The sequence below is a fragment of the Zeus faber genome (assembly GCF_960531495.2).
Source record: "Zeus faber genome assembly, chromosome: 11".
In the NCBI taxonomy this organism is placed as follows: Eukaryota; Metazoa; Chordata; class Actinopteri; order Zeiformes; family Zeidae; genus Zeus; species Zeus faber.
The window spans coordinates 28,666,095-28,737,668 of NC_137205.1; the positions used below are offsets into that span (position 1 = coordinate 28,666,095).

The 71,574-nt window shown below is 45.5% G+C and overlaps 4 protein-coding genes across 4 annotated transcripts; 1 reads left to right on the forward strand and 3 right to left on the reverse strand.

Moving 5' to 3' along the window:
• Positions 1 to 22,999: 22,999 nt before the first annotated feature.
• LOC307237401 (uncharacterized protein) lies at positions 23,000 to 32,765 on the forward strand (the record flags this gene model as incomplete). The annotated part of the gene is made up of 2 exons (XM_080010114.1): positions 23,000 to 23,263; positions 31,656 to 32,765. 2 exons carry the CDS (start codon positions 23,000 to 23,002, stop codon positions 32,763 to 32,765), a joined length of 1,374 nt encoding a protein of 457 aa, XP_079866240.1.
• A 3,994-nt stretch (positions 32,766 to 36,759) lies between these two features.
• LOC307237185 (keratin, type I cytoskeletal 13-like) lies at positions 36,760 to 41,017 on the reverse strand. Its single transcript, XM_080009851.1, has 8 exons — positions 40,500 to 41,017; positions 39,599 to 39,681; positions 38,655 to 38,811; positions 38,162 to 38,323; positions 37,862 to 37,987; positions 37,630 to 37,704; positions 37,222 to 37,367; positions 36,760 to 37,129 (listed from the first exon to the last, which is right to left on the reverse strand). The coding sequence occupies exons 1-8, from the start codon at positions 40,974 to 40,976 to the stop codon at positions 37,072 to 37,074; spliced, it is 1,284 nt and encodes a 427-aa protein (XP_079865977.1). The 5' UTR covers positions 40,977 to 41,017; the 3' UTR covers positions 36,760 to 37,071.
• A 6,590-nt stretch (positions 41,018 to 47,607) lies between these two features.
• LOC307237496 (keratin, type I cytoskeletal 13-like) lies at positions 47,608 to 52,944 on the reverse strand. Its single transcript, XM_080010218.1, has 8 exons — positions 52,468 to 52,944; positions 51,521 to 51,603; positions 51,007 to 51,163; positions 50,469 to 50,630; positions 49,996 to 50,121; positions 49,804 to 49,878; positions 48,059 to 48,207; positions 47,608 to 47,786 (listed from the first exon to the last, which is right to left on the reverse strand). The coding sequence occupies exons 1-8, from the start codon at positions 52,891 to 52,893 to the stop codon at positions 47,696 to 47,698; spliced, it is 1,269 nt and encodes a 422-aa protein (XP_079866344.1). The 5' UTR covers positions 52,894 to 52,944; the 3' UTR covers positions 47,608 to 47,695.
• A 13,472-nt stretch (positions 52,945 to 66,416) lies between these two features.
• On the reverse strand, positions 66,417 to 70,442 carry LOC307237402 (keratin, type I cytoskeletal 50 kDa-like; the record flags this gene model as incomplete). The annotated part of the gene is made up of 6 exons (XM_080010115.1): positions 66,417 to 66,641; positions 67,637 to 67,762; positions 68,114 to 68,275; positions 68,892 to 69,048; positions 69,180 to 69,262; positions 70,050 to 70,442. The coding sequence occupies 6 exons, from the start codon at positions 70,440 to 70,442 to the stop codon at positions 66,417 to 66,419; spliced, it is 1,146 nt and encodes a 381-aa protein (XP_079866241.1).
• Between the last annotated feature and the right edge of the window lie 1,132 nt (positions 70,443 to 71,574).

Below are 71,574 nucleotides of genomic sequence, written 5' to 3' on the forward strand. Positions count from 1 at the left end.
GTTCTCTGGAATATGACACTGAAATTAAGTTAAATGGCTCAAAAACCTTGGATTGATTTAAAAGTTGTTTTGCTATTTATTAATTGCACGGAGGCTGTTGTGGCACTTGTCGCGTAGAGGCAGATGGAGGATTTGGACACGGTGATGTCGTGTAGCACGATTGGTCCAGTTTTTGTTGTGGCCCCAGGTTATTACTTATAAACAGTTATATTATAAATACAAATAATTAATAATAATATCGCCATTGATCACCCAGTTAACAGATCATTGATCTCTATAGATGAGCACTCTCTCAAAGCCATCATAGGTTGATGTGTGTAATGGGAAATTCAGTTTTGAATACTGCAGACAATGTCTTAGACAGAATGTATTTAAATACTCTTTTAGAATTTTATATTTTTTTATTTTAAATAACACTTTAAAAAGCACCCGTTCCTCAAACCAATCAAATCGCCTCAACGTTCTTCTACTTCCTGTAAAATTCAGACAGTTTTCACTAATTCCTGCTCCAAATATAGATGGATGTGGATCAAACTTGGAAACAAAATGTCTGAAATGCCCCGAATCCAACGACACTTCATTCATGTCTGTGAGCTTGGCGGCAGAAAAATGCCAAGCAGAAACATAACAATAAAAATCCAAACCAAGTGGGCTGGACCCCTAATAATAATAATAATAATAATAATAATAATAATAATAATAATAATAATAAAACATTAGGTTTCTTGCACTTCATACATGGACCCCTAATAATACCAAGTGAATACTTAAAACAATCAATCTCCGTTGAATCTCTCTTCCTCCCTGTGAAAATAAAACGTACTTAACCTCTCCACCTCCTCCTCCCACTCTCTCCGCCCCAGATGTCCTGCGGCGCCACACCCCGGCCTCCATGCTGCAGCGCCTCCTCACGCTCCCTGCTCAGCTCCTGGAGGAGGACGGCGAGGACAAGGCGGCGGCGGCGGCCGTGCTGGCAGCCACCCTGGCGGAGGCGGCGGTGGCGGCGGCGGCGGCGGCGGCGGCAAGACCGCCGGCCGAGAGCTGCACGCCCACGACGGGGGAGGAGGGCGGGGGAGGCGAGGAGCAGCAGGAGGACGGAGAGGAGGAGCAGGCGGGAGACAAAGGAAGGAAGGTGAGCACCCATCCAGGCTGAAAGCAGAATTTTGATGGAATTGATATTAAAGTGTTAAAGTTTTCATTCATATTTCAAGTTTTATTTCTGTTTGGGGCTCAATCTGAATTTACAATAGTTCCAATTATGATTTTTCTCGTTTTCTTTCAAGGCAGCAGAGTCCTAAATATAAACTGTTTATTATTTTTGAACTGTAGTGAAATATGAGGTGAACGCTGCGAATGAATTACAAGACAGCAGCGTTTTAAACACTTAAACAATAAAAAATATAGTGCAATACTGCCCTGATATTCTTGAAATGAACATTTCCCATTATAAAATATATGATAATAATAATAATTATTATTATTATAATAATAATAATAAAAGATCAATTCTTCAATGCACTCTTTAATATTGATGCAGATCCTTAATGCCTCTAATTTGGCTTTGACTTGAAACAAATACATACAGTAGGCTGTTGGCAGGGAAGTTGATGAAGAGGTGTGTGTGTGTGTGTGTGCGTGCGTGTGCGTGCGTGCGCGCTCCCCAGAAGAAGAGGAGGCGCTCGTGGCTGGAGTGTGACGAGTGCGGCCGCAGGTTCAGTCGCGCTTCGCTCCTGAAAAGCCACCGGCAGACGCACGCTGCCGACCCGGTCGCCATGGAAACGGCGCCCTCCCCGTCTCGCCCTTCCCCGTCCCCCTGGTCGGCGTCGGAGTGCGGGAAGCGCTTCTCCTCGACGACGCGGCCCCGGGGCCACGTGCGGACGCACCACCCCGACCCGGATCCGGGGCCGGGGGCCAGACCGGGACGGACCGCGCCCGGGGATCAGGACTGGAACAAACCGTCTGAATGGAACTGAGGCGGCTGGGGGGGTGGGGTGGGGGGGGCGACGACCAAACGGACTCTACCGATCACAAGGGGAAATGGAAATGATCGATAGACCTGCAGGAAAATAATCCTAAAGCTCAGAGCAGAAAAGACCCGGCGGGTCGGCCATGTCGATTTGGCCTAAAACAGACGTGAAGATACCCACTCCGAAAGAACCAAAACGCACACGAGGGCTGAACGCAACAAACGTGGGCGTGGCCTCCCCCCCATACCCACATGTCAGGAGCTCAACGTAAGGGAGCAGAACCCGAGCCAACACTCGCCCGGACCGGGTGACGGAAGGTCCGACTCCGGTCTTGGGCCTCGGTTCTCGGCGAGTCACTCGGCGGAAAGAGTCGTCGGAACTTTGTTCGTCTGGTTGTGACCACCACTCAGATGATGGGACGGGAAGGTGCAAATCAGTCGCATTGGATATGAACTACGCCCAAATGCCTTTCTTTCCTCGTTCATTTCAACATTTTAAGCCGTTGATTTGGCGACAGATTCGCTCTCCTTTTCTCCCTCGCTCACCCACCCACTGAATCTAAACTTGTAAACGGAAGTCCAGGCTCAGTGAAAACCTGCGTGTCCGCCCGCAGTTAAACGACCGGACGAACAAACAAACGGCTCTTTCACCGGATTGACTCCCGACTCTAACCGGTTTGCTCGCTGCAAACGAATCGCTTGCCACGGACAAACCGCCCGACACGAACAAATAGTTCGATATGAACGAGTCATTTGCCGCGAGCGAACCGGTCGATAAAAAAACGAGCCGTCTGCCACGAACGGATCCCGGCTCTTTCGTCACGGCCCACGGACGCCCCAGCACTGCACTGGAAGCACCACCTCAGTTCCGCTGAAATGTACGAGGAAAAACAAAAAAATGAGGGGGGGTGGGACCAAACACAGGCATGCGTGCAGCCTGCTCTCCAGGCGCCGACCTTCCCCCGCGCGCAGATCCCACCACTCGGACGCCACCGACCCCATCTCACCTTTCGCCTCGGCCACGTTTGGACTCGGTTGGGTGAGAGAGCCGCCTTTGGCCTCGGCGATGCCCTCGGCGCCGCAGGAGCCGGGACCGCGCCCGCCGGAGTCGTGGGGGGCCCTGGAGTGCCGTGAGCCCCGTGGAGGCTGTTTGACACGAGGGCGTGGTCCCCGATCGCTGAAGTGACTTTGGGGTTTTTTCTACCGTTTTTCTGTTGACTTTGTTTCAAGTGCACTTCATGGTTGTCTCAGCAAAGACTGTTTATGTTTTTACATGGTTGGATTATTGTCAAGTGGATTTTTCCTTGGGATTTTTTTTATTATTATTATTATTATTATTATTATTATTATTAATATTTTTTTTTACATAATTTTACTCAGAGTTGATACTTTTTTCACAACCCAGGAGGCGTATTTTACCGTCTTAAAATAACAAAAAAAAAAAAAAAAAAATGTTAAAAAACTGAAAAGTGTGCGTAGTATCTGTAGGACGATGTTTTTACGTCTTTAAATCCTTTTTAATTTCCTTTTTTTATTTTATTTTATTTTTTTCATTCTGCGTTGTCGTTGAAGTTTACGTTTCCAACCGACCGGGTTGGAAGGCGCTCGGCTAGTTCAGGATCCAGGCGGCCATCTTGTCGACCAAGGCGAGGAAATGCTCCCTCCTTCCTTCTACCCCTCGCTCGCCCCCTCGATGTCTAAACCACAGAACCTTCCAGGACTGCCGCTCAGTGCGGCGCGGCGGCGGGTTCTGACGTACGCGCCGAAGCGGCTCCACGGCGGCGTCGCCCACGTCGCCCCCATCCAGCCTTTCCGTGTCCGCGGCTCCTTGAGGCGTGAGCGCTGAAAAGGCGACTTTGTCCCCCTCCCCCCCCATTTTTTTCCCCCCCGGGGGGCGGCTCTCTGGGGAATGTTGATTGCCGGGAAGCCGCCCACGGACGCGCCCGAGCCGAGCCCACCGCAGACCGATGACAAAACCGTGAGATCATGAAGGACGGAGGGGAGATTTGGCAGGAGGAGGAGGAGGAGGAGGAGGAGGGTCAAGGTCGCGCATTTGCCCCGAGCGACAGAAGGTCCATGGGGTCGCAGCCAGTGAAGCGTAGCACCCTAGCGCCGTAGCACCCTAACACCGTAGCACCCTAGCACCCTAGCACCCTCGCACCGTAGCACCGTAGCACCATAGCCCGCCTTCTTGCCTGAATATCCATATCATTTCGGGGGGGGGAGTTGGGCCACATGAAAATCGTCTTGTTTCTGGCTGGAAAACCCCGACAACCCTCCCGTTCAGTCCTGATGGACCAGTCCACCACTTACCTTTGCGAGGGCTCACTGGCGGTGGCACAATGGTGACCAACGATCCCAATTTTTGAATTGGACAAAGCCAACGTGGAGCTCATGTTGTTTGTAGGTTTATTTTTTTTAAAGGTTTTGTTTGGTATTGTTAAAAAGGATCTTTATCTCGATGTTGCCAACTCTGGAGTCGGGACGTGTTGCTTGTCCTAATGCCGTGGCCGGAGCACCAGGCCCCCCCCCTGGTGCTCCCTTTCAGGGGGGGCTGGTGGCGGCGGTGCGGTGGCTTATGTTCGGGACGCGGGACGCTCTCTCTCTCGTGCTTTTCCTTCACTCTCCTTCAAGTGTTTGTTTTTTTTGTTTGTTTGTTTTTTTACTTACGTGCTGATGGAAGTGTGGGGGGTGGGGGGTGTCTCAGTGGGGGTCCACGGATTTATTCCACGCTTCTAAAGGGTCTAATATTTCAAACGGGGTCTTTCTACTCATCGCGGCATCGTCCTTGACAACGTTTTGCTCTCTGCCTCGTTTCCCGTTTGGGGCTTCACCGCGGGGGGGGTCCTTTCACCGGTTTCACTCTTTTGGAGAACAGTCGTTGCATCGGGGGCGAATTTTAGGATTTGAGGCGGTAAAGTTGACGCTACAAATTCTTAGAAGTGCATTGCTGAGCCCAACGTTCACTGTAAGGAGCAGCAGTCCCTGCGCTGGAAGAAAATGCTCTTTGTTTTGTTTTGTTTTGTTTTTGTTTTATTTTTGTTTTTGTTTTTGTTTTGTCCATTGTCTTCACCATAAGCCGTGGTCGTAGAGTGAAATCCACAATCAAGTTTTTGCCAAAAAAGTAGCAAAATGCCCCCAGAAGCATATCCAAGGGATATCAGATATGGAATGAAGAAATTCATTGTTGTATTGATTTATAATTACAGGGGCCTGGTCCCCCCCCCCCCCCCCCCCCCCCCCCCAAAAAAAAAAAGAGCAAATGAAAGGTTTTTCTGGTTGAGGCCCATTTAGTGTTTAACAGATAAAACCACAGAGGCTTGAACGACTGTCAGCCCCCGGGGCAAGTCCCTCCCCCCCAAAAAATGAGAAGCAATCTGTGTTTGCGGATGGAGCCGTGTTGATAACGAGCGTTTTGGGAAGCTCGGCCCCGTGGGAGCGTTCCCGGCGCTCTTCGCACCGCTGTCCTCTGGGGATTCCTCCTTCCCCCCTATTTATTTAATTTTTTATTCTTACTGTTTCCAAATACGTGAGATATCTATTAAGGCAAGCGAGGCTTTCAGACAATGTGGCTTTGTTTTTCTTTTTTGTTTTTCTTTTTTTGTTTTGCCTGCGGCTTGAATTGGAGATGACTGTCGGAGCTGAGGGGAGAACAACTCTGGAAAATTAACAATTATTAATTGTGTTTATTTCTTTCTCCCTAAAAGAGGGCGAATGGACGGGCTGACGTGAAAACCCCCGGGCGCGGTGAAAACGAGCTTTCCGCAGGGTTGGGCGGCGCCAAAGCCGTGTAATTATAAACGCACAAATTTAGGAAGCATAATTACAGCTTTTATTATTTGAAATGATTATTGTCTGGCTGAACGCAGCCAAAGCCGCTTTGCTGTCGTCCACCGCCACCGATTAAAAAAAAAAAACGCAGAGAAGAATAAAACAAACGGTAAAAAAACAAAAAACCACGAGAGGGGAATCGGCTGAAAGAACGTTCGGCCCCGTCGTACACGCCGGGCGTGGCCGGGGCCCCGGCGGCGCTCGCAGCTCCTGGCGGTGGTTTTCGGTGCGACGGCCTTTGAAAGTGGAAATGTGGAATTTCCAAAGACGGGAGAGTCAAGGGTCGGCTCGGGTCCCGTTTGGTTGCCGTGACGACGAATGCTCTGAAACGCCAAATTGCTTTTACTGGGTGATCGCTGATTTGAATAAACCCCACGGGCCTGAAATATTCGGCAGCGTTTTCCTTTTCCCATCTCCTGCAACAATAAAAAGGAGTAGAAGGACACGTTTAAATGAACGTTATTTTATAACCTCGCCCTTTAACGTGAACTCTTATTAAATTTTTAACATGATGTCGTTGGATACATTTATTATTATTATTATTATTATTATTATTGGTTCCTCCACCTTCTCCCTGTTGGAGATGGAGGGACGCCCCTTCATGTGCATCTCTCTCGTAAATCAGCTGCTCTGGGGCCTAAAGTCTCAGATTTCAAATTAAAATTGAGGATCCTGTGCCCCAAACACTCCACACGTATATGCATTTCTGATTGTTTTTTTTAAAGGGGACCTATTATGTGTATGCTCCTTTCAAACAAGTTATTATCGGTCTCTGAGGTTCCCAAAACATGTTTTTGAAGTTTTTTTTGCTGAATAAACCACTCGGATTATGCATTCTAGCCACTGTGACATGCCTCTAGTTCAGTGTTTCAGTGTCTGCCGCTTTAAATGTAACTGCCATGCCAGGCCCTTAATTCCGTGAGCCAATGGGGTTTGAGCACGACCTCCCTCGTGAGGCCCCAGTTCCGTGAGCCAATGGGGTTTGGGCATGAGTAGAAGGGCTCCGTTGTATTTAGTCCGTAAACTTTCGCTGATTTCACCTCATCAGTTCACAAAAATGTGTTTCTGAGCAAATTTGAGGCCAGAAATAATCGATCCAGTTGCTGGATCTTCACTCATCTATATACAAGGTGTCATTTAAGAGTTTGTTCCAACTTTTGTAAGGCACGGCCTCTGCTGCACTACCGGTCTTACCGCACGCGACACCGTAGGCAGGGATTTCTTTTTTCATGTAAATCTTGGAAAAATAAATACATCTACAATAAAAACACACTGTTTTTATTGATTTTGTTTGGAGAAACGCACAGCGGATCAATAGTCCATCTACTGCATACTTAAAACAATTTTATTTATTTTTTTTTTAGAAAGAAACACGGCAGAATTGTTTTTTAAATACTTACATTTCCCTCGATTGCCGTTTCTTCACGGACGGTATCAATTTCTCTTTCTTTTAAAAGATTTGTGCTGGTCTGTGAAGCCAACGGAACAGTTCCCGTGTTATTTCTCCAGCCGTGGGTGGGGTTACTCAGACGGGGACGGTTCTAATTCTACCGAGGCACCGTGGGACGTAGGAAGGGATCAAACATCTGGACGGGTTGTTCCAGGACATGTTTTCTGACTGAGGTTGCCCACAATAAAACCAGACTGGGTCGTCTTATTTCACAGTTTTTGCGTTGGTCGGCCCAAGAGAGACCCAAACGTATGTGCACAAGCACTGAAAAAGTGAGTTTTGCATAATAGATCCTTTTTAAACATATAGTATTGGTATCAGATTTTTAATTTAATTCAATAGGTTTGACATACGTATCCCAATTTTATTTTTACTTTTGTATCCCAAATTTCTATATAATCCATTTAATTTCATAATCTGATATATGACAATATAATACAATTTACATAAAACAGTTCCCTAATATCTAACGTGGAATATCTGCACTCAGTGATGCACTCTCATATTCTTATTTATTTTCAATCCATTTGTCGGCCTAAATGTGAATTATATTGCATAAAATAAGAAATTGCCGGCTCCAAAATAATAATAATAATAATAATGAAGGGTGGCGTTGTCATGATCGCTTTGGGGCCTCCACACAGGCTCGTGATCGACACAGAAAACATCATGTCATGTCTTAAAATGCTGCTCGCCTGATTTTATTCTTAATTCGCATTCTGCTGTTTAACTCCTCGTGTTCAGGTCCAGCGCTGCGTGTTTACACAAACCTCTCGGGTACATGTTGAAAACCTTCTGAACTTCTTAAAAAAATGCATTTGATGTATTTTTTTTTTGTTTGTTTTTTGCGGGGGTTTTTTTTCGTTCAATTCTGTGAATGTTTGTGAGGAATAAATTAACATTCTCTCCTCCTGAGCCGATCCTAAGAAAGTTTCTAAGGTTAAACAAAAACAATAAATAAAGAATAATATCAATATTAACACAATGCAATGAAGTGTCCTGAAAGGGAAACAATGAAATAAATAAAATAAAATGTGAACGACAACCCAGGGATTCAAAACCACATTCATTTCGAGCGGAGATTTCAAATTGAAATTCAACTTCAAATTTAAGTCAAACTTTTACGCTGAGAAACAAGTTGATGGAAGTTTCTCTCATTGAAGCTGATGATTTTACATTTTTGTTTTCAATGTCCTGAACATCCTCTAGTAAATTCGCAATTTTCTCTTGTACATTTCACATTTTTATTTTATTATTATAATTTTTCTAATGATGCTTTACATTAAATACGAGATCGGATATTTTATTTATTTAAATTGTTCAACATTTACTTCAGAGCTGCAATTATATTACTGTTAGTGCTCTTACTAGCGTGTTATTAATTAACATTATTAGTTGGCGAATGGTCGGGATAGAAGCGGCGTCAGAAAAGTGTTTTGTGATATGATCAGAATAATAATTTGGGAAGGGCGCCTCTGCTCTGCGCAAGTCGTTCGTTGTCCCGGATATCTGACTTTACACTGACATCATCAGTAAGCAGATGGTTTTGTCCACCGCGACTTGCAAGCCGGCTTTGTTGTTAATTTCTTCAAGTTATTATTGATTGGGAGGAGTGTATGCTCCGGTCATTGCATTAGGAGTGTTTTCTTTGGCGTCATGTGTGGAACATTAGTTGTGTTTTAAAGTGTGGTTGAAATTCAGTTTGACGAAAGGACCTGGGTTGTCAGAGACTTGGACCTTCACGAGTTCTGGGGCTGTTCAGGGTGTTTCGACGCCTTCCAACTCAACTTCTAGGTCCTGAAACTTAAAGTTGTTTTTCCGATTTGGGCTGGAGTCGCAGCATCTGATGGGGATATTTGAGGAAACGACGAAGGAACAAGAGGCTTGTGGAGCCTCTTGTTCCTTCATTGGTCCTAGACTTGGACGTGGGTGGTCCTGCTGGTGGACGGACCGTTGAAGGGCAATTCAGAAGGGCAGACTTTGGTTTTTTAAATGTTGATGAATTGGTCATATATACGCGGAGAAATGAGGTTCAGAATCTTAAAACTCAGCCCTGGACGCCCACCAAAAACCAGGGTTTCTTGGGTTGAGATGCTCCTGTGTCAGGCACCCACTCAACTGCTGCTGGGCCAGATATGAAGACCACCAAGGGCCAGGGAACGCACCAGAAGAGCCTTTCAAGAGGAAAATGTAAGATCACAGCATCCTATTTCTATAACGTATACCTTTCTGACAACATTTGGACCTCTCAATGCGCCGCCCCTCTCTGCACCTTCTATGAAAGGCTTGGACCAGGGCCAAACAAAACAAATAAAAACAGTGTTTTTATTGTAGATGTATTTATTTTCCTCCTCTTCTATTTGAAACAAACGAGAAAAGCACCGTGTGTAACGGGGAGACTTTCTCAGCAACCTAAGCCAATCTATCACTGGACCTCTTCAGGGGGCCCAGCCATTCCTGCGGGCCGGCCAATTAGACCCAATTCTGCGAGTTCACTTAAAAAAGCCAACTCACTACGCAAGCCAACTTTTCCCTTTTGGGGTTTACTCTGCATTGACTTTGTCTTTGATTGAGTGCACTTTGCCAGCTCTCCTCTAACTCCACCCATCTACACATACCTCATTCAGTTGTTTTTATCATTATTGTTTTCCGCTCTGACCTGATTACCTTGGTGTGTTTTGGGGGCATTGATGTGTTTGCAGTACACGTACGGTTATTGAGTTCATTTCTGGTTTTTGTTTTATGTCATGTTCCATTGTTTGAATTGATTTAAAAAAAAAAAATGTTAACTGTTTTATGTAACTGAAGTGTTGACGCCCAAAGGTAGCCTATAGTATCACTGCTATCAGGGGTAAAAAAGATTAAATAAAAAATACAAAAACAAACTCTCTGTTGTACATCATTCAGGAGCAGAGACATGAAAGCTAATTTAGCGCGTGTGTGTGTGTGTGTTAGGTGTATATATGTATGTATGTACTGTATGTGTGTATATATGTATGTATATGTATATATGTGTGTATATATATATATACACTCTCTCTCAATGTTTTACATCCCCCGATGTGGCAGAACCTGGGGTGACCTCCCTCGACGGCCACTGGTCGAGGAGTTGTTGCGAGGTTTCCCATCGGTCTGTCGTGGAGGGAAGGCGCGCCCTTTCCTGCGCAGGGGCGTTCAAATTCCTATTTTTAATCTGAATCTTGAAATCTGTCTTGTTTAGTCATTTAGTACTAGTATTACATTTGTGTTTGTCAAATAAATCTCTAAATAAAACAAGATAAAATCACACATGTAAATAAATCTTGAAATAAAAGAAGAGAACGACTTACACACAATATACAGTAGATGCGGGTTTGGAGCAGTACCGTCGGTAGCCGGTAGGGGACATCCCTGCTCAGCAAACGGAACACGGTTTAATCACATTTTATCATCAAGTCAAGTCAAGTCAAGTCAAGTCAAGTCACACTTTATTTATAAAGCGCATTTCATACCAGGGCAACACGCACTTCTGATTTTGTCATTTCTCATCCCACAAAGTCAAGACTCGTATCTTTCTTCACCTGAGGGAAAACATTAGAGTGATTACACATTAATTTAGACCTGTAGTTCAGTCCGATCTTGTTCTTAGGGAAACACAAGAGTTTCAGAAAATGGCCCAGTCAACAAGCCGGCCACTTGCAGGTCAGGGGAACACAGAAATGAGTTGAATGCGTCTGTTCCTATCATCTTTTCCGTGCCATCTAGTAATTGCCTTGATGCGTGACATCTGTTGTCTTACTGTTCTGGTGGTGTCACAGGGTTCAGGTGAATGTACCCTCTTTAAAGTCGACGGTCTCTCGTCACAGTCCCCCACTCGGTCCGATGGTCGCTGTCCAGGGATCTTCGGACCGTGAAGAAGAAGAGGGCCGTCCCACGGCGTCAAGGGGCATAAGAATGGCTTAGCATGGTTCCAGGTTATCGGCATGGCATCAAACAAAACAGGGAAAATAAAGAAGGAAAGAAAAAGAAAACCTCTCTATTGTATACAGAGGCTGACTCAGGTAGGTACTGGAATCAGCTTTATAATTCCCTTCTCTTCAAACTTGCAGGAGGTGTTCTTCCACGCGGGCGACTTGCCTCTAATCAACCTAGCCAGGCACTTGTCTAACTTACACTGCAAGCCCTGGGTGTGTTTGATGCAGAAGACCGCCCAAGATCAGGAGATATGATGATGGTGAACACCAGCGTAGTGTCAGGGCTGGATCAAGCATAGGTGTTAGATTGACTCTGGGCTTTGGCCTGGGAGGCAATTTCTCTCAGCACGTTGTCTTCATTTGTTTGGGTCCCTTCATACTGGAGCTGGGTGATAGTGTTGGGTTCTAGTTCTAGCATGTGTTTACTCAAGAAATCAGATACCTCCCATGAATCTCATGTTAAACATGGACCCAAGGGCCATAGCAGCAAGCAGACCCCCAATAAATGCCTTGGGTCTCTTATTGTTCCTGCTCAATTCCTACTGGGTAATTGTGGACATTTATAGCTGCTGAAGCATATAGGTTGTGTCTGCCTCAGCGTGTTTTATGACCTTACCGCTCCGCTCTTTCCGGCCAAACCAGTCAGGTCGGCCTGGACGGGGACATTCCTCCGATACACCCCTTGGTGATTCATCCGGGCGAACACACTTTGGGTGTGTCTCTGACAATCGGTGATTAACAAGCGCGATCGTATCTTCGGGAAGATCCCGGAGCTTGGTCTTGGTTCTAAGATCTCGGTAAGGGCTGTGTCAGCGATCAGGCAGAGTGTTCAGAGGGTGAGGAGCCACATCATCCTGACGGGGAGACTGCGCATGGTTAGGATGAGGTCACCTACACCATGTCCAATTTATTTTTAATTTTAATTGGGCTGGGTTTCTACAAGTGTGTTGAGTCACGCCCACTAGTAGCTGATGGGTCGGGGCGACTCAAAACCTGGGTTAGTGATCTCTGACTTTCACATTGTTTTCTAAACTGAATACCACACAAACACACTAATAATATGTTGTATTTACTCAACTACTAACGACTGGCAGCCTTGGATGCTCAGGCATTCTCCCTAGTATTTATGACCTGGGACCGTGGCGTCCCTGAAAATTCACATAGGGTTCTGATGTGGCTTAGTCTAGTTGCGGTGGACCCGTTGAAGCCTCGGCTCTTCCTGTCTCTTTCTGACCCTGATTTGGTGTACCACGGACGGGTTAGTCTGTAATCTCGTCCGGCCCATCCAGTGGTGGAGGAACTTGCGAGCACGTTTTCCTGATTCTTGGTTGTCCTTTTCCATCGGTTGGAGGAAGGTGTAGTGCCATAGCTCGTCCCCGATTTGGAGTTTGTCATGGACATGCATCAACACCAGTTTGTATGTATTATGTATGTATGTATGTATGTATGTATGTGTGTGTGTGTGTGTGTGTGTGTGTGTGTGTGTGTATATATATATATATATATATATATATATATATATATATATATATACATATACATATATATATACATATATACATATAGTGCACTGCTGCCTCACAGCAAGAAGGTCCTGGGTTCCATTCCCGCCTGGGGCGCTGTTGGCACCGTGCTCCGGCGGGTTATCTTCCAAAAACAGGAGCCTTTCTGTGTGGAGTTTGCATGTTCTCCCCGTGTTCACATGGGGTTTCCTCCACCTCACGTCAGTAAGGACCCCCACCAAAAACATGCACCCATCATCGTCTGACCAGCGATGAACACTTATCACCTGGTCCCCGGGCGCGTCCACGTATGCTGCCCACTGCTCCTGGCTGTGCCCCCGGAGGAAGGACAAGCCAGGATGGGTCAAAAGCAGAGGAGCCATTTCACCGGCCACCATCAAGCATGTGCATGTGTGTGTGTGTGCAAGCATGTGTTGTGGAGTGTCGTGTGACAATTAAAGACTGTTTCTGTTTATATATATATAATGTCTTTGTTTTTACAATGTGAGTTAATAGGGCCATGGTCTTGAAGCTCATTTAAATAATAAATGTCTATAGAAAACTTCCATGTAATAAAGAATACTAATGATGTGGCTAATATCAGTGGGGAAACAACACTGATGTGAACAGTTACACAATGGGCTTAAAAAAATGCACAATTTTCACATCATCGACATCCTGTTTGTCTTTATGTTTGACTGTGACCACAGCTTCATCGCGGCAGTTGTACTGAATCCAAGCAAAGTATGTTCATACGCAGCAGGTAAACAATGTCGCTATTTGGTTTGCTTAATGAATGATAATAATAATAATAATAATGATTTCAATGTATGAGGGAACATTAAAGAAAGTCAGTTCAGATCAAGGCACTTTGTGGAGTAAGCTCTTGGCCACATGAGCCCCCCCCAAAAAAAAATATATACTAAAATGCAATCATAAACTGCCCAAAGAAGGATTATAAAGCTTGAGCTTCAATATTAAACCTTATTTAGCGGCAGAGACAAGGAGCGTGCAAGAGAAATTAATGAGTGTTAAGATGTAAAACTTAATTTTGTTTGCCGTTAAGTTAAACAGTGGCGACATATCACCAAACACACATATTTGTTATTGTTAGTTTCTTTATAATTATTTAGTTTGTACGCTGGTTTTTGATTTTCTCTGGGTTTTTTGTTTTTTTTGGGGGGGAGGTCTGAGAGGCCGTTGCATGAAACACTGATTTTTATTCAGGATTCTCCAGATTCCTGAAGGACACGTCAAGGTTTCCTTCAGGAAAACTTTGTCATTTAACCCCATTTTTAAATGTTGACAAAAATGGATTCCTTTAACGAACTCTCCATTTTTTTTCCCTTTATGACATGAGGAACTGTTCTTAGCGATAACTTGATTAAATTTAAGACTTTAAAAAATAAAAAGATTCTTGACTTGTTTATCACTCTTTGATATTGTTCTGCTTTTCTTTTCATATACAGCACTTTGAACTGAATGCAGTGCTTTTAAATACTGTGTGCAGCTTTTTTTTAATTTCATTTTATTTCTGCTTGGGTCAAGGTTTGTTTGTACATTAATTTCAAAAAGCATTTTTCTCATCATACTGTATGTGGCGTTTATCTGTCAAAATGAAAGTATTTTTTTTCCAATTGCATGAACTTTGAACCTTTATCCACAGTCATATTGACTGGATCATTGCCAGACACTTGGAACCTGAATGGTTAGAAAAATGTTCCAAATAAGCCATCCACGCCAAGTTAGAACTCTGTCCGACACAATAGTCAGTGTAAGCAGCGCGTACTGAACTACATTTTCTGTGATGATAGTTCTTCGACAGCGACGCTGAATCTGATATCGGCATTATCCCAGACTTGGAGAACATTTCAAACAGTGGATTTCAACCTGAATGTGACGATGAAACTGAATATTTTTAAGAACCACCAAAGGAGACCGACGACACACCCATTGTTGTTACAACAGAAGAAGTTGATGCCTTGATGACGTCCGTTGAAGTTGGTGATGCAGATTATGAACAAGAAGCCATCTGAGATGATGGGATGAGGTGAGAACAGCGTTAAAGAAGATGAAGAGTGGAAAGGCAGTTGGCCCAGGTGACATACCTGGGGATGCATGGAAATATTTAGGTGAGACGGCAGTGGCGTCCCTAACGAGACTGTTTAACACCAGGTTAAGAGGAGAGGTGGGGATCAGCGAGCAGCAGTATGGTTTCATACCAGGAAAGAGTACTACTGATGCACTGTTTGCTTTGAGAAAGCTGATGGAAAAGTACAGGGAAGGTCAGAGGGAGTTGCACTGCTTCTTTGTGGATATAGAGAAAGAATATGATAGGGTGCCAGAGAGGAAGTGTGGTATTGCATGAGGATGTCGGGGATGGCAGAGAAGTACGTAAGAGTAGTACAGTATATGTATGAGGGTGTCAGACTGTAGTAAGGTGTGCAGTGGGCGTGACGAAGGCATTCAAACAGGAGGTGGGATTGCATCAAGGATCAGCCCTGAGCCCTTTCTTGTTTGCAATGGTGATGGACGGGTTCACAGATTAAATCAGGCAGGAGTCTCCGTGGACAATGATGTTCGCGGATGACATTGTGATCTGTAGCGAGAGTAGGGAGCAGGTTGAGGAGAGCCTGGAGAAGTGGAGGCATGCATTCGAGAGAAGAGGAATGAATGTCAGCAGGAGTAAGACAGAATACATGTGCCTGAATGGGAGGGAGGGGCGGCATAAAGCTGAGAATGCAAGGAGTGGAGGTGGAGAAGGCGGATGAGTTCAAGTTCTTGGGGTCGACCATCCAAAGCAGCGGAGCCCTTTTCTGTGTCTTGTGTCATGTCACCTCCCTGTCACTGCACACCTGTCCCCAGTCAGTAATCTCACCACCTGTCTCCACCTTCCTTATCACTCCTTTTGTATTTAACCCGGTCCCATTCACTCTGTCGGTGTCGGTTCGTTGCATGTGTCTCTGCATGTCTTCCTCGCATGTCTTCAGCGTCTTTGTTCCTGCCTGTTTCCCTGAGTGTGTGCCCTGAACTCTCGATCCCTGATCCTCCACCGGCTCCTCTGCTCCTGGTCCCTGGTTCCTGAGTCCCTGCCTGTGCATGAGTCCCTGCCTTCCCAGTCACAAGTCCCTGCCGGTCCTGATCCCCCTCCTGTTGCCTGTTCCTGATTCCCTGCCTGTCTACCCATTAAACCCCTGTATGAACTCCTAAATCCGTGTGTCCTGCGTTTGGGTTCATCATTCCCTAACAATTTTTATGTCGAGATGTTGGACCATAATCTTTTCCAATGATTTCCATATAACAGACGTAAGTGCTATTGGCTGAAAGTTGTTGCGCTCTTTAGGACATTATTTTTTTTGTGAGAGGTTTAATCTGAGATGAGGGCATGAGAACCGCCTGGAAAAGCATTCCATCTGAGTGGCAAAGAGCAGTAGCAGTTGGTCTTCATCTCCAAGGAAGTGAACTCCAATGATCTGGGAACAGATCCAGAAGGCGAAAAGTGAGAAGAAAGCCCTGCATGTCATCTGGCTCAACCTCCCCAATGCTTATGGATCAGTTACACACCAGCTGATCAGCTACGCCATGGAGTTCTTCAACATGCCCTCCTGTATCAAGAGTTTGGTAGCAAGCTACTTCAAGGACCTGCAAATGTGCTTTGCCCTCCAGGATTTTACCAGCGGGTGGCAGCAGTTAGAGGTGGGAACCATCATGTGGTATGCCATTTCTCTCATCCTGTTTGTTGCAGCATTTGAGATAATCCTCATCGGAGCAAGACAGATGGTGGGAGGGATCCAACTATCAACTGAACTGGGGCTACTTCCATTGAAGAGCTACATGGATGATGTCACCAGCCTCCTTCAGACAGCAGCATGTACATCCAGGCTGCTGAAAAGTATTGGATGAACTGATGTCCTGGGCAAGAATGAAGATCAAGCCCTCCAAATTGCATTGCCTGTCTCTCAGAAGAGGAGTCAGAAACAACAGCAAAATCCCACTGCTGTCTGAGCAACCCATCAAAAGCCTGGGGAGACAGTATGAAGCAGAGCTCTCCAACAAAGACATGGAGAGAACCGTGTTGAAGCAGATCTCAGATGGCCTGGCAAGGACTGACCAAAGCCAACTCCTGAGGAAGTACAACTTGTGGTGCTACAAATTCACACTCTACAGGAGGGTGATGTGGCCGCTGAAAATGTGAAAAATTCCCTCATCTACAACAAGTAAGATGGATGTGAAAGCAAACTTATTCTCATAAGAGAAGTGACTGGGGCTGCCGCGGTGCTTCTCTGGAATGGGTCTCTTTGGGAAGAACACCTTGCAGCTGCCATCAGCCGTCAGTTTGGTATACAAGCAGGGAAAGCCCAGACTGTTCCTTGAACTAAGAGACTCCACCAGTCAGTGAGGAACGCAATCACCAAGGTCCGTGCTGGCCGGAAGTGGAAAACCCAAGCTGAGGTCAACCGAGCAGTCGGTAGGCTGCAGCACCAATAACTCGTCGGCAGAGTCCAGGCATGAAGGGCAAGACGATAGTGGGAAGTAGTGCCACGCTTTTGGTTGAAGGCCAACCGGAAAGAGAGAAAGGAGATGGTGGTATCAGAGGTGGCAAGGATGGAGAAAAAGCACTACAAGATCAAGGCTGTGTCGCAAGGAAGCTGGACAACCTGGGACAGGGTTGTTGGCCGGAAAATCAGTTGGTTAGACTTGTGGAAGATCCCACAGGCAAGACTCAGCTTCCTCAGGGGTGCTACAGATGGCCCCATGATCAGGTCCTGTGAAAGATGGCCCATGCGCTGGATGGCAAGGCAAGCAGGGGATTTTCACCACCAGTGGAATACCACATCCCTTTTGTCAGGGAGGGCGGGGGAAGAAGAAGGCCAACACTTTTTTTCTCCATCAAGGAATGGAATATGAGAGTCGATCTCGGCAGGCAGCTCCATTTCCCTGGCGAGATTACCACCACGTCTCTCCGCCCTGACATAGAAGTGTCATCCACCAAGGCAAAAGCTGTATTCCTCATTGAGCTCAAAGTACCATGGGAGGAGGGGACTCAGAACTGGCTGCTGAGTTCAGGGTGGCCAGCTGCAGGACCACCATCTACATGTACAGAGTGGATGGGTTGGGGTTGTCAACCACACGCCTGCTGAGGGACACCTAACCCAGGCACCACCTGGAGGGGGTAGCAGGGAGATGTCCCCGTCACTGGCCCGCTACCAGGAGACGTTCTAGGACAAAAGGAGCGAAGCGTTGAGGATTGGTGGTTCCTGGCTGATGACCCTGCAGCTGACCCATGGGCACCGGAGGAGGTGCTACAAGCAGTAATGCAGCAATAAACCAGCAGGTTATACCAGCGACCTGTACATTTACTCAAAGAGTGAGTCAGGCATGTCCGTAAATGAACAACAATTATCAAAATTACAACATACTGTATGATAGGACTTTAACAGAGCTTAGCCCAGGACACGGTTTACAGCCCAGCAGCATACCGGAACCAGAAGAAATATACTCCCGTTATAAAATATTTTTTTAATTATTGAAATCCCTCAGTGGGTTTTCCTTTAAAACTCTATTTAAACTCAATTTATTTGCACAATAAAAGCCTTAGCTTTCTTAGTAGGATTAAGTTAATAACCTGGTATTGTAATCCTCCTCCAGTCAGACTCTTTATTTCCTGCTGAATAAAGGTTGAATTGCTTATTGACCACAATGACCCAGAGCCTTTCTTTCCAGCGTCAGTGCGTGGCCCCACGCACAGCGAGGGGCCAGAGCTTGGACCACACTTGGGTGATTTATGGCACCGGACATGTCAAAAAAATAAATAAACAAAAAAGAAAAGCCTGAGCGTGCCTGTTGCTTTGAGTGGAGCCGGTGACGGGTCGGATTAAATGGCAGACATTTCATTTGTGCCCCATCCAGATATTTTGTATCAGAATTTTGATCTTTATACCCAAATGACTATGTATAGACACGGTGATGCACATTTAAATGAAAATAAAAAAATATAAATTACTATTGATAATAATGATAATAATAATACACCTATTAATATAAATGTTTTTTTTGCAAATATTTTTTGTTCGTTACATAATTGATTTGTTATTTAGATTGTACTATTATTTTTTATTCTCCCTACTGTTTTGTGCCGTATTGTATGACTGCAAGTGACAAATAACGTATATACAAATAATAGTAGTAATAATAATAATAATAATAATAATAATAACAATAACAATAACTTACCACTTTAAATAACATTTATATAAAGTTTTAGATCCAAGATCTTTATTTTTGATCAACATTTTAAAATATGAACAGAATGGCTCGAGTCCCCCCCCCCCCCACTCAGGTGAAAAACCGGACCATATATCCGGGTCTGGGGGCGCGTGCACGTACAGAATCGATCCGTGACAGGGATCGATATCAGTGACGTGAGCGCGCACACCACACTGACAAGCCGAACCTGGAGGGAGAGAGAGAGACAGGGAGAGAAAGAGAGAGAGACAGGGAGAGAAAGAGAGAGAGAGAAAGAGAGAGAGACAGGGAGAGAGAGAGACAGACAGAGAGAGGAAGAAAGAGAGACAGGGAGAGAGAGAGGGAGACAGGATGAGAGAGAGAGACAGGGAGAGAGACTGACAGGGAGGGAGGGAGAGAGAGAGAGAGAGAGACAGGGAGAGAGACTGACAGGGAGGGAGAGAGAGAGAGAGAGAAAGAGAGAGAGACTGACAGAGAGAGAGAGAGAGTGAGAAAGAGGGAGGGAGAGAGAGACTGACAGAGAGACAGACAGACAGACAGACAGAGAAGCGGAACGAGTCAATGATAGAGGGAGGAGAGAGGGGAAGAAAGAGAGGAAGAGGGAGTGAGAGGTGGACGTGGCGGCTCCGGTGGAGTTACGAGTCCCAACCCCGAGAAGAGGAGCCATGAGCCCGGCGGAGCAGCGCAGGTAAGCGCTCGGTGCGGAGCCCCTCTCCGTCCTCCCCGTTTCATGGTTATTTTCATGTTATTTGTTTCATTTATTTCTATTTGATTCCACCTCTTCCGCTCAACCCGGCTGGACGTGCAGCTGCTCGGCTTCCATAATGTCACACTTTCCTTTTGTCTCGGAGCCCCGTCGCAAGCTCCCGGTGCCGTACGGTTTAACAGGGCGCCGGGGCGGCCGCTGTCCCCTCTCCCCGGCTCTCGCTTTCACTCCCCCGTCTTCCGCTGCGCGCCAGGCACCGCTGGCCGCGGCTGGCTGTCTTGCGGATCTCCGCAGCCATGCTAACAGCTAGCAGCTAGCCCGATAAACAAGATGGCCACTGGCTAGTAGCGCTAGCTAGACATGGCACCTTGCCCTGTCTTTGTACGCCAGCAGAGCGGGCAGAACCGCACGGATTGACCCGCAACCACCTCCCCACGCCAAACGCACCAGGTTTGCGAGTTGCGGAGGAAATAGGGAGTGTGTCCCAGCCCGAAAGAGACGCGCATCCACCCGCCAGAAACATATTTGAGCAGAAAGGAGCCCGTCAAGTCAACACCGGGTCGTGTAGTGAAGTAGCCGCCGAGGCGCTACCTGGCCGGGCAGGTCCCACAGGTAAGGTTCGCGGACCGGCCTGGACCCGGTTCCGAGAAAAAGCCTCACTCAGAGTTATCGGACGACAAGAGACGCGTTGGCGGTTCGGTTCGAATCTGTCTCCCTCAACCCCCCCTGCTTGCTTTGCGCTTCACGCAGCTTCCTGCAAACTTTTCACACTGTGCACACAGGCCATGTCTGGGGAAAAGTCTTTGAAAAGTGCTGGAGCAATCTGACCGGACCTGCTCCTCCTTCTATTTCATGTAGAATTATTCTACTTGTGAAACAGCTGACTGCCTTTCACTTGAACCAAACTTAATTTGGTAACCTGGTTAACCTTTGGCACCTGGAGGCCTCATTCCTACAGTATTGCACATGATAAAGGGGACCTGTAATTCTCCTTTTTAATATAGGTCCTTGAGGTCTCAAACAAGTGTTTGAAATTTTATTTTATTTATTGCTTCAAATACCACCCAGATTATGAATTCTAGCCCTTCTAACATGCCTCTAAACCATCCTGTTCCAAAACAGGCTGGTCCTCCCGAGGTTCAAGTGCTGTGAGTCAATGGGGGGATTGAGCTTGGCTTGGGTTCCGTTGCGTTGACTCTGTAACTTCCACCGATTTCACTTTGCCGCTCCACCAAAATCTGTTTCTGAACGAATTTTAGGTGAAATTTCCAGTCTCTGGAAAGCTGTGGGAAAAGAGACTGGAGATAGATAGATAGATATAGATATATATATATATATATCTCTTCATCCATATCCTCTCTCCTTTAAAATATTTGTTTGTTGCGTTACTCAGATGGGGCGGTTCTAATTCTAATGAAGCCCACAATGGAGTAGGGACTGGCTGCAAATGCGAGCAGCTCGTATCAGGACTTGTTTTCTGAAACAGACAGCTCACAAAAAACTGAGAGGGTTGTCCTATTTCACAGTTTGTGTGTTGGTGGGCCCATCAGGGACCCAAATGTAGGTGCAAGTACTGAAAAAGTGAGTTTTGCATTATAGGTCCCCTTTAAGGTTTACTAACAGCAACATTATGTGAGTTTTTTTTAGTTTTCTTTTTTTTCATTTTGATTCTACACTGACTTGTAATATGGAGACTGGCGCCTCTTTCATTCCCACCCACCCCCTGAACGCATGTTCTTGCACTCTGACACTTCTGTGTGTGGGTACAAAACCACTGGAAAAGTGCGTTAAGCTTTACGGCACTACGACACTTCCTTGATGTGTGGCTCCGGCAACTACTGTATTTTCTTCCTGGTAAAATTTATAAAACAAAATATGATAGATTATAAACTTGCCGGTTAAAATGTCGGGTAATAATGCTCATACAAAACGTAGCCACTCCACCTACCTGACGGTGCGGATGAGACGGGCCAGTGGTGCGCCAGACACCCGCACGTCAGCGGGCGCACGCCGGCCCTCACCTTCACTACACCGCAGGGTTTGTTTCACCCTCAGGCTCGCAAACGCGAGTCAATCCACCAGGCCCAGCACATCTGGTACCTACAGCGGTAGCAGGGGGCCGATCCTCGGGCCAGGCTCCAGGAGGATTGGACTGAGTACTTGCTGAAGCGGCGAGGTCCGTGCTAGGGGCACTGTAACCTAGGTGTACATTGTATTTGCATTTGTAAAAGACTGTTACTGAAACGTGAACGATACGGTTCAAACTTGTCCAGTAAAATACAGTATCTTCTGCCACCCGACAGTTTCACCACAGTGGTGTGAAAGTGCAATTGTACTCAGCAACTGTAGGGGCGCCAAATTCCAAAAGTTATATAATGTTGCTTTAAATAAAACACATTGTCGTTCCCATTTCGTTTTCTACACATAATCAAGCAATTAAGGGATTGCAATTAAAAATTGTCATTTAATTTACATGGAAACCAAACCAAACCTCCGGTAACTGATTAAAATTTATATTTCTCCTTTAAGGTAAGGCTCTTCTTCAGTCAACAATTTCTCTATCTTGTAAAAGAGTCGACAACAAAACAAACTTACTTTAGCTCGCATCAGATTATTTGTGTATAGCTACCGTGGTGCTCTTAAGCAAGCCACCAAGTCCCCCTCCTCCTCCAGCGGTCCAGCAGTTTGTCTGTGATTGTACTGAACAGTCCTGACTGTGATTCAAGTCTTAAGCAAGAAATTTATTTTCGTTTTTTTCAGCCACAAAGCTCTCTCCTCTCTGCCTCTCCTCCCTCACCTACCCCATCCCTCCTCACCCTCTCTCTCTCTCTCTCTCTCTCTCTCCCCCTAGATTGATCCCAGTCAGGCGTGGCTGGTGACACCGGTCAGAGGTCTTGGTGACCGACCGTGTGCCACTGTTCGTTTCCAGGGACCCCACCGGCACGCCTCCGCCCATCCTCCTCCTCCCACGACAGGTTGACTCTCACACCTCAGGCAGACGGGAGGAGGAGACACTTCAGGGATAGAGACCAGGGTCAGGACTAGTCCACCCAAGGTCAGAGTGAGTGAGAGAGATAGGAGAGGAAGAGTGAAGAGACTTTGAAGCCTGCTCTCCCCTCCCCCCTCCTCGCCATGACAGAGTTAGACACTGAGTGCATGAGCCTGGGTTTGGCTCATTCCATGTCCTCGGAGTGCGGCTCCCCACCCACGCCTCTGGAGGCCTCTCTCCAGGTCGACTGCCCCTCAGGTCCCGCCGGTTCGGCCCCCACGGCCACGCTGGCCCTGCTCTCGGCCGACTGCACCACGCCCACGCTCAGCTCGCTGGCAGACGAGATCGCTGAGCCCATGGTGATGCTGCCGTACGTCAAGACCGAGCCTGAGGACCCCGACCTGGAGCCCATCCGCACCGTAGACCTGTCGGAAATCCAGCCGCTGTCCACCGCTGAGCTGGGCCAGGACCAGATCAAGATGGAGATCAGCGGGCTGGACTACATCAAGTCGGAGCACCACGGCGGCCACCACCTGGGACCGTTCCACCACTCGGATGCCACTGAGCTGGACTACAAGTCTCATTACGAACCCAGCCTGGTGTTCGACTACATATCCCAGGTAAACTTGGGCTGTATGCTGGTATTTTTAAATAATGCTGTCTTCAAAATGTCCTCCTATTTAGTACGCCTGAAACCATTTAATGAAATGTGCATCAAAGGGTATGTGACGTGTACCAGGATGACATACTACAACCGGTGAAATATCCTAGTACGCAAACATTGTACACAATGCCGGCAAGCGTATCCTACGATGCATTGTGATAATTCCGCTTTGACTATCACGACAACCAAACCGTGGAGTAGAGCGGGTCAGTCCAAAGCGGTGGGCGATACCGTTTCAGTGTCGTCATCAACTCGGAATGTCCTGAAAGGAAGTGGCGTGGCTGTGTGATGATGTAGTCTGTCTGAAAAGCCATTGGGACGATAGTTTGTGTGGTGCGTAATTCACAACTTCAGATGCAAAATGTGTCAGCATTTCACAACCCAGAGTTTTAGCGCCAACTTTACCCTTGCACACCTTATATAGTTAAGGCCTCATGAGAATGTGTCCCTAATTTAATCAATATATCTCTTGCAGGTTGTGCCGTAGAAAAAAAAAATGATATCCTCAAAAATACAAAATATATATACTGGAAGTTGCCTTTAACCTTTGGCACATCTGGTGAAATGCCATGTAGAAAAGTGCATCTTTGTTTGTTGACCTTGTATCTTGGAGATCCCCAATATGGGATTGTTTTTTTACAAAAAATCTCCCCGTTTTATGAGCCACTGTCAGTATCCTGTGTAGAGGCAGAGTTATACAAAGATGTGCCCACATGAGACAGGAAGTTAGAGTGTTGTCTTCACATCTCTAAGCGTTGGATGAACCCACACGTCTTCTGTGGGTGGAGCATGTCCCTCTACATCCTGTTGAAGGTGAGAGGTCTTCGTTTGTGCCTCTGTGTACAGTAACGATGGAATGGATTGTTTTGACAGTAATTTCAAACTTGCAATTGTCAAATCGCTGCCAAATGAACACTGGGTACAGGTGGAAAGGAGCAAAAGCAAGAGTACACTTTGTCCAGGATATATCATTGCCAAGGGATTCATAAAAATGTCTCCTAAAACAAACATGGCTACTTCCTCCTGACTTGCAGACACTGTTATTTAGACTCTTTAGATTGTGCAGTAATTATTTTAGAAGCACCCATTAATCCCCAAAGGGCACCTGGGTTGGTCAGCCCATGATTCACAAAAATCTATGGATAAAACAATACGTACATTACATTTTAAGAGGACGTAATAATTGCCAACAACAATAATAAATACATTCATAAAAAACAATACCAATAAAAGTCCATAGTGTTATTGGGAGATTTACCAGCTGAATTGCTGCCCGTTTTTCTTGATAAGTACTTTTTTGGCCTTGCTATGTCACGTTTATAAAAAAAAAAAAAAAAAAAGGGGAGGGCGGGGGGGCGGTCAGATTTTGTCCAGTGAGTTGGCTATAAAAGTATGTAAATTGAGAAGGCTGTGGACCCTTCACACCTTTTTAAATTAGCCATCCATTCACCTTTTTTCTTACCTACTTAAGAGCTGGAGCCTTCTAAACTTCCTACAGGCGTGAGGCAGAGAGACATACAAAATGGCACACCAGTACATCACATGGTCACATACTTACCCCCACAATTCACCCCTATAAACAGTTTACAGTCCACAGCTGGCCCAGTTCGTTTTTGGAGGTTTGGGGAAAGGCACACAAATACTGGGACATAGATCCAAACTCTGAGAGTAATCAAATCCCAGGCAGCCTGTGCTGTGAGACAGAAGCACAACCTCCTGCACCACTTGTGAATATATCACTGCCCAACTGATTTGCACGAGCACATTTAGGTAAACCCTTACAAGGTAGGGTTCAAAACCAACACGGCACTGACCGCAGGGTGGAGGCAGCCGCTGTAGGAAATGCAGGTGTTGTATCCGACCATGGAGATGGAGCTGAATCATAGGGACCACTCTCAATTTACCGGTCTATAAACATTTCTACCTTCAGATATGGTCACACGGTTTGAGTAGTGACCGAAAGAATGACATCGTGGACACAAGCAGACGACATGAGATTCCTCCTCAGGGTGGTTGGGCCGCTGGAGGTGGTTCAGGGATCTGGTGAGGGTGCTTCCCTTCAAAGGTGCAACAGGTTAAGTCCCACTAGGAGGAGAGCCAGGGAAGAGCTAGGAAGCACTGGAGGGGGGATTATATCTCCCAGCTGGCCTGGAAAGCCCCAGGGATCTCCAGGAGGAGCTGGAAGGAGTAGCCAGGGAAAGGGGGGCTGTGTGCCGGACTTCCCCCGTTGCCGCTCGACCTTGATCTGGAAAAGCACTTCAGAAGATGTAATGGGGGGGAAATGGATGAATAGTGCATTTTAACCGACCGTTATAAACCAAAGGTATGGGAGCATTGAAACATCTCATCCTCCACGAACTGAATTTTCTCACCTGAAATTTCTCATTCATTAGACCTGTCTCGGTCATTACTATATCGACTTATCGTACGATATATGGACATGACCTCCAGTAATTTTTCTGACCTTGATAATTTCACGCTTTAAGACTTTAAGAAGAATCCTCCTGAATCGCGGTCTCCTCCTTATCTTCTGGAGTTTTCACAGTGACCACGATCACAGTCCCTGGCTGAGTTTTATCTGCACTAGAATCCACGGTGGTGCCACTGTTATTTATGCAGGAATTTACGATCAAAGTGGCTTTCTGCTGCAACATCAATCTGTTTTTTATATCCGTAACTGCTCTTATATTTTTAAACTTATGGAAAACATATTTGGAAATGTCTTTGAACAAAAGTGCCAGCTAAATGATGTAATGTAGCCAAAATGTTGTACGTTTCAAAGTTAATAAAAACACGTTATGGAAGGAATGTCACGATTCACAAATGCATATAATGCAACAAATACAAATGGGGAAAAAGATCAATAAATACGGCAATCTATGAATCTGTATTAAGGTTGCCGTCGCATCAATGGCAATAAATTGTCTTAAAATAAGTAATATACTTTAAAGCAATTATTTCTAGGACAATATATCGTCCAACAAAAGTAGTTATGGTGACAGGCCGACAGCTCCTGATCTGTTTTGCCGTTTCATTGGAGAGTCACTACGCATTTACACCACTGCTCGACACTCTCCCGTGTTACGAATTAGCAGTCTCAAATAAATATAAATCTTATATTAAGTAAAATAATTTTGAATTTTGATGAAGTGTTTAATAAAAATGTAAAATTGTAAAAATCCTTGGAGGGGCTGCGGCGCGGGGGGGCAATTTTCATTTTCAAATCCCAATGACCGAGGTATCGGTATCGCGCAAGCGGCGCTCCACGGTCCTATGAGGTTCAATTCCATCAGGGGTTCAATGCCAGTTTTGACCACTTCATTTCTATGCCCTATAACTTTTGGTTGTTTTTTTATTTATATCCTTTGAATTATGAAACAATTTTTGTCAACGTTTGTAAAGCCCTTTTTGTACAGTAAATTATTCAAAGTTTCAAGTTGCTTTTGGAATGCGTTTTGAAAAGCAGCACAGACTGCCGTGTTCAAGGCATCGCTACCTTGGATGCAGTGACAATAATAATAGTAGTAATAATAATAATATAATAATAATAATAATAATGATGTCAAAATATTATTTACAGATCACTGGAAAGTCTGGGCATGGCAACCCTTATAAATGCGCTTGAATTGCACCAGCTCTCTGCAAATGATCGTGCACAGCTGCCTTTTTTAAATTTATCTTGTGGTTCTGCACAATTACCACCAGCTCTCTGCAGATGGTAATAATTTCACTCTCACTGCGTGTGACTATTAGCGCCGGTGTTTGTGAAATGGACGTTTTTTTGTTTTTTTTGCAACGAGGCTCATTTGCATAGAAGGGGCCAATTTTGCACCAAGTGTATGAATAATACCTCATTTAAATACACGCAAATAGAACGGGTGCACCGAGAAGCTATGCGCTGGCAGCGCAGCTAGCGGTGGAACCCGCCATTTGCGGGTGCTTTGTGAATTAGACGCCTGCTTTTCTTTTATTTGCACCGGTTTATCAGCCACAAAAGCCGCGCAATCCAGGGCTTTTTCCATGAGCAGCACTGGTGCTCCCCACTGGAAATTTAGGACCACTAGCACAAAATTTAGGAGCACTACTGAAATTGAGACGCAACGCATTCATTTTTTTTTCCATCTTAACTGTATTACTGATAAATGCTTTGGTAATGAATATGCAACTCAAATTACAATGTGCTGCTTTGTTTTCAAGTAAAAAGTCACAAAAGGAAGTAGTGCTTTAAAAGAAAAAAAATCATTAAATTAAATAGTGCTTGTTCATTTGTTGATTTATAGGCACCAAATAAATTTATAAATGTAAACATAACCCCAACACAACAAGTTAACAAGGAACCCCCTCTCATATGCCCCTCCTAGCCCTCCCTTCAGAGCACATCTCCCTGAGCTACTCGGGCTAGGCAGCTCTGAAGGCCAACACTTGTAGTTCGGCCTTCTACCGACCTTCGACCGAACCACATGCGTACAGCCTCACACTCCTCAACGCTAGTTACCTCAAGACTTATTCTAATCAGGTCCTCCACTGTGTCCACACTGTGACCCTCTGACAGCAGATTTAATCCTCTTCTGTGCTGAGAATCCCCTTTCACACACAGCAGAGCCCACAGGGAGGATGAGCATCAAGTGCAAGATGTAGGATGTTCGACAAAGAATTTATTTCAAATTAATTAATTTATGAACTAAACCCATTTGTCCTTTATTACTTTTCATATATTTCCACATGTTAACAAATAACCGACAGTTATCGGCGTTATCGGTAGTGAAAACCTCCTCTTTTACCTGATTGGCTGAGCGACCATAATGTGACATTGACTAGCGGCGCCGCTGTCTTGCTCGAGTCGCACGGGAGAGGAAAACGGCGGCGCGTCGTGCAGAGGATTTCAAGCGGCGCGCGCCAAACCCTAATGTTTAGTGAAGGCGCATGTGGCGGCGAAGGAGCACCGGGGGGCGGGCAGAGAGATATATATATATATATATATATATATATATATATAAATAAATAAATAAATAAAGCAGCTCGGTCATGGCACCGAAATCTGTGTAGTGAAGGATGTTTAAAACATCCCACGCATGTTCATGTTTTCATTCAAAGTGTGCACGGAGAGGAGGGGCTTTTCACAGACCGTGTGTGTGTGTGTGTGTGTGTGTGTGTGTGTGTGTGTGTGTGTGAGAGATGCGCACAGCTACAATAAAATGGGATTTTACCAATTTTAAATAGTAAAAAAAGAAATTGAACATCAATCGACGATATTTCGCCACGAATAAATCGATGTATTTATCAATGTATTAAACACTGCGAGAGCCTCAGCTCTCCATTTAACACCCACAGAGACACCAATTCTCGCTCCCTCCTACTGTTTCACATGATATACGGTGATTAAAAAAAAAATGTAAACGGTCCGCGTATTTGCAAGTCACGCTGGTGCTCCTAGTTAGAGAATTTAGTCACACTGTCCAAAAGTGGTTGCAGTCTGGAGCCCTGCAATGGCTTTGTGAATTTGCCCCTGAGAATAGGTGTTGAACCAAAGGCCGCACCTGTATTCTGCAAACTCATATCATAATGTATGTGTTGACACAAATTGGGTGTGCTCACTATTAAAACGACAAGATTCGTTTTTTTGTTTGTTTTTTCCACAATGCTTACTATTGTCGGTGACATTGAAGGTCACTACCGACTCGAGTTACAGTTTTCCGAGTTCCCGTGGGACACAGCATCACTCCCTGCTGTCTCTCGACCCGATACAAACTTGGCAGCAGCCTTTACCAACGATGGCTTGTAAAATATCCTCCGTGTCTTCTTTAGTCCTCCCAAAGAACGTCTCCTTTCCCCCCTGTGTTTCTCTGCAGAGCACGTGCGATTTTCAGTAGACCCTTCTCGCGATAGCACAACGAACAGGTACGGTATATATATATGCTGAAATGGGTCGCCAAATAGACTTTAGCGGCTAATATACCTGGGCGGTCCGCCCAAGTAAACTCTGTGTGGAAAACACTGCATTTATAACCAGATATTTTGGGGGGCGGCGGGGCACATAACAAATCCTCACGGGCCAGATGTGGTACGTGGGCCGCCTGTTGAGTAAGTATGAACTACACAGAAGTGACAACTGCTGACGACTCCAACATTCCCGACTATGTTTAGTTTCTGTAATTTTAACTTTGATTCAGAGTAACTGATGATGACAGGTGCGGCACACCAGCCATATAGCTTCACAAGACACTCTGGCTTTTACTGAACAAACCGAATGAATTTGTGCAGTCTGAGTTGTGCAGTTAGCATTCTATGCATCACTCCGTTCCCATCACAGGAAGACTGTTGGTTCAGGTGATGCCTGATGGCGATGCTGGCCGCTGGCCAGGTGTCAAGTAGCCCATAATTTGCGGCGTTTCTGTTTGCCTCGAGAGAAACCAATTATGCTCAAATACTTTTACATATAAACTATCAAGGTTGTTTACGTACAGTACGTGCGAGTGTCACAGTTGAAGTCTTAAAGTTTTTCCATGCGTTTGTATGCAATGAGTCGTCTAGTTGACCCCCCCCCCCCCTACATGTTCAGTGCCGTCATGAAGTCGTTGGAGAGGAAACCCTGTTTGAGAATAACTGATGCATAACCGATGACGATCGTGCACTGCTCCTTCTGTGGCACAAGCAACACCTGTCTTTATATCTCTGCCTTGATTGACCCTAATTCACCTTCCCTGTGTGTGTTATTGAGCAGTTTACCGTGCGCAGGTTTTTCCATTTTAACCACACTTCACCGGCTTGTTTAACAAATATGTTGTCTGCCTCTGGTTTAATTGGTGAACGGTTGCCGTCGTTTGGTTCTGCGCCAACTCTAAAGCCCTTGATTGCTCACGGTGGGCAACCAGCAGTACGTATAATGAACCACTTTCTAGCTTATCCTGAAGATTTTCCAGCTCCCGCTGTGCTGGTGTTTTTCCCAGAGCCATTAGCTGACTGCTGCAAATCCTTTTAAAGCCGTACCTACTTACGGCTGAACTGTGTTTAAACGGCAGGAATCCACAACAGTGCTCTCTTACAGGCACTCCAGTATTCTGCTGAAAAAGGGAGGCCCTTTCGTCGAGCTACAGGATTTTGGAACTTTCAGCCATGGTAATACCCGTAGCTGTAGAGCGGTTCTGTTCATTGTAATGTTTCGATACTGATTTTGTTTTCTTTTCCCCATAAGGTTTCCCTTCTCTCGCCGACTGAGCGCTCGGTGTCGGCCTTTCATCTCGACTGTAAAGGTCTTTTGAGGCTGTAACTTGACCTTGTAAATAAACTTGCTCGAGTCAAAGCGCATTTCATTCAGCAAGCGTAGTAAATATTTTTTTGGAACCATGAATGCCCCTCACAAAAACCTCTGGTGACCCCCCTCGCGAAAGACCCGGAGTGGAGTTGTCGAGCCGGGACCGGACATCAGAAATCACAATTTGCGAGTGTCGTGATGCGTTTAAAACGGCCCTCGAGGTTCTATTCCAGAAGTTGCTGTGGCTGGTGTGATGGTGTTGGGTTGAGGCAGCCACTGTGCTCTACATGGAGACGTATTTATTGAAAACAGGCCTTTGGCACTGACATTTATGGAAGTTGACAAAACACATGCACTGTATATGGAAAATGAAAACTCCACGTATCGTCTGCCGTTACCTGCCGCTGACAACTTCATCTACCTTTGCCCCAAGCTCTCCGGCCATCTCAATGTCGGATGAAGTTAAAAAAACCGAATCCAATTTGTGTGCTTAACGGGACACTCTTTCGCTTTCTTATATATTGCTCAGATTCAGACAAGAAGGTCTTTACAAATTTCGGTGTCTGGTATCAAGACAGTGACGCTCTGCCTAGCTCCTGTGAAATTAGGGAAACACCTTTCAGCGTCTCAAGAGCTGAGTTACTGTGAAAATTTAAATGCAATGTGTGAAAAACTGAAATTTAAGCAAAGCATCATATAATGATTCCTTTCATACATGACATGTAACTCCAAGTGCTTTTACATTAAAAGCAAGTCCAATAGTAACAATCAAAGCAAGCGACCATTCGTGTTTTACGTTGAGTATAAATAAAAACAAGATCTTCGCTGTGTTAAAAGCACCAACATTGAACTATTCTTGACGCATTAACCATTGGTCTATCCACTGGGTGCAGTGATTATCAGCTGTGATGCTCAAGTGAACTGCAATGCCATCAACAACTCAGCGGACTGAACTGGCAACCCTGACTGTTCTATTGCTAAGTCGTGCCATGAAGCATTGTTGAAAACTTTTTATGACGGTTTTAGTGGTTTTGAACGGGTCTGAATCCGAAGAGGTTCGAAATTGTCACTCATGTGTTTGTGATCTTTTTTCCAGGTCTCCGACACTCTGGAGTACATCAAGTTGGACCACCACATGGACCTGCACTGTTACTACACCACAGAACTGGGTTCCCTGAAGTATCCCGATTCCAACCTCATGTCCAGCCACCTGCAGCGCTCTGAGCTGCACCACAGCGCGCTGGAGTCCATCCACATGGCCGAGCTCCGCACGGAGCTCAACAAACTCCGCCCGGACCCCATGCTCATGGACGGCATCGGGAAGCTCGACCCAGAGTTCGGCGGCGGCGAGGGTCTGTACGAGCTGCAGCCCCGGGATGCGTCCAAGCCCTCGGCCAACGGGCAGGGTGGTGCTGCGACCGCCAAGAGCCAGAACCCAGCGATGCGCAAAGCCCGCAACATGCAGGGGGAGAAGCCCTTCTCCTGCACACAGTGCGGGAAGAACTTCAGCACGCTGGGCAACCTCAAGACCCACCAGCGCATCCACACTGGAGAACGCCCGTACTCCTGCTCGCAGTGCGGCAAGAGCTTCGGGCAGGCGGGGAACCTCAAGAGGCACCAGCTGATCCACACGGGCCAGAAGCCGTACGTGTGCGCACACTGCCCCAAGGGCTTCACCAAGGCGGACGACCTGCGCTCGCACCAGCGCCTGCACACCGGCGAGCGGCCGTTCTGCTGCACCACCTGCGGGAAGAGCTTCGGCCAGTCCAAGGAGCTGAAGGCCCACCAGCTGAGCCACACGGGCGAGCGGCCGTTCTGCTGCCAGCACTGTGGCAAGAGCTTCACCAAGGAGATGAGCTACCGCACCCACCTGCAGATCCACACCGGGGAGAAGCCCTTCAGCTGCTCGCAGTGCGGCAAGACTTTCAGCAACTCGGGCGTCCTCAAGACACACGAGAAGATCCACACGGGCGCGCGGCCCTTCGGATGCACCCAGTGCGGGAAGAGTTTCGGGCGTCTCGGGCACCTCAAGGCGCACCAGCAGATCCACACGGGGGAGCGGCCATTCGCGTGCCCCCACTGCGGGAAGACTTTCAGCCAATCCGGCCACCTCAAAGCACACGAGCAGATCCACAAGCGGGAGAAAGCCGACACGGCGAGCACCTGCAGCAACGAGAGCAGCACTGTGGGAAACGACAGTAGCTAAGAAACGCACCGTTACCCTTTAACCTCTGTGGGGGAAAAGTATTATTCCTGTTTTTGTTTTTTTTTGTTTTTTTTGTTTTTTTTTATAAAAGCTATATATATAAATATATATAAATATGTTTTTTTTCCTTATGACTTTCATACAATTTTCATACTTTTTTTTTGCGCTCTGCATTGCCTAATGTATGTGCGATGGGTCCATTTTGACTGATTTGCTCTTATGCAAGTGTCTGTGTGTGTGTGTGTACATGTTGTGTACTGTGTGTGAGTGAGTGTGTGTGTGTGTGGGGCGGGTGTGTGGGTTATTTGTGTAACTGGTCTCTCTGGTCTGTCTGAACCGTCTAGAGGTGAAGCCCAAATCATCATTTTATAGGACCAAGTATGAGTTCTTTCTCTTTCTTTACTTAACCAAAACCAAGCACCAATCAGTTGATGACCAAGTTTAAGTACTTGATTATTTTTAGTACTTTCAATACAGGGCACCGACCTTTAACCGACCAAACTGTGAGTACTCGTGTACTTATCAACAGCATCACTAGTCAGGGGTTGACGAAAGCTTTGAGAAGCACTTGCCCTGAGGGAAGGTATCATTTGTTTTATACCAACCTGAAAAAAGAAATGTTACTTTTTACGTTGTTCACTTAAATGAACAAACTCACTTAAGTTCACTTAACATGCATAACTGCCAACTTCTTAGCCAGCGTTAAAGTATATGGAGGTATGGAACAATAGCACAGATGTACGGTACTTTTTTTTATTAACAGCATAACTTAACATTTATGAACAAATAAATGATTTGTCAAGTCAACATTGGAACGGAATGTTAAATGATTGGGGTTTATTGCACCGTTACAACTTGCATTACGCCTAAAAATGGTGCAACTGTCTGTCAACTCAAAACTATTAAAAAATGCCTCAATTAAAATATTTCCGATCATATTGTTTGTAGCTTTATCCCATTTGTAATGAATGTGCTGCCAACATTTACATTTCTGTAAATCTTCCTGTATCAACCAGTGCATTTTACATTTGCAGAACAATTAGTTAAGGGATTGTGTGTGTACTGTACGCTGTGTAGTTCAACTGGATTAACCTTCATTTTTGGGCACATGCTCCCACATATTATAGCGAACCAGAGTTGAACACAGAGGCTGTAAGTAACATTAAAAGGAAAACAAAAACAAAGCTTCTATTTTTACTTTTATGGGACGAAAATTGTACCGGCCGTCCCACGAGCCACATTCCACTTCCAATCGCTGGTGTCAACCCCTGCTAGTACTTAATTTTGAGTACTTGTCATACGAGAACTTATTTTCTCAGTACTTGCCAATACACAATGCCAGTATTTTTTTATTTTTTTTTGTACCGACAAAAAATAGTTGACGTGTGGTCTTATGTGGACAAAGTCTTTATATGATTACAGAATGAAAAAATAACTAGATCTTTACAACTCATTTGGTTTGGTGTTGAGTCTAAACTAAATCTGCCAAGGAGCTCAGATGAAGGCGCACACTGTTGCAAAGGAATTATTTTCACGACTTTTTGGAAATACTGACGTTATCTTGATACTAGTGGTGAGTCTTTTGCAAGATATTGTCACCAGTTTTTTTGGAAAAAAAAAAACTCTTTTGGAAGCAGTTGAGAATGTCAATATTTTAAAATCTCAGTATTTTACTAAATGACTTTAAAAAAAAATGCAGTGCATAACGTTCATCTTTTTTTTTTTTCTATATTCAGTTCATGTATTGACTGTCAGTTACGCTGTAAAAAGTGATAAAAGTATTCGTAACGCGCACATTTGTCTGTCAAGAGATTAACTTGTTTGAATGACATTACGTTTTTATTTTATTTCCTTTCACTTTTTTTTTTTACAATTAAACAAAGTGGATTTCATGGGTAAACATCATTCCAGCAGCCTGCTATTCCCGCCCTATTTCAGGGGTTATACTGTAAGCGGCTCTACTGACACTCCGCATCTCATCCAGACCCAGGATTGCTGTGGTGCACCGCTGGGTGGGAGGCACCACCTCCACCTCCACCCCTGTCCAGCAACTGCTCACTATGTTTAAAAAAAATAATAATAAAAAAAAAAAAAAATCTATTGTAAACATGTAATTCCTAAAAAAAATTTTAAATAAATGAATAATAAAAAAAAAAAAAAAAAAGTATCATGTACTGGAAAAAAAAAACAATTAAAGAAACTAATCAAAGCATTTTTTTTTTTTTTTTTTTACTCTTTTTCCTTCGGGGGCCTTCGAAAAACGAGGTCAGAAATGTATGCACAACCGTTTTGAGTGTCCCAGGAATAAATAGGATTGTACGGCGAAGACGGAGCTGATGTTTCGAAACATTCTGAACGCGTCCGTCCTTTTCCTGCGCTCTGCTCACCTGTCCCTCGTCCTGTGCTCACCTGTCCCTCGTCCTGTGCTCACCTGTCCCTCGTCCTGTGCTCACCTGTCCCTTGTCCCAACCACTTGGACATGATGACTCATGGATTGGGGGAATAAAAGAGTCAGCTATAAAGCCATCCGTCACCTCGAGCAGGCGGTCCTGCGTTCGTCCTGTATGATGACGGGTGATGAGAACCTGATAGAAAGTTCAGAAACATAACGCACCTTTATTTATTTTTTGTTTATTTTATTTCTTTTAACTCCCCTCACCCTGTACCGCAAACAATCCAGCTGAACGTCGACGCCCGTCGTCGCGAAATGAGCCGCAACGCCGGTCGCGGCCGCCGCCGGCGGCAGCACCGGGCGGGCGGGCGGGCGGCACCGGGCGGGCGGGCGGGCGGCAGCACCGGGCGGGCGGGCGGCAGCACCGGGCGGGCGGGCGGGCGGCACCGGGCGGGCGGGCGGCAGCACCGGGCGGGCGGGCTGGTTCGGTCCATTCGCGCAGCGCCGACGGCCACGAACCGGAAGTGACGTCTGACGCGCCGTGACCGCGCGGGAGTCGTCAGGGCAACCCCGCGAAGGGCGACCGTGAGCGTCGCGGGGTCGCGCCCGGCGGGACATGGACGAGGACATGAAATGTTTTTCGTTGACGTCTCGTCGGAGCGTTTTTCTTTGCGTTCACGGCGGACCTGCAACAAACGGACAAAACGAACATGGCAGACGTTCAGACGTCGTTGGCAGGTTAAAAATTGCAAATCGTACACATCACCCATGCGACAGTCATTCATTAAGGAAATATTTTTTTTTTTTTTTTTTTATTACATGGACATGTATTTATATTGTGTAGAACCCTGAAATGGAGTTCTTTCGTTTAGTTTGAGACGCACATCCATACCTGTCGCCAGTGAATAGCTTCCAATTAGCACCTTGGAAGGCCTCCCTCTCCCCATCGAGGTGGCTGGTGTACGCAGGACCGGAAATGACGTCGGCACCCCGAGTCCTGCCGTGCCAGCGCTAATTGGCGACGTCATGTTTCCAATCGAGCTCTAATCGCCGAGTCGCTCGTCTAGTGAATGATGTGCGAGATTTTATTTGGTGCGACTCACAATGAGCGCGATGGTTGTCCAGCGTGGTCGTCAAACCATGAAACCACTTCGTATTTTCGATTCCCATTGAAGGTGCGGTGGGACTACACTGCCCCCTTCCGGTGGCGAGGGGGTGTGGAGCCAGCGGTTCCCAAACGGTGGCTCTTGAAGGAATAGCAGGGCGTCCTCAGCAACATGAAGGAAAGATCTGTCTAAGTTATTCGATGCAGTATAATGTTATGATGAAGTTTTTGCATATTTATTTCAGGAAATTCATAAACTCATCACTAACTTAGTGAATTCTGTTGTTGTTGTTGTTGTGAGAGTTGTACTTTTTGGCAGCAAGGTTTAAGATAAGTGTTATGTTTGTGTGCTTTGATTTCCTCTAACTACGCCATGTATACGTCATGTGGTTTGTTTTTAGTCCGGCCAGCCTCTCCCACTTCGAACCCCATCCCATATGACAGAGAAACAATAAGAAAAATTGAGACAAAAGATTGGATTTTTTTTCGTAGTTTCATCATTTTTATTCCACCGACCACCAGACAACGAAAGAGTGAGTTTCAACAAAGGTCTGCATACAGGTTAAACCCTCCACATGTCGGGAATTAAACAAAGAATTTGAATGTAAAGAGTTTAACTTCTGCTGAATTGAATGACTGTTGCTTTGGGGAATAAACAATATGTTAGATTATAGGTTTAATGACAGACTCTTGGTTTGGGGGAAAAAGGTCAGTTCAAAATCCCGGGTGTGATTTTGAACTCGTCTCCAGATCCCGGTTGGTTGGTTGGTTGGTTGGTTGGTTGGTTGGTTGGGGACTGGTCAGCTGGCTCAGGACTCCACCTCTGTAACCGTGGTGGTGGTGATTGTCTTTGATGAGCCGGAAAGACTAGAAGAGAGAGAGAGAGTTATGTATAAAGAAATGAAAAGTTCATTCCTTCACGGTGGTATTCACGAAATTGTAGTTTCTCCTCCACCCACTCGCTGCCCTCGCCGTCCATCAGCCTCCTGTACTCGCCAATCTCCATCTCCAGTCTGGTCTTGATGTCCAGCAGTGTCTGGTACTCCTGGCCCTGGCGCTCCAGGTCGGCCCTGAGCAGCACCAGCTGCTCCTCCATGCCGGACACCTGCGGTCACACATTACAGCCGGTGGGACGGCGCTGGTTTCTCAGCGTGCTGTGGGATGTAAACATGGCCGCTTGGCTGTCCTGAGGGGCTCTAGAGATTAGCTTAATGGAGACAGCCGTGGAGTCCTTGCTTTGCCCAATGGTTGGGTATTTGGGAATACGGAAAGGTTTTTTGTCGGCGTCTCCTTTACACTATGTAAGTAGTGCTTCGGGTTGGACTTTATCTTTTTGAAGTGGACGTCTCAATGAGAGTCTGACTCACCTGCATCTGGTAGGCAGACATTTGCATCCCGTAGCGGCTCTGTATTTCTGCCAGCGTGGATTCCAGAGACGCTTTCTACAAGGAGACACATTTAGGGGCACAGGATCAGTACGGGGCCGAAGAAGACACATCATCGTGGATATTCCCATTGGGAGTAAACCGGGCCACAAATCGTTCCTCCGCCGTGTTTCACCCACACATCACATCACCACCAGACTGGACTGTGTGTTACCATGCTGAGTTGTGACTGTAGCTCGATCTCCAGGGCCTGCAGCTGGCTCTTCACCTCCTTGACCTGTGACGTGGTGGACTTCAGGGTGATGTCTGCCGTCTCTACCTCCTTGCTGATGACTTCACTCTGGCAGAGAAACAAGGAAACAAATCAGAGCAGGGAAGGAGGATCGGGAGGGACGTAACTACAGGAAAGAATTACATTTCACCCAAGTCTAAAATGTGGCCTATTTATCCTCTTTAGCCGAACTTTTATGAACTAAACTGTTGTCGACTTATTTCGCTGTTCCGTGGCGCCTACCTTCGCCTGGAACCAGGCCTCCAGCTCCCTCTGGTTCTTCTGCGCCACAGTCTCGTACTGCTCCCTGATCTCGGCCAGAACCAGCGTCAGGTCGGCCTGTGGTGCTGCGTCCACCTCCACGTGCACCTGCCCGCTCATCTGGGCGCGGGCCGCCAGAAGGTCCTGCGGGAGAAGGACGCGTTGAGGTTAGGAACCCCCGTGTGTCCAGTTCCTAGGGCGGACGGACGGGGTTTGAAACAACCCCTCCCTGGCCACCGGCTCGGCCTTGACCCCCTGCAGGGCTTACGATGCGGTTAAGCTGTTGAGTACGAGCGCCCCTGTACCATTTGGCACACTATGTTGTTTTGGAAGTGTGGATGACAGATATGAACGTGTGAAATTGTTTGGGAGAGTAACAGAGCGAGCACTGAGGGGAGGGGGAGCAGCTCTACAAAGGTGATACAGTAGCACGGTGCGGTGTCGTTTCAGTAAAACCATGTCATCGCAGACCGACCTCCTCGTGGTTCTTCTTCATGAAGAGCAGCTCCTCTGTCAGACTGTCGATCTGCATGGTGAGGTCGGTCTTGCCCAGGCCCAGATCTCCCAGCAGCATTTTCAGCCCTGCCATGTCTGCCTCCACTGACTGACGCATGCCCAGTTCATTCTCATACCTGGACCCGGGGAAGACGGATACAGGTTGGTACTGTGCAAACGGATCAAATCCAGCGGCGGCCGCATGGCGACACTTCCAGGGGCAGGTGAATTAGAGGTCCAACCCTGATGTTTAGTCCATAGCACAAATACAAAATCATGCGATAGCAACTGTAGATTGTCATTTTTATTTTAGTGAATGGTGTGTCTCTATTATAGGATGTGTTTTTGGCATGAAAAATGCAGATAAAGGATTTTGAAATGTACGGAATGTCAGATCTGCATGCTCTTATTCTGCCAGGAGGGGGAGGAACGTCGTCGTGACATTCCCGCTCCCATCAACACCGTCACCCATCCAAGGGATTTGGATTCCTTTCTTTCTTTTTTTTAAATCTTTTCATTAATTCGTCTCTCTCCCTCCATTTGTTTCTCCCACAATGAGTGACTCCTCCTAGATATTATACTGGGGTTTTTTAAACCATTTTTATAAGTGAAAAAATTAGGTGGGACTTGGGGGCAGTGGGGAGGAGAGAACTGCAATCACTTTGTGATATCTTCCAATAAATGTCCAACATAAAGTTTACTTACAGACGAAAGAATGTCCTTCCTTTTCAAAAAGCTGTGTGTGTGTGTGTGTGTGTGTGTGTGTGTGTGTGTGTATAATGTGTGTGTGTGTATATATATATATAATGTATGTGTGTGTATATATATAATTATTATTATCTTTTTTTAAGAGACCAAAAATGACTACTGTAACTTAAGACAAAATAACTTCATTTTAGTAAATACAGTAGTGAAATTACTTACTTGACTCTGAAATCGTCCTGTGCCAACTTGGCGTTGTCAATGTTGAGCATGACTGTTGCTCTGACGGTGAGGGCGTCCTGGATCTGAGACACACACACACACATTAAAATTATAAACTCAGGCATCAGGGTGTTATTCTATCCTCAGCTGTTTAGAACAAGTTAACATTGAATTACGCTTAAAGTGCAACACTTTTGGGCCAACGACAAAACACCCACACAAAAAAAACCATGATGCACAGAGCTTTAATCTCCAGGTCAAAGGCATTTCGGCAGGAAAGGGATTTGGAATTTGAACTTGAGACCATTTTTCGCTTAAAAGCATCTTTGCAGGTGTTTTATTTATTATGAATTATTATTATTATTAATATTAAAATACTACATGTAACATGTACATGTATTTATTGATCAGACACTTTTGTCCAAAGCCACTTACATGAGAGGCTAGTAACAATTTAAGCATTCATCCATCGTTGGAGCAGCCTTGAATAGAAGGGCCAGAGCCCGTTTCTAAATTCAACCAGATACAAGGTCAAGATGCTGTAAGGAATCAGAATCAAAGTTTTTCTTATTTTATTTAACGATATGTTAGTGCAATATGATTGCCTACTCATAAGTACTGATGTCTCCTAAGTGCAATATGTCAATACAACAACTTTAAATGAATTGAGTCAACAACAACTAGATTATTATAATTATTTGGTGTTGTTGATGCATTGATCTTTTTGTACCTATCTGTTGTTCCAAATTCCTTGTTTGGCCAAATGGTCTATTCCTGTCACTTCATGCAGCAAAGAGAAAGACAGTAAATTATGTTCTAGCAACTGAAGCCCATGAGAAAGAAACTCACTCTGACATTAAAGCTGTGCCCGTTTCCTTCCCATCATGCCCTGCAGCCTCACCTTTCCCTGCAGTTCTGCGATGGTGACGAAGAAGGCGCTGTAGTCCCGGGTGGTGGGGCCTGTCTTGCTCTCCACAAACGTCCTGATCTTCATCTCCAGCTCAGCGTTGGCCTTTTCCAGGGCGCCCACCTTGGCCAGGTAGGTAGCCAGGCGGTCGTTCAGGTTCTGCATGGTGAACTTCTCGTTGCCGATCACACTGGAATCCACATCGGCCCCGCCGCCGGCGCCAAACCCGAAACCTGCACCGGACCCCGCACCGAAGCCGAAGCCACCCCCGCGACCGCCGCCGCTGCTGGAGGAGTAGGACATGGAGGATCGGTTGGACCCGGAGCCCACACCACCCCCGTACATGCTGACCGCGCTCCGTCCAAAGCTGCCGCCGGCGATGCCACCGCCACTACCGCCGCCACTACCGCCCACAGACATGCGGGAAACACCGCTGGTGCGGAAGCTCCTAAGGGAACTGGTGGAGGCCATGGAGCTGGAGGAGGTCTGTCGGTCTACCCGGCCTGGAGAGGTGAGGAGAGATGGAGTGAGGAGGGAGAGAACCAGCTTCCCCTTTTATGGGAGAACCTGACGGATAGGTGTGTCTGTGGGTGTGTGTGGGGTGGGGGTTTGTGCGACCAATAGCTCCATTCATTTCGGCTGCCCCAGGCTGTGTGATAAAACCGCTAGTAATCCCATATTAAACCTGTTAATTGATAAAGATTAGTATTTCTGTGGGCTTTGCATACTTCCCTGACATATACCACTTCAACATGTACAGACCGAGTCCTTCTCTCCGAAACACTCCTGATGTGGGGAAGGGCTCATGGCAACAGGGCATCAGTTCAGTTTGTCATGTTGGCATCGCAGCCTCCTGGCTCAATGCGGCATGCAAGCTATGGTCTAATAAAAACAGTGTGAAGTGTATTGTGTGAAAAATTTTGACAAGTTTGTTTTATAGGGTCAGACTGTTAACATATGACGTTTATTCTGATGCCAATCATGAAAATGACAAAGCTGGCACCTGTCAGTAGCCACCTTTCTGGGAGCGCTCTGAGAGTGAAGTATGGCAAACTAATCCCCAAAACGGTAGATTTGACATCTGAAGGTGAAGCTGAATGTTTCAGTGCCAAGTACAAGCTTTAGCATGACATGCCCTCAATTTGTGTGTGTGTGTGTGTGTGTGTGTGTGTGTGTGTGTGTGTGTGTGTGTGTGTGTGTGTGTGTGTGTGTGTGTGTGTGTGTGTGTGTGTGTGTGTGTGTGTGTGTGTGTGTGTGTGTGTGTGTGTGTGTGTGTGTTGCATTTAACGTCTGCAGGTGTGCACAGGTATGTACATATTCAACGATCAGCCACAACATTAAAACCGCTGACAGGTGAAGTGAATAACATTAACCATCTCGTTCCAGTAGCACCTGTCGAGGGGTGGGATATATTATTATTATTATATTAGGCAGCAAGTGAACAGTCAGTTGATGAAGTTGATGTGTTGAAGCAGCGTAAGGATCTGAGCCACTTTGACAAGGAGCACATTGTGATGCTGGACGACTGGGTCAGAGCATCTCCAAAAGCACAGGTCTTGTGGGCTGTTCCTGCTATGCAGTGGTTACTACCTACCAAACGTGCTCCAAGGAAGGACGACCGGTGAACCGGCGACCGGGTCATGGACGCCCAAGGCTCATTGATGCACGTGGGGAGTGAAGTCTAACCCGTCTGGTTCGATCCCACAGAAGAACTACTGTAGCACAAAGTAGTGAAAAAGTGAATGTTGCTATGATGGAAAAGTGTAGAACACAGTTCATGGCAGCTTGCTGCGTATGGGAGCACTCAGAGTGTCCATGCTGACCCCTGTCCACCCCCCCGTCAGAACTGGACCATGAAGCAAAGGTGGCCTGGTCTGATGAATCACCTTTTCTTCTACATCATGTGGATGGCCGGGTGTGTGTGCATAGTTTACCTGGGGAAGAGATGGCACCAGGATGCATTATGGGTAGAAGACAAGCCGGCAGAGGCAGTGCGATGCTCTGGGCAATGTTCAGCTGGGAAACCTTGGGTCCTGGAGTCCATGTGAATGTTACTTTGACACGTACCACCTACCTAAACATTGTTAGGCGGGTCAGAGCTTGTTTGGCCGCCTGAGGGGGACCTACACAAGGCAGATGGTTTAAATATTGTGGCTGATTGGTCTAGATATAGCCTCACGTGTGTTCACAAGATTGTGCCTGCATGTGTGAAATCCACTGTGCATGTGTGTGGAATTACTGTATGTGTTTTACCAAGTGTTTGAGCACGCCTATGCATGCATATGTTTATTGGTAGTAAAATTAATAAATCAGTTCACTTATGACAGATTTTGCTTAATTGTCTTTTGAGTTTTTGGGTGTGTAGTGCCGAAATATGCCTCAGCTAAAACGGAGCCCGAGGTAAAGAAGTGACATCGAAACCACAGTGTCGAAACCATTCTGCTTCGCTTGCGCCAAACACCTGCCTCCACAAATGAAATTCACTCAGAATTGATGTTATCTATATGGCCTAGGAGGAAAATCCCAAACTCTTCCATGCAAAGGCAATGTGCCAAGTCATTTAAAGAGCTCAAGATTCTTCGGGGAATTAAAGCAGGAACTAATGACTAATGGGAGTGAATGACAGTCATCCCCTGTGTGTGTTTTCAAATAGTATAACTTCCATCATGGTGGCTGGTAAGAGTTATCAAAGGTGTGACCGGGGTTGCATCATTTAGAATGTTTACAGCACATTGCATCTTGGGCATTTAGAGGACGCTGATTCAGAGTGAAACAGTGGAATATGAGGCAGTTGCTTTCAATTTACATTTCAATTTGCTTGTTGTTGACAACATAGACACTAAAGTTGGTGGATATCATCTGTTACACTGACATTTCGGAATAATGGCTTTGTTAAAATACTGTGAATGGAAAAGGGAATTTGTGGGTTTTTCCGTGTGTGTGTGTGCATGCATGTGAGTAGTGTTGTGAGTTGGACTCTCTGAGGAATGCCCGCCCTCAAAACAGCTCTTGCCTATAGGCTTTTATTTATTTATTTTTTTGAGTGACATATGGCTGAATTAGGAGCAGCGGCTCCACGTTAGCTGCAGGAGGGATGCATGATGAGACAGGGAGGAAGGGAGATATCGACTGGAATGTACAAGTTCTGTACGTTTCCCCCAAATACTCTATAGGTGGGGAGAGAAGTAAATCACGTCAGCTTCAAATCAAAGTACTTCATGTGCTTTACAGTATGTGCTTCAACATGCTGCCTCGTGCACAAGGGGCGAGTTTAGAGGGAGTGCACACAGGTATAATTTCATTCGTTTCACAAGCTGAAGCACCTATCAACTTGGGTCTTTTTTCCTTTGTATCTTGATCTCTGTGTTTGGGAATTTATGCATTTTAAGGTGATACTTTTTTATAAGTTCTCTCGTTTCTTTATTTTTTTCTTCTCTCGGACCTTAAACAAAGCTTGTAGTTCCAAAAAAATTTGATATAATGCTATTTTATAAAGTGTATATATATATATGTATGTGTGTGTGTATTCATTCCTTGCAGGTAAAAACCCTGTTGTAGTCAATACTCTATGAAGTATGTCTAATTGCGTTGCTCCACTATGAACCGTCTGCAGACCATGGCACCACACAGCAATCGGTGCACAATGAACTAAATACAGTAAAGTGCAGCATTTTATAATTGTGACGTAAAAGTCTCCGTAACTTAATATACTTAAGTAAGTACAAATACCTGAAAATGTACTTTACTTATTTTGAAATTAAATTCTGAAAATGTATTTCAGGACCCGTTTAAAAAAATATATGTATGTGTCGTTTAATTTCAAATCTGGTGTTTACTGACTCAAAATGGAGTTGATAGAAATAACTCTAGTTTTCGCAATTTTATTTATTTATTTTATTTTTTTGGTTTTGTTTTTTCACAATCCTGCAATTGTGGCGAAAAAATACACAAGAAATGGTGACGGTGTAGATTGCCTTTTACAACAATTATTCAGTAGTACAAGTGGTACAGGTGTAATATGGCCCATATTCTTTAAAGATGAAGAACGTTGTTTTTTGTTTTTTTGGGTTTTTTTTTACCCTGTGCTGTAAACACAGAATGGTTGTCATTGCATCTAGGACAGAGTTAGTCTGCAAGTGGAGTTCAAGCTCTCAACCTGCAATGCAACTTTTTATTAATTCTTAAATCATCAACAACTGCTGTAATAACGCTGTCCTGTGGACAACCTGTGGGATGACAAGAGCTCAGTTTTTGGTTATAGAGAACTACCACCAATCACTACTCCAAGAGGGGGAGAATCACCCAGGTGAGACAAATAAACATAAAACCAAACAACATTTACACAGAAACATAAACATTGGATGACATGTATTGAAAAGCAGTTAATTAGGTACAGGAAAACTAGAACTACAACTGGGAACGTGGCCTCTTCCTGTCATAGTCATGGCAGTAAATGAGGGAGGAGAGGAATGCAACCAGGAGGGTGCTGGGGTGCACTCCAAGCAGGTGTGGTGGTGTGAGCGTGTGTGTGTGTAAGGTGTCTACCGGTGAGTGTACATGACTTATCCTAATTGGTTCTGGTGTATAAGGTCGGTATTATGTCGTGGTGCCTCCAAGCAGCGAAAAGGCCCCGGAGCTCTGCAGTCGCATAGACACTCTATAGCTGCAGGAAAGCCCAGGCCACCCTGCCTTGTGGCCACAGAAGACCCCCAGGCCCCCAGAGAAGCCGGAGGGCTGTTGAGCAACCCTCACGCCTGGCCGCGAGTAGCATAACCCAGTCCCTGGGAGCACGAGGTGACCCCGCATCCCAGGGATGAACATATACAACCCACCCCAAAGTGCGGGCACAAGACGCAGCCGCAGGCACCAGGCATTGACCCTGGGCCCGGATCCAGGCCCCGCACCGACAGTCTGACACCCCTTTCAAACCGCCTGCCCCGCAGGCAAGCCAGCAGGACCCCCATGCCCACCCACGGCCCACGTAAGGGCGAGGCCTGCCCCACCGCAGCCGACCAGACGCCCCACTCGGCGTGAGCGCTGAGTGCCCATCCACGTAGCAGAGTTTGCTCAGCGTGGGGCACCTGGATGTTAGCCCCCCCCACCCCCCCCCATCCCGATACCAGCAGGCCGCCAGGGCCCTCCACCACCCCCGCACCTGGGACGTCTGAGCAAAAGGCCAATAGCTGCCCTCCACACCCCAACCCACACCTGCAACAGCAAGCAGCCCCCCCAGGGGCCCCAGAAGACCCCCATCGGCGCTCTTTGCAGCCCTGCCAGATCGCAGCATACCTTAAGCCACCAGGCGCAAGCCCCCAGGACTCCAGCCCAGCCTGCCACCTTAACCATGCTCCCACACCGACCCGCCACCCAAGAAAACACCAATGCTCAATGTGTGCTGTTGGCTATTGCGGTTAAAATTGCGGGGTTGTGGGTGCAATTTATTCAGGCGAACCCAAATCCCTCACACCCCTCCTGACCCGCAGACTCTGATCTGGTGGAATGTTGTTTGGAGTAGGATTGTTGTGCGAGTGTATGTGTTCTAAGCTAATATGAGTGGGATTAAAATTTAGGGACGGGCGAGAAGCACACTGGGGCACGAGTGTGACAGGCGAGATGGCAGCCCCCCGCCGCATCTCCACTCACATAGCCTGCACCCCACCCAGAGGGTGACAGACGGCACCCCCACCCACTGCCCGACCCTCCAGCAACGAGCGTCCCGCACACCGAGAGCGCCAGAGGACAGGTACCCCGGCAGCTCGGTGTGACAAGAGAACGCACCCCACTGAAGGAGGCCACAGGGGCCCTCGTTCCCCCGGAATGGCACGGTCCATCGGCAACCCACCCCCAGGGGGACGAAGCGGACTACCCCCTCCTTCCTTCCGGAGCATAGGGCCTCTGGCCGGTTGAGGTGTAGCCGGGCTTGGCTGTTGCGCGGGCTGCACGAAGGGTTGGCCTGGCTGCTGGGCTGCCGGATGGCCCCGGCAGTGGCTGCTGGGCAGAGCAGCTAGCTGCAAGCGGTTTCCTGTTAAAGTTGCTGCGGCTGCTTCTCCCCCTCTCCTCTGCCGGACATGCTGGGTGCTGCTGCTGCCAGTCGGTAGAGGGTTGATGCTGTGTCCCTTCCCCGTGCCGCAGGACAGAGACACAGACAATGGGGTAACAGACACACAAGTGTATTGTAGCAAGTGGGCTGGGTGGAACAAGCCCAGGAGCAGATGGACATGTCATGACAAGGGCTCCTCTCCTGAGTGAGTTTGGGGATGGAGGTTTTACCTGTTATTTGTTAGACCAACTAATGAGCAACAGGTATGCAGCCCCTCTGATCCTGGGCGCCAATTACCTAGACCCAGGACGGTGTGGCTGCTCAAACCACACCATCCCCACATGACAATTAACTTTCGGAGTTTAAGGTTGCTAAGCAACTAACTTTGTTTTTGGCGGGCAGTATTTTACGATTGGTTGGAGGGCAAAGGAGACGTATGAGTGGTACAGACTGACACCTCGGAGACATGTCCCTCCTGGATCACATCATTTCTCATTTCCGAACATCCTGGCTGCGCATTCAACTGTGATATTTGTGAGATTTCTGCATATGTTGTTTTTTTAAGCATTCCTATAATAAATGTTTTATATGGTTCTTTATATGACCTGTTGCGTACTGGCTATCTAGAGCCAAAATCCCCTAAAACATACAGCTTGCTTCCCCGTTCACTTCTTGATACCAAGAATATGTTAAAATCACCTTATTATTGCATTTTGGATTTCTGGATATTGGATTCCTTGTGTTTGACCTGCCATAGAGAGATAGGAAAACAACACAATCTTCTCTTTCAAGGATGATAATTAATGGAAAACAACTCTATTTCAATCCTTTTTTTGACTCTGTTGCAAATAATTGGAAATAAAAATGGTCTTATTTTTAGTTTTATGATTTTCATTTCAGAATAAAATATTTAATGAACACAAAATATCTAGGTACTCAGACCAAGTACAGCGACAATTGTTCCTTTCCACCACGGCAAGCTATCCAGGGTTCATTCATTCAAGGCTCCAAGTACATAACAAAAATAAAACACACCACGTGCGTTAGATTAGAGTTGTATTGTTTAATTGGAGAAATAAACAAGACTCGACTATGACCGGTTTAATCGTGTTTCTGTATTCGGGAGCTCTTCATTGGAGTTAAGAGCGTCTCAGCGAGTGGTGGAAGTTGATGAGATCACAACCCCGTCAACCACCTCTTCCACCACAACCATCCTCCTTGTGGTTGTGGTCGATGAGGAGCTGAAATGGAAACATAGATTAATGTGGAAAGTTAAACTTCACTGACCACAGAAATGAATTTACTTCAAATCACAGCATTCTCTTAAGGACTTGAAAGGAATTTTTCACGTTAACCCATTTTTAAGGGACAGTCTACTCTATCTGCTCCTGAATAACCCATATGCATGCTTCATCTCTACCGCCTGGTCTGAAGCTCCTGCCATCAGCTCAGCCTGAACAACCACCAGTTCCTGTTGTACTTGAGGTTCTAACAGTGGAGCTGTAGAGGTCACCTGGTGCTCGCTTCTCCGTCCAGCAGCCTCCTGTACTCAGCGATCTCCATCTCCAATCTGGTCTTGATGTCCAGCAGTATCTGGTACTCCTGGCCCTGGCGCTCGAGGTCGGCCCTGAGCATCACCAGCTGCTCCTCCATGCTTGACACCTGGTGGAGTACAACAGTAATACGCACACTGATGTTAGATTCAGCAGTTAAATAATTGGCACAGACCAGGGAGGTCAAACTGAAGTTGTCCCTTGCCCCATGACAAACCGTTCCTCAATGTGTCATGGTGTTCTGTCGTCCATTCAGAAGTTATGTGCTTTTTGTGATATGAGACGCCCTTCGCCCCACCTACCTTTTGGCCAGTCAGCGTGGAAAGTTAACCAGTCGTTGCTTAGCCCATGACAACCATCAAAGTTGTATGGTGTTTATGTGAAGCATGCCACACCCACCACCCACCACATTTAGCGATTTGGAGCTCCCAAGCAAAACCTATTTGAGGCCCCTTCTCCATCTCGCTCAGTTGCGTATCAATTTATGGTGGAAAGGGGGGGCAAATGCACATGTTCTAAATATTGAGGGGGACGTGTCCCCTGCGTTCCCCCCGAAATCTACTCCTATGACCTCGCTTACCGCAATCTTGGCTCATAAACAATAACTATTTAGACGTAGCCTAGATCTTTCCAGTGAACAAAGCTAAAAGAGAATTCTAAATGAACTGTTGGAATGCTCGTGAGAAGACAATGGACCTAGAAACATATTGGGAATATAACATTTCATTTAGAATACGATATGATTTTTTTTCATTATAATTGTGTAATTTGTTTTGAGGGTGTTAATTGAGTCCAGTCACATTTAATCATAAATAATGTTATTTTTTGTAGTAGAATAAATATAAACAATATTTCATACAATTTCACAGTTAAAACAAATGCTTGGGATCTGTAATAGCCGTCTCATCCGGCTCACTGAGAAGAGACTTACACCGGTTACAACACCAGTGCGTGTCTCTTCTCCTCCGCCCACCACGTCTGTGTCCGCTCACTACATTTATCTCGAATCTGACTTTTTTCCTAACTTCACTCATCGGGTGTGAGCGACGCACAGCGCTGATCGCCGGAGTGAGTGACAAAGGGAACGACACATTTTATGAAAAAAAAAAAAAATCCAAACAGATTTACGAGGCCCTCTAGTGCGCGAGGCCCCAGTCAATTGCCTATGCCTTATGGACTGACTGCCTATGACACCCACCGCCACGCCTCCCTTTTGGCCAATTGACATGAAAAGTTAATCCATTTGTAATTTGGTGTAAATCTGTGCTTAACCTTTTAAGATAACATGCTTACAGAAAAACCGAGGGAACCACACAAGCCCTGGATAATGCTGGACAGCTGTGTATACTACTGCCACCTAGTGGATGCCACCCAAATGTGCACATTTCAATTATGGGGGGGCGGGGGGTGTATGATTGAGGGAACATAGGACCTACATTTTGGTACAAATAGCTATGGACATACATGTCAGGAGAAATAATGACACATGCAGTTTGTACACATGGTGGCACTGTGGACATGAACGAGACTGATGGACTTGACAGACCTCACACAACCTTCCTTTCACAAGTGTGTAATTTTGTACGTTGCAGCAAGAGATTAATCATGTAAATGTGTTTGAAACATTTCTTACAATGTGGATTTCAGAAGATTTCAGATGTTTTCAGCAGCTTTTACATATTTAACTTTTTTTGCTCCCTCTTACCTGCATCTGGTAGCCGCCCAGTTTCATGGAGTAGCGGTTCTGCGTCTCAGCCAGCGAGGCCTCCAGAGAAGCTTTCTAGGAGGGGGACACAAACACAAAAACTCTCCTTGTACACTTTTAATCAAATGGAAACAAAAATATAAATATCAAAGCTTCCCATTTGAAACTATTCCTCCAACCACCAGCACTCACCAAGCCAAACATGGACTGCAGCTCAATCTCCAGAGATTGGAGGGTCCGTTTGACCTCGGTGACCTCTGAGCGGGACGTCTCCAGGGACACTGTCTGGGTGATCACCTCCTTGTTCAGTGTCTCCGTCTGCACCCCCCCACACACACACACACACACACGAAAATACACGGACATACACAAAGTGTAAAGTTGTTACATTTGGCTGTTTTTGAGTATATTATGGTTCAATTCAAAGTAGATCTATAAACTCCTACTTCTACTACACAGAAAAATAGGCTTTGTGCAGTCAGTGAAAACACACAAACATAAAGGGGGGGAAAGCACTAGGATGACTGCATCTGCTGGACTATCATAATATGCACTGGACACTACACTGACAGTAAGCGTATCCCACAATGCATTGTGTTAATGCTACATCGCTACAACAACAACCATCAACGGCATCGTAAGGTATGTTTCTGTGCGTTTCCCACCTTGGTTTGGAACCAGGCCTGCAGTTCCCTCTGGTTCTTGGCGGTGATCCCCTCATAGTGTTCCCTGATCTCCGCCATGACCTTGATGAGGTCCTGCTGCGGTGCTGCGTCCACCTCCACGTGCACCTGCCCGCTCATCTGGGCACGGGCCGCCAGAAGATCCTGCGGGAGTAGAACGCAGTGAGGTCAGGACCCCCATGTGGTGTGGCGGTGGTGTGGTTCAAGCAGCCACGCCTGTCTTGGGTCTAGGTGATCGGGCCCGGGATCATCAACAAGCAACGGGTAAATCACCCATCCCCACACACTCACACCCACACAGGGAGAGCCTCTTCCTGAGAGAACTGCCGCAGTCCAGTTCCACGGCCCGATGAAGGAACGAAGCAAGGTCACCTCAATAGGTGGTTGGAGCTTTCTAAAATGATGCTGAGTGGCTGAGTGCAAATTCGTGTGTCTGACAACTTCATGAGTTGCAGAAAAACATGATCGGAGGGGAACTCTGTACAATACAAACACAGATGCTGGCGTGATGTGAACGGACCTCTTGGTGGTTCTTCTTGAGGAAGACTAGCTCTTCTTTCAGGCCCTCGATCTGCATGGCCAGGTCCGACTTGACCAGGGTCAGCTCGTCCAGGACCCTCTTCAGCCCGGCGATGTCGGCCTCCACCGACTGGCGCATGGCCAGCTCATTCTCATACCTGGTTCAGGAGAAACACGTCTGACTGAGCTGTGGAACGAAGATTTTCTCAGAGGAGAGCAACCCAGAGAGCAGCCTGGTGTAGGAAGGAGAGGGCAGGGCGGAGGAGGAGAAGAGGAGGGGATGGAGGGGAGGGCAGGAAAGGGGGGGTGGAGAGAAGCGGAGAGGGGGACAAAAAAAAATGCAGGGAACTAGAGAGGGAAAGAGAAGATTGAGAGGGGGTGGACAAGAGAGGAGAGGAAACTCAAAATATCAAACTAATACCTGAGGCTGGGCTTTCATTTCTCACTCACTCGCAACACCCACCCATCCACCCACCCATCCACCCATCCATCCAGTGTTTAGCTGTGTTTCCTACTTCATCCTGAAGTCCTCTGCTGCCAGCCTGGCATTGTCAATGCTCAGATTGACCGTACCTCTTGTACGATAGGCATTCTGGATCTACAGACAGAGAGAGGCACACACTGCTTTAAACAGTTAAAACCATTTTATTTCAATGGAATACAATATAAATCTGGGTATCATTTAATAATTACATTTCGGATTTAGAATCCAAAATCAGAAAACCCATAACAGACTGTTTTTGTTGTTTAGATTTTGTTCTGAAGTTAAAAATAGAAAATGAGAAAATTGGATATTTGTGTCTGGCAGGCAGCGGTCCGTAACTAGGGGCCCCCTCACGACAACGGGTCCACCTCGTGGACGGGGACACAACCCCCGATTCAACCCTCGACCGGGGCTGGCTTTTTTCAGTGCGCCCCGACTGAGGCGTGTTGCTCTGGGCAGGGACCAGTTCACGTACACTCAGCGCAAAGGGTCGGCGTCGATGTCGGCTACCCACCCAACCCGTCCTGAAACACAGAAGTCGAACGTCCGAATGAGTCAGAGGGTTTAAAAAAAAAAAACCTGCGGCGCAATGAAAGCGAAGGCCGGCACGCGCCGGCCAAGGTGGGATCCCGGGGCTCAGGCGCACCACCCGCCTGGTTAGTCGGGGAGGTGGAGCTTGGTGGTCACAAATCCGAAAGGTTAAATGACAACAAATATCCCATTTCCTCATGTTCTATTTTTGACTTCAGGACAAAATTAAAACAACGGAAAACAGCACGTTATTGGTTTTCTGACTTTGGATTCGAAATCAGATATGAAATGATTGAATCATATAGGGATTAGTAAAACTTATCCCACTACATATTTCACAAGTTTTGTGAATCCTGTTATCTTGTCCTTATGTTTTTGTTTGTCCTGTATTCTGCTCTACCTGCTGTGGTTTGCTTGATACCAGCACCATGTCCCACCATGTCTCACCTTGGCTGTGATGTCAGAGATCGAGACGAAGAAGGCGGTGTAGTCCCTGGTGGCGGGGCCCGTCTTGCCCTCCAGGAACTGCCTGATCTTCAGCTCCAGGTCGGTGTTGGCCTTCTCCAAGTTGTGGACCTTAGTAAGGTAGGTGGCCAGGCGGTCGTTCAGATTCTGCATGGTGAACTTCTCGTTGGCCGTGAGGCTGCTGTCCACCCCAGAAGAGGAGGAATAGCCCCCGCCGAAGGCCATACCATCGCCGCCGAAGGCAGCATAGGACCTAGAAGCGCTGGAGATGCGTGTCATGGAACCGATCCCAGCTCCCGCATGAACACTGGCAGCTCTCTGGGGCATGATGCCTCCACCTGCGATGATGCTCCTCTGCTGGACCTGCTGCCTCATGGAACCACTTGAATTGAAGCTGAAGTTTGCCATGGCGGAGATGTGCTGTTTTCCTGCTGTGGCCGGAGACGACACAGAGAAGGAGAGAGAGTGATGAAGTGGAGAGTTAAGGGACTCTCACTTCATATTTAAACCCTCGCACCAATGTTGTTAATCACTCATCACATGCTGTGGAGGCAGGTGAGGCAGGAAGCCAAATGCTGTTGCTGTTTGGACAGAATAATAGACAACATCTTTATCCTGGGTGTGTCATCGTGGAGCCTGACAAGAAGATAACATTGTGTCTGTGTGTGGTTTGTCATGTGAGAAAGGTTGCATTAGGATTTGATTACAGTTGCCAAATGCCATCGCCAGAACCTCCAGGCTGGCTTTGATCTTTAAATTGTGATTGCTAAGTGCTGGGTTGTGTAAGTGCCACGGCCACAGCGTGTGTTCAGTGGAATTCCACAGGTTGTTGACTCATTGTGCAGTGAAGCTGCAGTTACAATGGTTTGAGTTTTCTACTCTTGGATTTTACAGTACTGAATTGGGTTTCATCCAGTAGAGTAGAAGGATGGAGACAGGGCTTAATTTCTGCTGGATACTGCCGGCACATTCTCATTTTCAGGGACCTCCGAGATCGGGACCGGCACCTATTTGATTGGTACCGGCACCTCCGCACAAGCTGCGGCGCTGTGGCTCGAGCGGCGAGGTCCGCGTTCCCCGCTTCTGCAAACAAAACAAATAGAAATAATGTGTTTTTAGATTTGTATTTTTAGGACTGTACACAAATCCGAATTTTGTCAGTCGAATCTGATTCTCCCTGTCTCCCTATCCGACGGTACAGGCAATGTGCGAGGCCGCGACGGGGTGACCACGATCGGCGCGCCAGAACAGTGTGTTTTTATTTTATGTCTCCTTACGGAACGAAACATATGGGTATGGAACAAAACCGTGTGTAAAGGGGACACTTTTTCTGTGACTCTCTCTCCGATCACCCCCTCTCCATGCGTTATGTGCAGAAAATAATATTAGCGAGACTACGAGTCGTGACCCGTCCCCACACTGTTTTTAGTTGTTTTATTTGGAAGAACAGGTCATGGCAATGGGGGCACACGGAGAGCTGTGTTCAATTCACACAAATAAAAAAAAATATATATACAGGTAAATCTCATAAAATTACAATATCATGTAAAAGTGATTCATCTCAGAAAGTGAAACCCATATATGATATAGATTCATTACACGTAGAGTGAAATATTTCAAGCTTTTATTTCTTGAAATGTTAATGATTGTGGCTATAGATAATGAAAACCCAAAATCCAGTGTCTCAGAAAATTTGAATATTGTGAAAAAGTACGATATTGGAAAGTCATTGTGTCACACCCTAATCAGCTAATGAACTCCAAACATCTGCAAAGGTTTCCTGAGAATGGAAATGCTCTCTCAGTCAGGTTCAGTAGGCTACACAATCATGGGGAAGACTGCTGAGGTGACAGATGTCCAGAAGACATTGACACTCTCCACAAGGAGAGTACGCCACAAAAGGTCATTGTCAAAGAAGCTGCTTGTTCACAGAGTGCTGTATCCAAGCATAGTCATCGAAAGTTGAGTGGAAGGAAAAGGTGCACCAGCAAAAGGGATAACCGCAGCCTTGAGAGGATTGTCAAGCAAAATCCATTCAAGAATTTGGGGGAGCTTCACAAGGAGTGGACTGAGGCTGGAGTCAGCGCATCAAGAGCCACTACGCACAGACCAGCCCTGGGCACGGGCTACAAATGTCGCATTCCTCGTGTCAAGCCACTCCTGAAACAGAGACAACGTCAGAAGCGTCTTACCTGGGCTGTGGAGAAAAAGAACTGGACTGTTGCTCAGTGTTCCAAAGTCCTATTTTCAGATGAAAGTAAATTTTGCATGTCATTTGGAAATCAAGGTCCCAGAGTCTGGAGTAAAAGAGGAGAGGCACAGAATCCACGTTGCTTGAAGTCCAGTGTGAAGTTTCCACAGTCAGTGAGGATTTGGGCTGCCGTGTCATCTGCTGGTGTTTGTCCACTGTGTTTTCTGAAGTCCACAGTCAACACGGCCATCGACCAGGACATTTTAGAGCACTTCATGCTTCCTTCTGCTGACAAGCTTTATGGAGATGCTGATTTCATTTTCCAGCAGGACTTGGCACCTGCCCACACTGCCAAAGGTACCAAAAGCTGGTTCAATGACCATGGTGTTACTGTGCTTGATTGGCCTGCAAACTCGCCTGATCTGAACCCCATGGAGAATCTATGGGGTATTGTCAAGAGGAAGATGAGAGACACCAGACCCAACAATGCAGATGACCTGAAGGCTGCTATCAAAGCAACCTGGGCTTCCATTACACCTGAGCAGTGCTACAGGCTGATCGCCTCCATGCCACGCCGCATTGATGCACTAATTCATGCAAAAGGAGGCCCAACCAAGTATTGTGCATAGAAATGAACATACTTTCAGAAGCCTGACATTCCTGTTTAAAATATCCTTTTTTTTTATTAATCTTATGTAATATTCAAATTTTTTGAGACACTGAATTTTGGGTTTTCATTATCTATAGCCACAATCATCAAAATTTCAAGAAATAAAGGCTTGAATGAAATAAATTGTAATGAATCTATATAATATATGGGTTTCACTTTCTGAAATGAGTGACAAAAGATATTGAACTTTTTCATGATATTCTAATTTTATGAGATGTACGTGTGTGTGTGTGTGTGTGTGTGTGTGTGTGTGTGTGTATATATATATATATATATATACACACACAATACTTACAAAAAGTTAGGGATATTTGGCTTTCGGGTGAAATTTATGGAAAATGTAAAAAGTTCACGCTACAGTGATATTATATCATGAAAGTAGGGCATTTAAGTAGAATCTCAAACAATTTATTGAAACAAAAGCCAACAACAGTGGTGGGTATACCACAACAAAAAATGTCAATGTCTCAATAACTTGTCATGTGCCCTTGAGCATCAATTACAGACTTATTGTCTGCTGAGGCGTGGCCCCCCACTCTTCTTGAACGGTGGCCCTCAGGTCATTGAGGTTCTGGGGTACAGAGTTACGAGCCTCTACACGGCAACTCAGCTGATCCCATAGGTTTTCTATGGGATTCAGGTCTGGAGAAAGCGCAGGCCACTCCATTTTAGGTGCACCAGTCTCCAGCAGCCGTTCCCTAATGATGCCACCTCCATGAGCCGGAGCATTGTCGTCCATGAAGATGAAATGAGGCCTGTGTTGTTCATGCAGGGGCACAATGACTGGATTAATGATGTTATTCAGGTAGTATGGCCTTGTCACTGTACCATTCACAAAGTATACGGCAGTTCTGTATTGACTAGACACACCTGCCCACACTGTAACACCACCACCACCAAAGGCTGGTCTGGTGACAACAGTGGCTGATGCATAGCGCTCTCCTTGACGTCTCGTCTCAACATCGTTGGCGGCCATCATTTCTGCTCAACGTGAATCGGCTTTCATCAGAGAACAGCACTGAGGCCACTGGTCTCTCGTCCAGCGTAAATGCTCCCTGGCCCCTGCAAGACGATGATGCCTGTGCCTGGTGGTGTGGTCAGGTACCCTTGCAGGTCGTCTAGCACGCAGACCACGCTGATGTTAACTGTTTTGAATGGTCTGACGTGACACTTGGGTGCCTCTTACCTCCCTTAAAAGTGCCTGGAGTTGAGTGGCATCATCATCCGGTTCCGCAGGGCACTGTTCACAATGAAGCGCTCATCAGTGTGGGATGTGGCCAAAGGACGTCCACTTCTATGCCTTTCTGTGACTCTTCCAGTCTCTGTATCTCTGTTGCAACCTGCTGATGACACTCTGTGACACTCTAAGCTCAGTGGCCACTTCTCTCTAAGAACATCCTGTTTGAAGCCTCACAATGGCCAGGTACTGTTGATCAATTGTTAGGTGTCGTCTTGGTCTCATGATGTCAAAATGTGAACAGCATGATGAAGAGGACTTTAAATACCAATTCTAATTGAACCAGGAAATGTATTGGTCAATTAAGGATCAAACACCTGTTGTGAATTTTGCCGTTCAGCTCCTTGTGAGAGAACAGCAAGTTGTGCAAAAAGTACTGAAACATTGAACAGTTGGACGTGTGCATTCAAAAGTTTAGAGAAGGTCAAATTAAGTTCACCTGTAAAGGTTATAGTGCATTTTAGGTTCATCCTGAAATTTCACCCGAAAGCCGAATATCCCTAAATTTTTGTGGGTAGTATAAATATATATATATATATGTGTGTATACTGTATATATAGTCTCCTTATTTATGATTCCTCATTGAATGTTATCCCTGAGCATTTTGTAAACATCTATCTGTTTTATCCTGTGTTGTAATGCACACTCACTGACAAAAAAAACAAAAAAAACAAAAAAAACGACTGCTCGGCTTGAGGAATCTCAGTCGACTGACGGGTTTTCGAATGAGGATTCGACTTGTCGATTTTCAGGGGGCAGCCCTATTCTTTTTTCTTTTCATTTCCTAATTGAATGAAACAAAAAAAGCCCTGTGCATTCCATGCTGCGTCACGCATGGCAGTTAAGTACCCCCTCCTTTGTGCGTTCCATACATACAGTACGTTCCATGACTTTTTTTCTCTCCCCGGCTCGCCGGATCAGCAACCTCTCTGTGTTCCAGCACCTCCTGATTTACAAAGTAGGCAGTGGATGTAGAGCAGAGTAGAGGTAGGGAAGAAAATACACCAGCGACAACATTAAAACCAGCACTAATAACCATTAATATTGTGTAGGTCCCACTCCTCCGCCAAAACAGCCGTGACCCGTAGGGGCATGGACTTCACCAGACCCCTGAAGGTGTCCTGTGCTATCTGGCGCCAAGACGTTAGCAGCAGATCCTTTAAGTCCTGGAAGTTGGAGGTGGGGCCCCCATGGATCGGGCTTGTTGTTCCAGCACATCTCACAGATGATCCATCCGATCGGACCCTAACTCCACCCATCACATGTATAAGAAAAGATGATTCATCAGACCAGGCCACCTTCTTCCATTGCTCCATAGTCCAGTTCTGACGCTCACGTGTCCATTGTAGGTGCTTTCAGGGGTGGACAGGGGTCAGCATGGACACTCTGAGTGCTCCCATACGCAGCAAGCTGCCATGCACTGTGTATTCTACACCTTTCTATCATAGCAACATTCAGTTTTTCATCAATTTGTGCTACAGTAGTTCTTCTGTGGGATCCAACCAGACGGGTTCGACTTCACTCCCCACGTGCATCAATGAGCCTTGGGCCCCATGACCCTGTGTTCACCGGTCGTCCTTCCTTGGAGCACGTTTGGTAGGTAGTAACCACTGCATAGCGGGAACAGCCCACAAGACCTGTGCTTGTGGAGATGCTCTGACCCAGTCGTCCAGCATCACAATGTGCTCCTTGTTAAAGTGGCTCAGATCCTTACGCTGCTTCAACACATCAACTTCAACAGCTGACTGTTAATATGATAATATGCACTCATATCACACTGATTCTAGTGCTCCACTTTTTCTTTTTTCATCAACATAAAAAACCATTGGCTCAACGTTGCGAGAGAAGAAGACACTGCTTTTGCTTCATCTAAAACATAAACTTTCAATTCAACATAGAAGCAAAAATCAAATCGGTTCCCCACGATGCGACGCCGGTGGAGACCGAACTGTTGTCTTTTTTGGAGAAGTGACGACAAGTTCAAGTGCTCTGTTGATTAGGCCATTTCAACCAATTTTAAACCCTTTCCTCATCTTCATGTCAATGTTCCCTGGCTTGAACTCCCATGCGCATTTCAAAGCGTCGCATCTTTCATATTAATTTGATTGCGTGAGCTCTCAACACCCCAGAAAGCACCATAAACAACGCCGTGTGACATTTCGAGGGCAGGCGGCTTTTGTCCAAACAAGGAAATTAAATGGCGAAACCAGATCTTCACCTCGGAGCAACCAGCAGTTGTATGTTCACAAACCTGTTTGTACGCCCCATCGTGCCTCTCCGATCAGGTTTGTGCTTTTCAAGGGTTTTGGGATTGAGGCGCGTTTTTTTGTCCCCTGTGGAGCTCGGTGTGTGTGTGTGTGTGTGTGTGTGTGTGTGTGTGTGTGTGTGTGTGTGTGTGTGTGTGTGTGTGTGTGTGTGTGTGTGTGTGTGTGTGTGTGTGTGTGTGTGTGTGTGTGTGTGTGTGTGTGTGTGTGTGTGTGTGTGTGCGGGCATCTCATTGTCACTCGGTGTCGCACCGTGGCAGAGAATGTTGACCTGCATCTCAACCTGCCGTCTGTCAGCAGCAGCTCACACGCCCCTGCCAATAAAACTACGCTTGGGCGGCCTTTAAAGCCCCATTTTCCTCTGCCAACCTGCCATGGGCAATCAGGCTCATGACAGGTGCGCAGCACACGTCACAATCCCATTAAATTAATTCCACTTTTCCTCTGCACGGCCGCTGTGCGGCGTGGCCGCTCAACGACCCATTGTGTTGTATTTCACAACCCTTCTAGTGGCTTCTAGCAGCGTCTGTCTAGTTGCCCGTTGGGGGGTAATTACCTTTGTAGGCCACAGGATCCAACAGGATGAAACTTTCCTTGACCTTTTTGATGTTGAAACTTGCTGGAACAAGCAGCACGAAACCACATCGTTTTAAATGATTTCTACCATGTGAAAGGCAGTGTGCGTTCCAACCCCCCCCCCCCACCGCAGACTAGCCCGGTGCAGCTACTTTCAGTGCGTTTCCCATTTGTCATTGGCTCCACCTCAAAATGGCACTTTGAGTCCAAATCTGTTTATTTTGCCAAAGATCAAGGGTGCCTAACGCTGTGCCGGATGGGTTTGTAAGTTCACACGTCAGGATCACCATTAAAAAAAATTAAACACGCGTTGCTTTAAACCTCATTTTAATTCCTCTTAAATAGATAACAATTTGATTGTGAGAAAGCATTGTCCACATTCTCTATCTAATGCACTGTTTAGACATTCAGAATTGGTCAATTATAAATTGATCTAGTATCAGTAAATCAGTAATTCATCCATCCACGGCCTTGACGGAAATCTACAGTCGATAAAAACAAATCTCAATTTCTTCAGAAATGCTCATGCACAAAGGGGTGTGTATGTGTGTGTGTGTGTATGTGTATGTGTGTGTGTGTGTGTGTGTGTGTGTGTGTGTGTGTGTGTGTGTGTGTGTGTGTGTGTGTGTGTGTGTGTGTGTGTGTGTGTGTGTGTGTGTGTGTGTGAGAAATTGGAGTCCAATTAAGAAGAACAACACAAACCATCCATCTAAACCAAAAAGTGTTTCCAGTGTTGCATTTTCTTTTTTCCTTTATTAGGGTGTCAAGCACCATATGGTTGTTGTTAGTTTTATTATTATTATTATTATTATTATTATTGTTATTATTTATTTATTATTATAATTTTTTCTATTATTATTATTATTATCATCACTGTCCTTTTTCTCGCTCATCATGCTCCGTGTGGTAGCTTTTTTTTTTTTGCAGTTTGACACACTGCTGAATATTGATCCCAATAGTCTAAATCTCAAATTTTGGCCAAATCGGATCATGTGTCTTTGTTGCGTAGTTGTCTTTCTCTTTTTACAATCTGATCGTTTTGTTTCTTTTTCTTTGTCTGCTTGTTTGTTACCAAGTCACGTAGTCAGTATCAGCGCAGATCAGTCGGTGAACTGTCGGAGCTGCTCGTCTGCTTTTTTACTTTCTACCCCTGGGGCTTCCTGACTGTTGACCTGAATCTGCTGTCAACTTGGCCCAGGTCCAAAACCTGATTCCAACCTGTGGGAATAGTTTTTAAGCTGAAGCTTCATATACAAAACATGACGATACACAAGGACCGGCACCTGACAAAAAACACTGTAAAATTTAACATTTTGGGAAGGAGAAACAACCCACCGAAAGGAGATGGAAAAAATAGGCAAAAATAATTAAGTCGTGAAAATAGTAAATATAATAAAAAGAAAAATGTGGAAACATACAATAAAACCTTTTGTACAGTTAACTGTACACAACAAAATAAACAATATAATAATAATAATAATAATAATAATAATAATAAAAGATATATATATAAAATAAAATGCAAAAATACATATATAACTGACCCCTCCCTACCCTCGCAAAAAGAAAAATGATTGAATGACTTGGCACTTTGGTATTTTGGAAGCTTGGCAGCTTGTGGAGTAGATGACAGCTTGAATTGCTGTGTTTAAAGGAACCAAATAATAACTCACAGGTTTAGAGAGTCACAAAAACTTGAATTTCCCCCCCAGGGAATTCATAAAGCGATGCATTAATAACCTCTCTTATGCTATTTAACTTCTTCCCACAGTGGAAGGTCGAGCCGATCCAAGTCACTGCCGAAAGTCAGGCCTGTTCATACTGGTTCAGTGGTTTAGTGCTGCTGGTAAACGTGTATATATATATTTTATATATATATATATATATATATATATATATATACAGGCATCAATTTTATGTTGATTATACCTTCTGCATGTTTTTTTCACCTGGGTCACATTGGGTAAAAGGATTTCTCATCAGTGATTGCTCAGCTTCATGTCCTTGTACAGTAAATTACAGTGACACCACTTACTATGACAGTAAATCATAAATTATATTCAGGATCTGCATGGAAAAAAAAAAGCCACAGTAGCATTTTATGGAGTATATTTAATACTCTAAGTAGATTTAAGACCCAGTTCTTATACACAGTCATAAACTCTAGTGGTTTCCCTCCGTCCCCAGTTACTACTATTAAACTATGAATGAGAAGGATCACGCACGATGTTGGTGTGTGTGTGCACGTGTGCGTGTGCACCTTGAGCTATTTGCATTGTAAAGTTGAAAAATTGACACGTACACACACAATTTGACATCAGGGCGTGGCACGGACCTGAAACATGGTGTGAGAGTCAGAGCTGCAGGTGGACAAGGAAGAGGGAACATGTGCATGGGGAGTAGTGGAGGCAGGGGTGGAGACAAGTGGAAGAGAAGGAGGCAGGGGTGGATAAGGAAGCAGGTTGAGGTGGAGGCAGGGGTGGAAGAGTAGGCAGGTGGAGAGGCATCAGTGGAGGAGTAGTTGGTTGCAGAGGCAACCATAGACAGGGTTGGTGGAGGTAGGGCGGAGGAGGAGGAGGATGCAGATAGAGGCAGGGGTGACGGTAGGTGTAGGCAGGGGTGGATGTGGTGGAGGAGGTGGAGGCAGGGGGGGAGGAGGTGGTTAGTTTGACAGTTCCAACACAGCGTCCCATCAGGGCGTGGACGGGTTCAGTCAATAAACCTTTATTCAAACAGGATTTTGCACAACACACAGAGCAGCTCAAACAGAGGGAATAGAAACACAGCGAGTCATATATCCATATATATATATATATATATATATATAATGTTTCACTGGGATGTTCATGTCAGACGTGGCCAAAGTGTCAGATAACGAGGTAAACTAATGATTGAAGTAACGGCCGTGAGCAAAACGGATTCGGACCGCTCTGAACGCACTGTTTTAAAAGTTTTTTTTCTACTCTGCATGAGCTGACGTCAGCTGGTCACGGATCTCTCCTTATATGGTCGTCTGCTCCACCCGCAAGCTTGGAGAACGGCAACGAAAGTGGGAACAAACTTTTAAACGAGGCCTTGTAGGTCTAATACGAGTGAAGATTCAGCAACTGGATTGTTTATTTCTCACCTCAGATTTGTTCGGAAACAGATTTCGGTGGACTGGAGAGGTGAAATAAGGGAACGTTTACGGACTAAATTGAACGAAACCTGGAAGCCATGCTCAAACCCCATTGGCTCACAGACATTGGGCTCCTCCCACTGAAACAGCCCGTCAAGAGGATGGTTTGGAGGCATGTTAGAACGGCTTACCTGAGTGGTTTATTCAGAAGTGGTACTTCAGAAGCATGTTTTGGGAACATCAGAGACCTATATTCACATGTGTCAAAAGGAGTATCATAGGTCCTCTTTTAAAACCGGAAACTCACGGCGGCCTTTTGATTTGAGGTTGGACGAATCAAGGACGATCAAATAGGATTTGTATCAAAATCAAATATGGCTATGTTCTAATATGGAAACGCCATAAAAACGTTGCTCTCTCTACCGTGAAAATAGAACCAATCCAGATAAAAATGGGCGCTGATAATTACAATTATGAAAATGTATTTGTTGGGGTCTTTGAAATAAGACAGTTCTGACTGCCACATGCGACCCAAGTGGCGTTTTCAGGGCCCTCGGGCACAGAGCGGGGACGACGGTGGGTTGTAGACACCAGTTTATTGTAGAGAGGAGGCTCGGTGGAGTTAGCCAGGAGCAGATGGAGCATGTCATGACAGGGCTCCTCTCCTGAGTGAGTGTGGGGATGGGGGTTTTACGGACACTCTGCAGCCACCCTGATCCCAATCACCTAGATCCAGGTCAGGTGTGGCTGCTCAAACCACGCCATCCCCACACCACAGAGGGGTCTTAGATCGAATCGGGTTGGTCGGCAGGATTTTAAACTCTATTCTTTCAAAGTTCAACATGGAGTCGATGAGTGGAGAGGAGAATCAGGGCGTACGTCTAGCGTAGGTCTAGCTTTTTGGTTAAAGTCAACCACATGTATTGTACTACAGACTTCTGAGTCAAAGCAGATCAGTGCACGGCTGGAGCCAAAACACGTAAACAGGAATTTTTATTTTCGGAACCTGGAGAAACTAAGTAAAATATCCTGTTTCCATGTTTTACTTGTGATGTTGCCCAATCTGTGCAGGTGAAGAGGGAAATGCGTTCATCTAAATGTGAGGAAAATAAAGGTCTTAATGAATATCTCCCGATCTCTGGCCGATAATACGGCTCTTTAATTTTCTTTTATTGGAAATATTTATTGGAGAAAAAAACAACCTCTGCAGGCATCAATTGGAGACCTATCTATTGATTGGTCTAAATTAAGGAATTCAAAAGTTCAACCCTTGTCTTGACTAGAGGTGCAGTAGAATGTGAAACCTGATATTTACAGTTGCAGCTTTGATTTCCACAGATATCTGCTCTGCAGCAATTTCCTGTCACTGATACCCAGAGCTTTGTGATGACAGACGTGTTATAATTTCGGTGGAAGTTGACATAGTGTGAACTGCAGTCAGGAGACGCTGACTTTGAGTTTTTCTTGAGGAAGTGTACTGTAAGTGCCCCTGGGACAAGGCTGCACACACCTGCTGTGGCAGGTAAGAGCTTTACTCTGCACAGTATTTCCCTATACAGTATACCCAGACTCAACCAATTTGTATAATCTGTATATTATTTTATATATTGTATATTATTGTATATTATTTTACCTTTGGTAAACAAGTGTTTACTTTACATTATTATACTATATTATATTCTTACTATATTATACTATATATTCTGTACTATACTATATTATTTTATATTTTCATGTATTTATTCATTTTATTTTACATTTTATGTTTCCATGTATTACTCAACCTCACTAATGATTGTATTTTGTCTTGTTATCGTGAGATTGACTTTTTTTTCCACCCACGTCTTAGTGAAACGTTAACCCGCACCACGTTCTCGGACCCGTTATGGAGCATGGTTCTACTTATGTCTTGCGCCCCCTAGAGCTGAACACCTGTACTGCACACGCTGAGGGAATGGAGCTGCTGCAGTTCTGTACTGCCGCCGGTGGGAGGCGCTGTTTCATCAGTTACTGCCGAAGCAAAAAGTCCAGGTTAGTGCTCCTACGCAAGCACCCGCTTTATATCAGCCAAGCGTTTTTACTCAAGTACTCATTCATATTGAGGTACTTTCAGCCATTTGAGTAATTCCATTTTGGTGACTATTATTTGTTCTTCACTTGTTGTACATCAAACGTCTTAGTTTTTTTTTTACCCCTACCTCCTAACTACTTTAGTACTTTCACATATTAGTTCTTAAACTAGGCATTCTAAAAATAATATCATAAATATTCAATATCAATACACTGTGTCAATTGTCAATGTTATAAATTAGTATTAATTTAATTTAAGTATTTGGTAACTAGCCATGCAACAAGCAGAATAATGTACCGGTATCTCAAAATAACGGCGCTTATCCCAGGGTCCTATGTTCCCAGGGTCCTATGCTCCCAGGGTTCTAAGTTTCCAGGGTCATATATTCTCAAGGTCCTATTCTATGTCCCTTCTCTGTGCCCAAGAGTCCTTGTTCGGGTGCCACTGTGGGAGTTTCGCCTGCCACACGCCACCAAAGTGGCGTTTTCAGGGCCGTCCGACACAGTGACACAGACCATGGGGTTGAAAACAAACCCGTTTATTGTGGAGAGTGGGCTGGATGGAACAAGCCCAGAGCAGATGGCCAGCATTTTATGACATGGGCCCCTCTGCTCCGTGTGGGTAGGGATGGGGTTTTACCTGTTGCTTGTTGATGACTCTTGGCCCAATTACCTAGAACCAAGACAGGTGTGGCTGCTCAAACCACACCACCTCCACACCACAATTGCATTTACGCTTCAAAAATCCTAAAAGTAGTGTGGATTTGAGAAGATTATTTTGCTGAACAAAACGTGTAAGTATCATAAACTTTTGTTTGCCATAGAGATTATTTTCTGCAATAATGCAAAATCCAATGGAAAAATCCCATTGGCTTTTTGTCAACAGAACCAGGGTGATGCTGTCTTCCAGGCTGGCCCACGGAAATAACTCCTAAGCTTTACAGTGGTCGATGGTGTTTGAGTCAAATTTGACCCATATCAAGTTAAATAAATATATTAATGTAAAACGCTTAATATTATCCCATTTCTTTTATTGGAACAAGGCTTTAAAACAGCAACATAAACACAACAAGACCAATGGTTAGCATTTTGTTTGATGTTTGAACGTCTTTAAAATAAATTGTTATATCTGTGGTCTTCCAGTTCAAATGTGACCAGGCGTAGAATATTTAAGAGTCTAGGTGGTTGTGTGGATAGAATTTTACTCAAACTTGACCCTAACCCAAACGAACCCAAATGTCAGCCCAAACTAACCCTAACCCAAACCCTTCCCACAATAGCCCATGTCATATTAAGCAAATACAGAGTTGGGGAACATCCTTTTTTAGGTTGCGGTGTTTGTTTGTTCCTTCTTCTCCTTGGTCTCCACGGTGACCACCACCACCTTGCTGGTGGTACAGCTTTCACTGAGAACAAACCAACAGTTAGACGTTCCCATAGACATTACTAATTCTGGCTCATTGTTGATTTCAGGCTCATTTGATTGTTTTTGTCAATTCTAGATTTACACTTATTTTCTATCAGTACTGTAAGTTTTTGTAACAGCCAATGTTATTTTATTTTGTAGGAAGCATTCATTTTTTATTTATTTTGTTTATTGTACATTCATGTTAATCCTTAGTTTAACTGTATTGTACTATATTGCCAATTGTTCAGGTAATCCTCAGGTTTTCTTGCCTGTTGCCATTCAATTTTTTCTGTTTTGTATTCTTATTATGTTATTATTTTTACAACCCAGTAGCTCATCATCATCATCATCATCATCATCATCATCATTATCATCATCAGTGTCACTTTGGATGCCCTCACCTGTACAGCTCTCCGTCCAGCAGCCTCCTGTACTCAGCGATCTCCCTCTCCAGTCTGGTCTTGATGTCCAGCAGGTCGGCATACTCGCGTCCCTGGCGCTCCAGGTCGGCTCTGAGGTGAGCGAGCTGCTGTTCCAGCTCAATCACCTGCCTCTGGTAGCCCGCCAGCATGTTGGAGTAGCGGTTCTGGGTCTCGGCCAGGGTTCCCTCCAGGGAGGCTTTCTGTGGTGCACAGAACCCGAGAGGAGGAGGTGGAGGGGTCAAGGAGGCTTCAACATTCCTAATTACCCAAACAGGTTGGGCTTCTTTATCCCAGAGACATGTTTTTTGCATTAAATGTAAACTACATAGCCAAAAGTATGTGGACACCCCTTCTTATTAATGGCCTTGGCAATTTTAGCCACACCCATTACTAACACATGCATAAAATCATGAATCTCCTGAGACAAACACCTGCAGCGGAATTGGGAAGAGCTCTATGATTTTTACTGTCATAGGAGGCCACCTTACAACAAATCAGTTTGTCAAATGGACGTCAAATGGACCATTCCAGTGTCAGCTGGAGTGGTGTAAAGCACACCACCATTAGACTCTGGAGCAGTGGAAACGCATTGTCACTAATGCTCTCGTTTCTGAATGGGAGCGGATCCCTGTAGTGGAAAGCCTTCCCAGAAGAGTGGAGGGGGGATCAACTCCATATCATTGCCCATGGTGTTGAAATTAAATGTTCAACAAGCACATGTGGGTGTGGTGTTTGAGTATCAACATACTTTTGGTCATGTAGTGTGTGTTTCAGGCAATTGGCAGATGTGATTAGTGAGAATGAGTGAGATGCCAAAGGTGAAATTCTGTATGCAAAGCTTCTCTTGATATTTATTATATTGCTCAGGAGATGGTGCGGTGCTATGTTTGAATTTAGTCACATCTCCATTGTGCTATAAATATAATTTATATTTCCAATACACTGCAGGGTTTTAAGATTGTTGATACAGTATATGCACTCCTCCCATACATTGAAATGTATTTTCTTTTCTACATATTAGTAAATCCACAGAGTGGAATTTTACTGAACCCAGGTTTAACACCTCGACAGAGAAACATATCCTATATTTCCTAAATACATGTTACAATATGGCCGTATTTCACGATATGTCCTGAGGTCCACCGTGAAGAAGAGTGTTAAACCCCAAATCATCTCGTTGCGTCCTTGCTCTTACCATGCTGAGCTGAGACTGCAGCTCGATCTGCAAGCCCTGGACCGCGCGGCGGATCTCTGTGATCTCAGACTTGGAGGTCTGTAGGATCTCGGTCCTGACGGCCACGTCCTTGTTCAGCTCAGTGCTCTGGAAGAATATGAAAGAATATTAAAAAGTCAGCAAAAATAAAAAATAAGAAAACATTTTCTCCACTTTCATCGGCTGCATTCCACTTAATAATTGTACAATCAACTAAATTGCGTTAGAACGTTAGATAGAACTGTTAATTATATTGTGATTACATTCCTCTCCACTGCTGATGATACAATTTAGGGCCAAATGTTGAGTCGTGGAAAGATAAGATTATAAAATATTGAGAGTTAGAGTTCCCTAAACGATGCTCTTTATCGCACGATGCTTCAAAGGCTTGTTTTCCATTTCTGTGACAACCCACAAGCTAAAAACCCTGGCTCTAGCAATCCTACTTGTGCCTCTCACCTTGGCCTGGAACCATGACTCCAGATCCCTGCGGTTCTTGTTTGCCACCTGTTCGTAGTGCTCCCTGATTCCAGTCATGACGCTGGAGAGGTCCTCCTGGGGAGCGGCGTCCACCTCCACGGTCACCTGACCGCCCATCTGGGAGCGTAGCACCACCAGATCCTGCGGGAACCATTTCATTCATCATTTAAGGAGCATCCCTGACTCCTATGGGCTGGACTGGGGTGTGCGGGTGAGTACGCTGTCTGATGTTAACTGTCGGTGGCACTTTGCATTTTAAATATGCTGTTTAAGAGTCATTGAGATCATTGATTAATTTTAAGCCTAAGAAAAAAAAAAGCATAATAACATTAGTAATATGAATAATTATTAGAATTATAACTAATGAGCAAAATGAAACATTACTAAAACATTACCAAAACATTACTATTCAATTAAACGGAACTAATATAATGATTATGATCATTATTACAATACAATATGAATACAATAATATATTATTAATTATTAATTAATGCATTATTATTTTATAATATGTAATTATTATAGGCCTATCGTTGTTAATTATTTTATTATATACTCACAAATTATAAATATTATCAGAATCAATAATGATGTTGTCAACAGTTCATATTACTTTATACTAAAATTATTATTATCATTATCGGTAATGGTAGCAGTAGTAGCAGTCGCAGTAGTGGTCCTAGTAGTCGTAGTAGTAGTGGTAGTGGTATTGGTATTGGTAGAAGTAGTTTTACTCGGAGTACTCGATGAGTACCTCTTCGTGGTTCTTCTTCAGCATGATGAGCTCGTCCTTCAGGCCATCGATCTGCATGTCCAGGTCGCCTCTGGTCAGATTCAGCTCGTCCAGGACCCTCTTCAGCCCGGCGATGTCGGCCTCCACCGACTGGCGCATGGCCAGCTCGTTCTCATACCTGGAGAGCAATCACACTTAGAAAACTTGGAAAACTAGACGACAACACAAGACCCGGTTGTGCCACAAGCTTTTTTTTTTTTGTTTGTTTTTTCAGGCAGGAGTTTTGACGAAAATATAGCGCATGCTCACTTCATCTTGAAGTCGTCGGCGGCGAGCTTAGCGTTGTCGATGGCGAGGTAGAGGCCGGCGTTTCCACGAGCAGCATCCAGGAGCTGAGGGGTTCAGACAGGAGAGGTCATAAACCTGGAAACGTGGAAACTAGTTCCAGCAGAATGTCCGAAAGAATATCAACTATTAATACAATGGGGCCAATTTCTAAACCAAAATCTTCTCTTTCATTAGCATGTTTCAGACTTGAAGTAGTTTACTTTTAGGGTGGAGTTGCATTTAAAATTCAAGGCTCTAGGCCAATTACATAACCTGTTTTCTAAATGTACATTCCAAAACTTCCAAAAACATTGTATTGCAAATGGTTTGCACTGGAAATAGCCCCGGAGGGAAAGGTTTATCTTGGTACTCTGGAGGCCTGTTCACTGCACACTGAACTTTTCAACACATTTCAATGTCACCTGTTAAAAAGACGACATTTGACCTCCAATAATGAGAACTCTGATCTTGACCCGATGTCCCAACAAATCCGTACGGCTGTGCATTTTTAAATTGTCCATCACATTATGCATCCATTATAATTTCTAATAAAAGCACGAATCGTCTCGATAAGTTAAAAGATCCATCTTGTTCATAGTTAGTCAAATGTGAGGGACACCTGCCTGTCTGAAAGTAATTTTAAAACAATAACAAACATGATGAATCTGGAATCTGTATAGATATAAGAAAATAAAAATATCTACAACATATATTTGTTGATTTCTTACAATTGATTACCTAATTCATTACTTAATTACTGTTAAACAAAAGATGTTAAATCCATATTTTGGTCCGACCTTCATCTTAACTTAAAGATAACGGGCTAATTTCCTTCAAACCCACGGCACCCACCTTGCCCTGAAGCGAGCTGATCTTGAGGCTGTGGGCGGAGCAGTCGTAGGTGTGAGGGGCGACCTTCTTCTCCAGGAACAGCCGGATCTTCAGCTCCAGGTCGGCATTGGCCTTCTCCAGGCTGCGGACCTTCTCCAGGTAGGTGGCCAGGCGGTCGTTCAGGTTCTGCATGGTGGCCTTCTCGCTGGCGTTGACGTCGATGGCGTCGGACAGGGTGGAGGCCTGGGAGATGCGGACCCCACAGCCGCCAGCGCCGCCGTACACGCTGCCGGCTCTCATGGCGCCGATGCGACCCGCTCCGCTCGACAGGAAAGAGGAGCCGGAGGACCCTATCCTGGAGATCCTCATCGGGGAGGCGGTGGTGGAGTAGCTGCTGCTAGAGAAGGAGGTCATGGCTGCGTGGTGGAGGTAGAGGTGGTGTCAATTGTTCTGCTCTGCTCTGGGTGGAGAGGACAAGGATGGGGTAGAGACCTGGTGATGTGGGGGCTGCTTTTATGCCTCTAAAGAAGACGGTATGGGAAGGGTGGGGTGTTGGCCACTTTGCAATGCTCCTCACCAACACCCTGGCATTCTTTCCCAATCAGGTGGAGCTGGTTTGTCCAAAATCCCCCAAAGCAACGGAGCTCATTTTCTACCTGACGGGCGTGGTCTGTCAACATCGCCGTGTCCTCACTGAAACCCTGAGGCATCCAGACATTTCTCCAACATAACGACATGTGTCTGAAAGTGGTGAGAAGTGTATTTGTGTCTGAAAAGTACAAGCGTGAACGTTTTAGGAGGTTCGATATCTCAAATCTCAAGAGGAGAGGCCGGCAATTAGCCTCAACAAAACCATCAAGAAAACACAACCTGGCAATCAGAAAATGACTTGCACACAATGAAGTCATCACGATGATGCTGCGTGGGGGCAAGTAGTAAAATACATGATCATAAACAAAAAATATATTAAAGAGGCAGTAATTGATGAATGACAGAGTAAAATAAATATATTTTTAATTTGATTTATCAACCGATTGGAGGCCAAGGAAATAAATGAATTCAAAGTATTTATTTCAATGTAATTCTTTTTTTATTTCATGATATTTTGGAGGAATTTGTATTTTTTTCACATCTATTCACGCTTGCCGTCTCTGTGATACGAAGGTTCTGCGGCTTGAAAGGGAACTCTGACGCAAAGTTGTAAATAGTAAAACTTGCATTGAAGACGTAAAAAAACGGATACGGTGCATTTACACACAATTACATCGAAAACTGATGTAATTACAGAACTTCCACTGGCAGAACGCCACCCTATTCCTTCTGCACATGACTCAACACGGCCGTGCACTAAATGGCAGAAAATAAACATAAATAGTGTTGCAGAGTTTCCCAAGCTTTACGATGGAATAATCCCACGGCATCACCACTGTCCTGTTAACCCCGAAATACATCAGAAACATGTATACCTGCTTAATATCATGGTCTGCTAGTAGTCATGCAAGACTCGTAAATGATTCATGCGAAGCGAACAGATCTCATAAAGGGG

Coding starts and splice junctions, on each gene's coding strand:
- LOC307237496 (XM_080010218.1), bottom strand. CDS start 52,893: ATGGCAAACTTCAGCTTCAATTCAAGTGGTTCCATGAGGCAGCAGGTC. Junction 49,879..49,995: donor TGCAGTCCATGTTTGGCTTG/GTGAGTGCTGGT, acceptor TCCCCCTCCTAG/AAAGCTTCTCTGGAGGCCTC. Junction 48,208..49,803: donor TGGGCGGCTACCAGATGCAG/GTAAGAGGGAGC, acceptor GTACTCCACCAG/GTGTCAAGCATGGAGGAGCA.
- LOC307237185 (XM_080009851.1), bottom strand. CDS start 40,976: ATGGCCTCCACCAGTTCCCTTAGGAGCTTCCGCACCAGCGGTGTTTCC. Junction 37,988..38,161: donor AGGCCTGGTTCCAGGCGAAG/GTAGGCGCCACG, acceptor TTTCTCTGCCAG/AGTGAAGTCATCAGCAAGGA. Junction 37,705..37,861: donor TACAGTCACAACTCAGCATG/GTAACACACAGT, acceptor GTCTCCTTGTAG/AAAGCGTCTCTGGAATCCAC.